Source organism: Theobroma cacao, chromosome 9 (assembly GCF_053813885.1).
Source record: "Theobroma cacao isolate CCN51 chromosome 9, ASM5381388v1, whole genome shotgun sequence".
Lineage (NCBI taxonomy): Eukaryota > Viridiplantae > Streptophyta > Magnoliopsida > Malvales > Malvaceae > Theobroma > Theobroma cacao.
Window position 1 is genome coordinate 17,309,119 of NC_142647.1, and position 72,089 is coordinate 17,381,207.

At 31.6% G+C, this 72,089-nt stretch overlaps 1 protein-coding gene across 2 annotated transcripts; it reads right to left on the minus strand.

Annotated features, from left to right (window-relative positions):
• Positions 1 to 25,895: 25,895 nt before the first annotated feature.
• Positions 25,896 to 48,822, minus strand: LOC18589420 (CLEC16A-like protein). 2 transcript variants are annotated; one of them, XM_018127975.2, is made up of 21 exons: positions 48,462 to 48,822; positions 47,565 to 47,616; positions 47,383 to 47,459; positions 47,169 to 47,302; positions 46,959 to 47,055; positions 46,754 to 46,811; positions 46,483 to 46,591; positions 46,240 to 46,363; positions 45,969 to 46,155; positions 45,508 to 45,833; positions 41,270 to 41,358; positions 41,124 to 41,194; positions 40,601 to 40,711; positions 34,445 to 34,516; positions 32,199 to 32,336; positions 28,777 to 28,882; positions 28,630 to 28,701; positions 28,457 to 28,512; positions 27,975 to 28,134; positions 27,648 to 27,814; positions 25,896 to 26,570 (listed from the first exon to the last, which is right to left on the minus strand). In XM_018127975.2, exons 1-21 carry the CDS (start codon positions 48,512 to 48,514, stop codon positions 26,316 to 26,318), a joined length of 2,514 nt encoding a protein of 837 aa, XP_017983464.2. In that variant the 5' UTR covers positions 48,515 to 48,822; the 3' UTR covers positions 25,896 to 26,315. The 2 variants fall into 2 exon arrangements, with proteins under 2 accessions (XP_017983464.2, XP_017983465.2); XM_018127976.2 differs by having other exon boundaries at positions 47,565 to 47,623; positions 48,462 to 48,821.
• Positions 48,823 to 72,089: the final 23,267 nt, after the last annotated feature.

Genomic DNA, 72,089 nt, shown 5'->3' on the forward strand with positions numbered 1-72,089 from the left:
CATTTTATCATTAAAATTAAGAAAATTCTAATAAGTTAATTAATAGTCATTTCATTTTAATAATTTTATTATATAAATTATGTAGTTTATGAATAATTACTTTCAATGTATTACATTTTCTAAATTTTAATTTTTTTGTGTTTTTAGAATCATCATAATTAACAAAATATGATTATATTAATATTACCATATACTAAGATATAAAAAAATTAAATCATTTTAAAAATTAAAAATTATTTAAATAAAAATTTTTGTTTTAACAGCAAGGCATGGAAAAAAATTACAAAAATATTAGTATTTTAAAATAATTATCTTTAATTTATTATTGTTACTATTTTTTATAGTATTTTTAAATTTAAAATTACTCCTTTTTACTATTATTACTTTTATTTATAATATTATGAAATTTAAAATTCTTTATCATAAATATTTGAAAAGAATGACACTCAGGCGAAGCTTGGGCTCCACTCTAGTGACATGTAACTTCAAAATTGATTGTCTTAGTTTCTTTTTTAAATCCATTACACAATTAAGCACACTTTTTTTACTATGGTCGCAAGAAACGTTGACCACTAGATTTGGTTGAAAGGAGTGATAGATTGGTGCTCCATTGTGTCGACCGTATCTCTAGTGGCCGAGCAACAGAAAAAGAATGAAAAGAAGAAAAAGAAAAACAAAGAAAAGAGTAAAAATTAGAGAAAAATTAAATTAAAATTATATTTTAAATAAGTTATAAATTATCAATATAGTTATTATAAAAAATTTTAAAAAAAATTATTAAAAAAATAGCAAGTTCCATAAAGAACCCTTGTGGTACGACATTTTATCACATAACACCCTGAGTTTTTTTTTTTTCAAATGAAACCTTACATTGTACTATTATTCTTAAAATAATATATTTGGTTCTCGGAATGGAACAAAGAGGAAATAGAATGACTATCATGGGATAATGGAATAAGATAGGAATAACTATTGTTGAGCTTGGTTTATGAAATGGAATAAGGTAGGAATGGCTACATGACTTACTCCAATATTTGGTTGGTAAAAGTAACTTTGAAATAATAAAAGAATATGTGATAAAAAGAAAAAAATGTCTTTTGTTATAATATGTGATTTTTAATTTAAAATATTTATTTTTAATAATTTATTTGAAATATTATTTAAATTTTTTAATATAATTATTTATTTTTATTTTATTTTATTTTTATAATGTTAATAATTTATATTTCATTTAAAATATTAATAATTTATAATTAAATATTAGTACCATTATTTTATTTTATTCTTTAGTTTTAAAATCTTAAAAATTTATAATTAAAATTTAATTTAATTTTTAAATTAAAATATTAATTATTATACTTTATATTAAAATTTTAATTTGATTTTTAAATTTAAAATATTAATTTTCATAATTTATATTAAAATTTTAGTGTAATGACCCGTTCTTACCACCGTTATCGCGCGCAAGTTGTATAGGCATATCTACGCAATCCAACTAGCCTTTTAAATATTTTTGTTTTATCAATATATTATTTTCCGTATATCCTCCTACTACTCCAATTGATTTTATTAAATATCAATATATCATATATTTATGCACCAGTATCACGCATCAAATAATGTTAACAAAATTCTCCACCACACATCAAATTCCAAAATAAATTTTACCAAGTACTTATACCTCCTTTCTTTTTTAAATAATACAACTCCAAAGTTAGTGTCATAACATCAAGGGGCTTCGGCTCGAAATGGTTTAGATACATTACTTCAAATGAATTAAAAAAAGTGACTCGATCACTCGACAGTGAAGTGAAACAAGGGAAAACTAGGAGATGCAAATTAACCTACACAGCTGCGAAAAATATATATATATATATCGTCGTCAACGATGTTCCCAACTATTTATTTATCTGCACAATAATATAAGTGGGTAAATCTCACAAACTCAATGATCATTGGTTTAGTGAGCAAGTGATGAGGGAAAACAAACATAAAGACGAAATCTTTATAAATCTAGGAGTAAGCGATTGATGACTCTATGGAATAAGTTATTTGGACTTAATTTTGATAGTAATTTAGTTTCATTTTTGTAGTAATGTATAGAAATTAGTAAGTTTTATTTAAATTATTTTAAGTTAATTAATTTAGGTGAGTCAATCTAATCTTAGTTAATACTATATTTAATTTGGTGTTAATGTAATTAAGATAAGTTGTTATTGATTTAATTGTGCTTTTGTAGGTGTTTAATGAAGTAAGACTTTTAATGGAAGAAGGAAAGCAATTTTGAGGTGTAGGTTTTTAATGCACCTGTTTTGATATTTCGACCATAACTTTCTCTACATAGCTTCAAATGAGATGATTCTTAACCCATTGGAAAGATAAGAGAAAAATATACTACTTTCATGTTTACCATCTCACCCAATTCGGTTGGGAAGATGGTTAAAAATCTTGTTAAATTTGAAGCACTATAACAGTCCTAAAGCAATTACGATTTTTGGTAATTAATTGGTCAAGGCATCAGCTTTGGTGGAGGTAGGCTACGACTCACGTAGTTTGATGAGGAAATCCTAGTTGGAATTGATTTCTTTCCTTAACCAACTTGACCTAACTTCAAAGCCCTATAAAAGCAACCTTTTGGAGGACATTTAAAGAGAAAAACGCAACACCAGATCGAAAGCTGAGAATCAAGCCACAAAGTCATTAAAGCTGAGAGGAATTCGAGGGATTCAAGAAGATTTGGAAGATTAAGATTACAATTATTAGGTTCTATTATCTTTTTGTTATTCTTTTATTTCCTTAGTTTGATTATAATGTTTAAACTTAATTTGATGATATTGTGTGACTTAATAGGGAACTAAATTAATTATCTAAGATTATAATTGAACTCAATACATAGTCTGATTTATTTATCTCTCTTTTTCTTATGTTTGATGATTTTAAAGTTGTTTATTTTTATTCTATTCTTAATGCTTCTAATTACATAATCACTAATTAGATTGAATTTGAAACCTAAGTTGAATCTCGACGAAAGAGATTTAGGTAAACCTTAAATAGAATAACGTATGATCGAATGCACTTAGTTGATTAAGTGGTTTGATTTGTAATAGGATAGACATACACCTATAATCCATATATAGCCAAGATTAAAGCACGAACTTAATGAACCTTTCTTTAAATTAATTTGCATAAACATAGAGTAAATTAATTGTGAGAGATATTTTTATAAGAAACTCGACAGAGACTTGTAAATAAATTAGGACTTTATGTTAGCAACTTAATTCATTAAATAAAGTTAAGAGAGAGATACAATAATCAGATAAAGTATTGAGGGACATCATAATCTTAGGTCTAAAGTCAATCAAATTTAAAAAAGTAGTTTTGCTAAGTAAATTTAGATTAGTTTTAGTTTTTAAGTTTGATTTAATTTGGCTTGTTAATTCAATTTATAATGTTTGGATAAAATTAAGGTGTGTAATTTTAGTAATTAATAGTAACAATTAATTCAATTCCCTATGGGATCGACTCTTTACTCATCATTATATTATTTCTGTGATACATATGCTTGCGTGGTAGAAAATTGAACAAGAAGTTTTTAGTGCCATTTCTGAAGAGTTAATTTTTTGTTCTTTCTTATTAATATTAATACCAAGCATTCTTAATTTTAATCCAGACTTTTCTTTTCTTTAATTTTTCAACTATTTTCTGTCATTGTATGCAAAGAGCCCAAAATTTGAAAATTGTTCCTTTTGATCTAGAAATCAAAAAGACTTTTCGAAGACTTCAGAGGAAAAATCAAAATGTCTTTACTCCAAGTAAAACAATGGTTGATCAACAAAGGAAATAGACCAAGTCTTTGAAGGATTATGCTGTCACACTAGTACAAGGTCTCCACTCTAGTATCCGAAGACCTCTTACTCAAGCCAACAACTTTGAAATTAAGCTAGCAATCATTCAGATGATTCAAACTTCTGTTCAGTTTGGGCGTTTGCCTAATGATGATCTGAATGCTCATATTGTGAATTTCCTATAAATTTGTGATAGATTCAAGGCTAATGGTGTTACTAATGATGCCATAAAATTGAGGCTTTTCGCTCTTTCACTGAGAGATAAAGCAAAAAGTTGGTTAAATATGCTTTCTACTGGTACTATTAATACTTAGGATGATTTGGCTCAGAAATTCTTAGTAAAATTCTTTCCATCTACCAAGACAACAAAGATGCGAAATGATATCATTTATTTCATGCAATTTGATTTTAAATCACTATATGAGGCTTGGGAAAGGTATAAGGATTTGTTAAGAAGGTGTCCTTACCATGGATTACCTAAGTGGCTACAAGTTCAGACTTTTTATAATGGTTTGCTAGGACCTATTAGAACTACCATTGATGCTGCAACTAAAAGTGCACTTATGAGTAAATCCATCGGTGAGGCTTATTATTTGCTTGAAGAGATGGTTTCCAATAACTATCAATGGCCATCTAAAAGATTGGGTACAACAAAAATTGCTAGATTTCATGAATTAGATGTAATGAATTCTTTATCTACACAATTGGCTTCTCTCATGAAGAAAATAGATAAATTGAGTGTTAATGTTATTCAGAACCCCTTTTGTGACATGTGAATTTTGTGGAAAAGGACATTCCAATGAAAATTGTCCAATCTATTCTCAATCTTGTCAATTTGTTGGAAATAGGAAACAGAACAATCTCTATTCCAACACTTATAATCCTGATTGGAGGAATCATCCTAATTTCTCATGGAACAACAACTAAGGGTCTTCATTAGCATCTAAGTCAAACTTTCCTCTTGGATTTCAATTTAGAGCCCTCATGCTAGAGAAAAAGCTTTCAATGGAAGAGATGTTCATGCAATTCATGACAAAAATTGATGCAATCATTCAAAGTCAAACAACATCAATAAAAAATCTTGAGACACAAGTAGGCCAACTTGCCAGTGCTCTAAATAACAGACCTCATGACACCTTCTCAAGTGATACTGAGCTCAACTTGAGAAAAGAAGGTAAGGAACATTGTACGGCAATAAATCTTCGCAATGAAAAAGAGGTAAGTAAAAAGGTAAGTAATAAAGCTTTAAATTCTAAAACTTCAATTCAATTTGATGAGAAAAAATTTGAAAAAATATATTGAAAAAGAAATTATGGTTGAACAATCTACTGAAAATTCAAAAGAAGAAAAATCCTAATTAAAATCTACTCCTACACTACCACCTTTTCCTCAAAGATTTCAGAAGGAAAAACTTAATAAACAATTCCAAAGATTTATTAATGTGTTTAAAAAGTTACATATTAATATTCCTTTTGCTGAAGCATTAGAACAAATGCCAAGATATGTTAAATTTTTAAAAAGCATCCTATCTAAAAAGAGAAAATTGGGTGAGTCTGAAACTGTTGCACTTATTGAAGAGTATACTATCATTGTTTAGAATAAGCTTCCACCAAAGCTTAATGATCCAGGTAGTTTTACTATTCCTTGCACTATTGGTGCTCTTTGTTTTGCTAAAGCTTTATGTGAATTAGGTGCAAGTGTAAATTTGATACTATTGTCCATTTATAAAAAATTATGTTTTGAAGAGATTAAGCCAACTTCTGTAACTTTACAACTTGCTGATCGATCCATCATCTATCCTTATGGTATTATAAAAGATGTTTTGGTAAAAACTGGTAAGTTTATTTTTCTAGTAGATTTTATTATTCTTGATATGGAAAAAGATCATGAAATACCAATCATTCTTAGGAAACCACTCTTGAGAATTGCTCAAGCTCTAATTGATACGGAAAAAGTGAGCTTACTTTAAAGGTTGAAGATCAATAGGTAACATTTAATATTTTTAGAGCTTTAAAATTTTTCAATGAACATGGTGAATGTTTCTCAATCAATGTGGTGGTAGACATTACTAATAATGTGTTTATTGAGAATCAATATGATGATCCACTAGAAACATCTTTGATTTCTTCATGTGATATTATTGATGAAAAAGTTCTTGAATATGCTAATCATCTTAATGCCTCATCACGTCTCCCAAAATCCCAATTTAAGTTCGGAATTATCAATTACAACTTTGCCAATCAAGCCTTCCATTAAAGAACCTCTTTCACTTGAACTCAAATCACTACCTAATCATTTAAGGTATCATTTTTTGGGAAATTCTTCTACATTTCCAGTAATTATTTCTTCTTCTCTTTTTGATGAATAGGAAAATAACCTTCTTTGAGTTTTAAGAGACTATGAAAAAGCAATCAGGTGAACCATTGTAGACATCAAAGGAATTAATCCGTCAATTTACATGCACAAATTTCTTTTGGAAAAAAATCACAAGGCAACCATTGAGTATCAAAGAAAGCTGAATTCGATCATGAAAGAGGTGGTCAAGAAAGAAATTATCCAGTGGCTAAATGTAGTTGGCACAGTTTTGGGCCAACAAAAAATGAAGATTTTGCATCCAATTTATTATTCTAGCAAAACATTAAATGAGGCTCAAGTAAATTACACCACAAGTGAAAAGGAGTTACTTACTATTATATTTGCTTTCAACAAATTTCGCTCCTATCTTGTTGGTACTAAAATAATTGTTTACACTAGCCATGTAGTTATTAAATATTTGATTGAAAATAAGGATGCAAAACCACGCTTGATGAGATCGATATTTTTGCTTCAAGAATTCGACTTGGAAATTCTGGATAGAAAAGATACAGAAAGTCAAGTAATAGATCATTTATCTAGATTGAAGAATGGAGAACAAGTTGGGAATTCAACAATGATCAATGAGACCTTTCCTGATGAGCAATTGTTTCATGTAGAAAAGCAGAAAAATTTGCCACGGTATGCTAATTTTGTTAACTATATTGTGAGTAAACTTTTCCCTCTTAGATTTAATTCTCAACAAAAGAAAAAATTCTTGAGTGAAGTTAAATATTACATGTGGGATGAGACTTTTCTTTACAAGCATTGTGGAGATCAAATAATTAAGAAAGTGTGTTCTTGAAGAAGAATTTGAGAATATTCTTCACCATTGCCATTCATCTGATTGTGGAGGACATTATGGAGGAAGATGAACTGCTGCAAAGGTTCTACAATCAGGTTTTTATTGGCCTTCTCTTTTCAAAGATGCTTATAATTTTGTTGAAAAATGTGATAAATGTCAACAAATGAGCAATATATCTAGAAGACATGAGATCCCTCTCAACAACATCTTGGAAGTTGAAATTTTTGATGTGTAAGGAATTGATTTTATGGGTCCATTTATTCCTTCCTTTAATAACGAATACATCTTGGTTGCTATTGATTATGTCTCTAAATGGGTTGAAGTTGTTGCATTACCAAGGAACGACTCTAAGGTAGTGATAAACTTCTTGCAAAAGAATATCTTTATATGTTTTGGAACACCTAGAGCCATAACTAGTGATAAAGGGTCTCAATTCTGTAACAAAACATATTGAGGCAATTTTGTCCAAATATGGAGTCAAACACAAAATAGCAACTGTTTATCATCCTCAAACAAATGGCCAAGTTGAAGTTTTAAATAGAGAAATTAAAAGAATTTTGGAAAAGATTGATTGAAAAAGTTAGATGATGTTTTGTGGGTGTATAGGACTGCATATAAAACTCCAATTGGGATGTTTCCTTATAAATTGGTGTTTGGAAAAGCTTGTCATTTTCTAGTTGAGCTTGAACACAAGACATATTGGGCAATTAAAAAGCTTAATTTTGGTCTTCAACCAATCAGAGAAAAGCGTCTTTTGCAACTCAATTAGATGGATGAATTTCGTTAAGAAGCATATGAAAGTGCAAGAATCTCAATGGAAAAGACGAAACGATGGCATGATTAGAAAATCATAAGGAAAAGTTTTGAGCCTAGCCAACATGTTCTCCTCTATAATTCTCGTTTGATATTATTTCCTCAAAAGTTGAAATCTCGTTGGTCTGGACCTTTCATTATGACAAAAGTATATCTTCATGGAGCAGTAGAGGTAGCTGATGATAAATCAACTTTCAAAGGTGAATCGGCAACGATTAAAGCACTATTGGGGTGACAATTTCAATTGTCAAAGGTCCTCAATCACGCTTATTGACGCAAGTTGAATCAGAGAAAGTCACACCGAAGATTCTAAATGAAGCGCTTCTTGAGATGCAACCTAAGCATTCTAAATTTCTTTAGTTGCTTTTAGTAATTTTTATATATTTAACTATTTATTTACTTATACTTCTTTATTTATTTTGCAGGTATATTTATAAACTTCAAAAAAAATTCAAAAAAATTAAAAAAATAGATAAGGGGTAGGTCGTGGCTCCCACTAAGGGAGGCTGCAGCCTCTTAATCATATCATAACGTGGGCCACAGCCCACTAAGCTCTAGGCCACGACCCCGCACTCAAATTAAAAAAAGAAAAAGAAAAAGAGGAGGAATCATCGAGGTTGTGGCTCCCTTAAGGCCGTGGCCTAGTGATATTTAGCACCATGGGTCACGATCTCACAACAAACCTTAACGTGGGCCACTGCACTACCCAAATATGCCCCTCTTTTCCATATGTAAAACCCCCTTCATCCAGCACCCCTCCCACTCTTTTCTACGGTAAAACTTCTACACTTGTCACTTTTCAAACATACCCATCATTCTCGGTTTCTCATTTCTTTCTCTTCAACCCACTATTCTCCTTTCTTCAATATCTTCCATACCCACTACCCACCTCAATATCCTTCCCTCCACACTTATTTTCAACATCTTTGCTCAAGATTTCAACTAAGTTTCCATATTTTTTTTCTCTTTCTTTTTTTATTCTTTTCATTGTTTAAGCAATATTGTCGACTTACTTTACATTATTTATTTTGTTGAAAATTTATGATGGATATTGATGATTTTTGAGACAATGTGCTTAGTTATTTTATGGGTATGGTAAATTCTTTAGATTTGTGCTCTAAATTTCTAGAGTAAGTTGAAATTGGGAATACAGCTAAGTTTATTGATTTCAAATTTTTATGCCTAATAGTCTAGAAAAATTTTATTGCTGGATTGTCACTTGTTACTATGGGCATTATCTGCAAGAAATTTGAGAATTGCACCAAAACGAGAAAAACAAAATTCTAATGGTTCGTTTGATCATACTAGATTTATGTCAGCACACGCTGTGGCTAGACACGTCAATTCTTTTACTAACAAAATTGCAATTCTCGAACGAGGATTGGATCAAGGATTGATTACACACCTTGCCCTTCAGCCAATGATTGAGGGACACCATTGGCAAATATTTTGTGCCTCGCCAATAATTGCAAGTATCCTTCTGGTAAGAGAATTTTACGCTAACACTGTTGAAGCTACTAATGATTTGATTTTTGTGCAAGGTAAATTAGTTCCATTCTTAAACCATGCCATCAATGAATTTTATGAAACTCCTGATATTGAAAATGATGGCTATGGTTAATATTTGGCGGAGCATGAGGATTCGTATACTCTATGAGAGGGGTGCTTAATGGCAATTCTTCAATAATGCACCAGTTTCATTCCAGAGGAATGTGATGAAACCAACTTTTAAGATATGGTTATATTTTTTTTGGCTTTCAAATTACTTCCTACAACCCATCTTAGTGATGTCACAAAAGATTAAGCCATCTTTATTCATTCCATCATGACTGGATGCACAATTAATATTAGTTGCGTAATTTACAAAGCCATGACTCACACTGCATAATCAAAGCAAGAAGGCTTATGGTTCTTTTCTCTAATTACAGCTATGTGCAAGCAAGTTGGTGTAAATTGAGATGCTAGTCAATAGTTATTGCACCCTAAACTTCCAATTGATCTTAATCTCATCCTTCAAAAACCTCAAAATTCTGCTAGGGGTAGTTCTTCTTCTACACACCATCCTCCACCCCCTCAACCAATACAACAACTGCGACTTAGAGAATTGAGAACCTTAAGCACCTAGTTGAGCAACTTGGGAACCAATTTGAGCAACACATGACTTATCAAACCTAATGTAATCAACATATGGACCACATGTTTAGAGCTTATGGTGCTTTTATGGGAATGGACATGTTTACTCTTCCGCTAGCATCTAATCTTCCTAGGGGCACCAATGAGGCAGAGGACAATGGGGATAAAGATGTGGACTAGAGTTTCACCAGATTCATCCAGCCATCATGCGAGTATTCCTTACCTTTTCTTAAAGTTTTTCTAACATCGAGGACAATGTTTAGTTTAAGTTTGGGGGGTGAATTTATTTTTCTGGTGGTGAATATTCTGTGAAAGTTTTAGATTTAATTTTATTTGAATGCTTATCTAGATTTATAAATAATTTAGGATTAGTTGGTAATTTAATTTAGTACTTGCTTCAATTTTAGAAATCTAGAGTAAAGTTGTGCCAATTTTTACAATAAGTTCCCTATACAATGATGATAACTAGTTGTCTTGAACTTTTAGATTTTAGTTAATAAGGTTTTTGTTTGGATTCATGCTAAATTCTTTTGATAAGTATCATTGTTAGGATGTGATCTCCACAATTTTGTGCACTATATCTTTTTCTTTAAATTATTGTGATTATTTAGAGAAGGTTTATATTGATGTGAATTTTAGATTATGTCATGAATTCTAAAATTTGCTTAATTCTCTTTCAATGATAAATCTTAGGCAATACTAAGTTAGGGTGATGATTTAGGCCATCTTTAAACCGTTTGAGCCTAAAAAAGCCAACCTCGATATATTGATATCCATAGTATACACCGTTGAGTCTAATTTCTCTTTTCTTTGTTTAACTACAAAATAATTAAGCCTAGCCTTTAAATAAAATGTTTGATTTTGCAACCCTCACTCCTAAGTATGTATATTGTTTTAGAAAATATCGAATGAGCTAAATGTTGAACAAGGTGGAAAGATGATGTTGATGTGGAAAAAAAAAGTTAAAAATATACTAAAAATCTCCCCATTACCTAGAATACAAAGAAATAAGTTTGGGGATGTGAAATTGTGAAATTTTGAAGGAAAGAAAATGTGTCAAACAATAGAAAAGTTCAAATGTGGAAGAACAAGTGTACTCGGGGAAGGAAAATATAGCTCTATATATAGGTCTTAGAATAATTATGTGCTTGAGGTGATTTGAGTCACATTATTATCCTTTATCCTACCTGGACCCTAGCCATACATTATAAGCTTTATAAAGTCCTTAAATCTCTAGCTTGGTGTTAATCTACATAAGCAAAGAGAGAGATGAAAAGTAGACCTATGGAGTTCTAATACTAATTTGAAATTTGTTTTAGCATAAATTCATCCGGATATCATGATTTCTGGTAAAAGATTTCACACACACATGGAAATCCATTCGAGAATGTGTTTGCATTAGAATTGAAATATGAATTTGAATTATGTCTATATTTTCCTAAAGTTAAAGATTGATAGATGCACTTTTGAGTTGGTGCACTTTATCTCTAGTAGTAACTGCATATATTTTGTTTTCACCATTTAAAATTGATTTTTGTAAGTTAGTTTCTTTTCTATGTTTTGCTCGAGGACTAGCAAAATATTAAGTTTGGAGTGTGATAACTCTATGATATAGAGTTATTTGGGTTTAATTTTGGTAGTAATTTAACTTAGTTTTTGTAGTAATGCATAAATATTAGTAAGTTTTATTTAAATTATTTTAAGTTAATTAATTTAGGTGAGTCAATCTAATTTTAGTTAATTTGCTGTTAATGTAATTAAGATAGGTTGTTATTAATTTATTTATGCTTTTATAAGTGTTTAATAAAGGAAGACTTTTAATGGAAGAAGGAAAGCAATTTTGAGGTGTAGGCTTTCACCGTACATATTTTTGTATTTCGACCATAACTCTTTTTACAGAGCTCCAAATGAGATGATTCTTATACAGTTGAAAAGATAAAAGGAAAGGGTATAACTTTCATTTACCATTTCACCCAATTCAGTCAAGAATGTGGTTAAAAATCTTATTGAAGTTGAAGCACTGTAGTAGTCCTAAAGCAATTATGATTTCTTCTAATTAATTGGTCGAGGCCGCAGCTTTGGAGTTAGGTTGTGGCTCATGTAGTATGATGAGGAAATCCTAGTTGGAATTGATTTCTTTCTTCATCCAACTTAACCTAACTTCAAAGCCCTATAAAAACAACCTATCGGAGGACTTTTAAAGAAAAACGCAACACCAAATTGAAAGCTGCGAATCAAGCCACAAATTCATTGAAGTTGAGAAGAATTTGAGGGACTCAAGAAGATTTGGAAGATCAAGATTAGTGTTCTTAGGGTCCTATTATTTTTTTGTTATTCTTTTATTGCCTTAGTTTGATTTTAGTGTTTAAACTTAATTTGATGATGATTTGTGACTTGATGGGGAACTAAATTAATCATCTAAGATTATGATTCAATTCAATACATAGTTTGATTTATTTATCTCTCTTTTACTTATGTTTGATGGTTTTAAAGTTGTTTATTTTTATTTTGTTCTTAATGCTTCTAATTGCTTGATCACCAATCAAATTGAATTGAAAACTTAAATTAAACCTTGACGAAGGAGATTTAGGTAGACCTTGAATAGAATAGCATATGATTAAATGCACTTAGTTGATTAGGAGGTTTGATTTGCATATAGGGCAGACATACACCTATAAGCCATATGTAGCCAAGATTAGAACATGAATTTAATGAATCTTTCTTTAAATTAATTTGCATAGACATATAGTAAATTAATTGGTTGAGATAATTTTATAAAAAATTTGACAAAGAGTTGTAAATAAATTAAGATTCTAGGTTAGCAACTTAATCCATTAAACTAAGTTAAGAGAGTGAGACAATAATTAAAAAAAGTATTGAGGGACATCATAATCTTAAGTCTAAAGTCAATCAAATCTAAAAAAGTAATTTTGCTAATGTAAATTTATATTTGTTATAATTTTTAAGTTTGATTTAATTTTGCTTTTTAATTCAATTTTTAGTGTTTGGATAAAATTAGGGTGTGTAATTTTAGTAATTAATAGTAAGAATTAATTCAATTCCTTGTAGGATCGACACTCTACTCATCATTATTATCTCTACGATACGTATACTTGCGTGGGTAAAAACTTGAACAATAGCAACAAAAACGTAATCTATTAAACTAAGAGGTTTTATGCCTTGCAAGTCTTAAAAACCCTAAATCATAAGTGAACACATATGGAAATGGTTATAATTAACATACTAGAAAATCTTTCCACTTCAGTATCTTTTCAACAATAAATCCAATGGCAAGTATAAAATGAGTAACCTCAAACATAAAAATGCAGAGTAACCAATCACCGATAAATATGTAAATTTCACTTGCCATGCTAAAAAATGAAAATTTTAAGTATTAATGCCATGTCACATTAAATAAAAATCAATAAGTGGGTATCAACTTCAGGTAGGTCTAGTATAGCCCTTTGGCTTACTCTCTCATGTCAATAACTTCATCACCTACTTATGGTGTCAAGCCCAACTTTATAAATACTTGTCATGACATACATGTGATGGATAGTATGTTTGCATGCTAGGAGAGTCCCAAAAAATTTACAAAAGTCGGTATTGTACCTAAAGGTACAACAAAGTTGATTTAAGCCTCGAACTAAATCAAATAGGAATTTTAAGGTGAAATTAAGAGCTTCACAGTCCAGGGATGACTCAAAATGGTAATTCGGAGTTTGAGGATCAATTTGGAGTCAAACCGAAATTTTCACTATCTAGGGACAAAATGATCATTTGCCACTTGGGGACAAAATGAAAATTTTTAGAAAAGATTTTTTGGCCCCATTTGACTTATTGGAGTATGATTTGAGTATTGGAGTATGATTTGAGGTTGAGAAGTGAAAAAAAAAATTGTAATCCCGGTATTTTTTTGAGCATAGGGGTAAAATGGTAATTTTATCACACTAGGGGCAAAACAGTAATTTTCCACCACCAGGACATTTGTCCAGCACATGGTCTTCCCTTAACCTCATTTTGACATTTGACTAATCATGTGGTGGAGATAAAAAGTTTAAAATTTTTTAAGTTTTAAAAATGGACCAATGGCAACATGCCATGTGTCAAGCTTAGGATATTTTATTATTTAACTTAAAAATCAGCATAAATCAGCCCATTATCTCTCCAAATATTCGGCCAAGCAAGGAAGAGAGGGAAAGAAAGGAAGAACAAACCCTAGGTGAAGAATTTCAAGAGAAAAAGTGTGGAAAATCAAGGAAAATAAGTGAAAAAGGTAGGATTTTTCAACTTAAGCTTGAAATCTATTTTCCTTAAGCATTTCTCCTTATTTTCCATGCTTAAATTACATGTTTTCATGATGAATTCATGGCTGGTCAAAATGGGTATGGAGAGAGAAAGATGTTGAATTGATTTGATTTTAAATTATGTTAGTGTTTTTAGTTAGTTTAGCATATATAGAAGCAAAACAACAAGAAAATAATTCATTTTTCTCATGAATCTTCATTGGCCGAATCTTCCTTGATATGTGTGGGAGATGGATTGTTATTATTTCAAGAGAAATGGCTCATAAAATGATGAATAATGGTGAGAAAATTAAGTAGGAAAAATCACGGTGTTAGTGCACTGTAATGGCCGAATTTTTCCATGAGGAAATGGGAGGGTTTTGATGCTGAAATTGATATATTTGAATAATGTTTGGTGAATTGAGGTATTAGAGAAGAAATGGAGTAATTTGGGATTAAATTGGACATGTTAGTAATTTAATCGGGTGATAAGACAAATTTGGCCGGTACCAAAATTTAGATGGTTACTCGCGCATTTTGCATTCCATATCATGCATTAGTAGTCTAAATTAGTTTAATTTCGATTTAGTACCAATGTAATGAGTTTCTCGATTTTGTATTGTGTCAAGGTGGTAAGTCCTCCGATAAAGGCAAGGGAATTGTATCCGAGGACCAGTAGTCAGAGTACTTTGAAAATCCGCACTCTAGACATTGTGAGTAAACTTACTGTCATTTTAATTATCTAGGGTGGTTTTTAGATGATTTCATGAATTCTACGGAAAAAGGGATTTAAAAAGGTAAATTTTCATGTTTTATGAATAAATGTGTTTCAATGAAATTAATTTATAAATTGTTTTGAAATTAATAATGATTTTGAAAAATAGAGTACACGGAGACTGTTAATTGTTGCAATTCGATTGTTTAAATTGATTGGCTTATGATAAATCAGGCGTGATTGGCTAGTTGGCAATTGTATTGAAATACGAATTGTGTGGTTGCCTTGAAAGACTCCGAATTACAAAAATTGTCATATCATGTTATTGAGTTTTATTGTAAGGTGGATTATATATTAATTAATCACTACAGTAGGGGGTTTCTGTGGACCAACCTTTTAGAGGGGCACGGTAAACCCCATTATATTCTTACCTCGATCGGAGAAGCGCGTAGGGTATCTCCTGGGGTAAAGTTTAGGGTTCACTTCACACTAAACCACCACGTGAGGGTGAACTCAGCCAACGCCAAGGAACGGTTGTGATGTCCAACGAAAAATGTGTTTTATGTGAAATGTGAATTTTTAACGGCCTTGGCGGTCTCGGTAGGATACCTCGGCCAAGGTGTCCCCAAGAATGGATTTATGGCACAGGCCTAGTTTTTATGAGATTTATAAGCCTTTTTACGTATTTTGAATAAAATGTGTTCTAATGTTGTGACTCAGTTTACGATGATTTATTTTATTGTCTCCATGTACTCAACTCTAGATATTTATGATGATGTCTGTTTACTCATTGTGATTTTATAATCTCACCACCCTTCTTTCCACCTATTTCAGGCTTAGAATAGACTGTAGATAACTGATCTCATCGAAGACTACCGTTGGGTTTACATCCTTCAAATTGTAGGTTTATAGTCCTCTTTACTTTTGTTTATTCGGGGGGGCTCACTTGTTATTGTAAATTAAATTTCGTACTCAAGATATCTATACTACTGTATGTAGGAATTTATTTTGCTTTGACGCTATAAAAATTATTTACACAGTGTTTTAAAAATATTGTTTTATAAGAAAATCGAATATTTTACTTAATATTTCTTTTATTTTCTTATTATGTCCAATTAATCATAATTTCGTTTTAAATGAAGATTTTAGACTTTTAAACTCATTTTGATTATGAATTATGTGTTTTGTACTTGTATATTACATTTTAACCGGTTTCGAATTTTTTAGAAAAAATGACCAAAATACCCCTGTGAGACGAAAATTATTTTTTTTTTGTTTTAAGTTGGAAACAGTTTAAAATCTTTTAGAATGTGGTATTTGGCAACAGTTACTCACAGGGGAAATGAGAAGCTGATATTAAAGCCTTGCGGGGTTCCGATTGACATTCGGGGTAATGAGTGTCGATTGGGACGTCGCGACGGTTGTCACAGGCTTGAGGGGAGTACCGGGTCGTGACATATGGGAACTCCTCACACCACTAAATATAAATCGAGACTTCAAGTCCCCTTTTACCTACTCGTGAGAACTCTCCACGTCACCAAATATAAGTCGAGGCTTCAGGTCCCCCTTTATAAACAAATATCAATAATCAATAATCATTACTTTGTGCACAACGACCACATGTAATCTAGTGTGGCAACAGATCCTACCCTCAAGTATCTCAATTATATTAAGAGAAAAATCAATGTAATTTAAATATATTCACAAAGTATGATAAAAGAGTAAGCAATGTATTCATAAACCATAAGTTTATGCACAAACATATTTATTTTGAGGCATGGCATGATAAGCAAATATCATGCATTTATGAAAAACAATAGCTTAAACATCATTTTCCATGAGTAAAATAGTGGCCATTGGCCTAAGCACCACACAAAGCTTGCAAGGCAGATTATGAAGAAAAAACTTATCAAAGGTTTGTTTCTTTATCATTAAAAAATTATAATAATTATATATACATAATATAAAGAAAACGAATTTAAAATCCTTTTCACCATCACAAACATCCTGGGGCTTTCTACTAGCTCATGTTTTCTACAATTTTGTTCAACTATCGAGTGTAACATATAAAATATATTTCCAAGAATATATATAGTTTTGAAATTTAATGCCCATTCACCTTCATTGGTGGGGTTTCTCACCAATATTACAAATCAATCTTTCTTAACTTAAGCTTGAATTCGACTAAGGACGTTTGCACTTTCAAAAAACTAGCACCCAAACCTATTAGGTTCCATTAACCTCAGCCAATGCTAATTATCACACTTCTAACAACCTTGTTTAGCAATCAAAACATCTTTTCAACAGCCCCTAGAAATGTTCATGTTACACATTAATTTAATACATTTCTAATGCTATTTAACTTGTACATTTGGTCCAATAGTAAACTATTATTCAAACTTAAATTTTTTTTAAGCTTAAATAAAGAAGCTTTTATCCAATTGTACTTGTAAAATTTCAAGTTTTTACTTTAATATATTTACTTAACCTTGCAATGGTTTATTTGTACAAAGGCCCTCCCACTTCAACTAATCACAATTTCATCTCTAAACTTGTCATTTCTTTTCAATTAGATTTTTCAACTACTCTTTTGACTTAAATTTCCTTCTAATATTCTTTTTTTACACGTTGGCCCCATCAATACTCCGTTCCTTAGAATTCTTCTTAATCTCCCTGTCACGACCCGAAACTCCCATCGGGCCCGTGACAACCGTCACGACGTCCCGATAGGCACTCATTACCCCAAATGCCGATCGGAACCCCGCAAGGCTTAGCATCAGCTTTCGCATATCCCCGGTGAGCGATAGTTATTAAATCTTGCATTTCAAGAAATTATAATTCATTTCCAAATCAAATCAATAAAATATTATTTTTTGGCTCACATGGGCATTTTCGTCATTTTTCTTTGAAAATACCAAAACCCGCCAAAAACATGGTGTAAAAGCTAAATATGTTCATACATATTTTAAATCAAATAACTAAAGTATAAAATTACTTTTACAATGACACGTAGGCCCCCAACTAACCAATAAGATGCGAGTTTGTGAACCTATAATTTTGTCAATGCAAGACTAACTGAAGTCCTTAATGCAATCGGCTATCTACCGGCTATCCCGAACCTGAAATGTGGAGAATTGAGGGTGGTGAGATTATAAAATCCCAGTGAGTAAACAGACACCATCTAAACTATCTAAAGGCGAGTAAATGGAGACAATTAAAAAATAATTAACTTCAGTAAATTTTTCACATCACGAATATTCATCTCAACCAAATAATCAATATGGCTTGTGAATTACTCAAAACTTGGCTCATGCCAAATCCTGTACTCGGTGACACTTGGACCAGGGGTATCCAATCGAGCCCGCCAAGGCTGTTAAAAATTCATATTTCGAATAAATCATATTTTTATTTTGAAACATAGTCGTTCCTTGGCGTTGGCTAAGTCTCACTCTCACGCGGTGGTCCACGTGAAGTGCACTCAAAAAGCCCACCTCAGGAGATACCCTACGCACCTCTACGACCGAGGTGAGAATATAAAGGAGTTTACAGTGCCCCTTTAATAGGCTGGCCCACGGAACCCCCCACCACTGCAGTAGCTAATCTTTTATCTACCACCTGATTTATAAAATCTTTTTCTGTATGACATGGCAATTTATCGCAACCTAGCCTCTCAAGGCTAAATACACAGTACAAATAATTCTAACACCAAAATCAGTTTAGCCATTCATGCTCATTTATTGTCATAAGCCATTCAATTTAAAACCATAAATTTACAACACAAGCAAGCAATCTCCAATTACTCTATTTTCAAAACCAGTATTCGATTTTCTAGAAAATTTATAAAATCATTTTATAAAATTACAATTTCTCTTAAAACATAGCAATTTACCATTTAAACTCATTTTCCATAAAATCACACAATTGTATAAAACTACTCTAGATAATTAAGACGATAATAAGTTTACTCACAGTTTCTGAAAACTAAATTCGGGTACTCTAACTATTACTCCTTGAGTGCGATTTCTTTGCCCTTGCTAGAGGATTCGTCACCTTGACAAATTGCACAATTAAGAGGTTTACTACTTTGGTACTAAACCAAAATAAACTAATTTATACTACTAATGCATGATATGAAGTGCAAAATGTCTAAATTTTGCCTAAACAAGATGTTAGCCTATTTCGGTCTTTTACCCGATAAATCGATATACGCGTCCGTTTAAACTCCAAATTAATTTTTTTCAATTTCTATACCTCAATTACACCCAAATTGATTTAATGTTCCTCAGTGCGGTGCAAATTATCAGTCTCAGTAGTAAATTACAAAAATACCCCTAGTGGGTAAAAATTCATATTTTTGCTCCGAAAATTCTCATTATTTTTCTAGGCTCATAATTCATCATTATTCATCATAATTCCTCAAATAAACATCAAGATCAGCAGCCAATATTCCCCTTAGAAAATTCGGCATGATGGGTTTCAATGGGAGAAAATTATTTCTCTAGCTTATTTTTGCTATATTTCAATATAACCTAACTAAAATCACTTAATTCAATTAAAATCAACCAAAACTCAAGCTCAAAACTCATCCATGGAGGTTTGGCCAGCATGGGTGTCCATACCCACTTTCTAATTTTGCATGAAAATGAGAAAAAAATACATGGGTAGTGAAAAGCACAAGGAAAATCAATGAAATTTACCTTTTTAATGCTTGATTTCTTGATTTCTCTTGATTTTCTCCAAAATTTTCAGCTAGGGTTCTTATTTCTTTTCCCCCTTTTTCTCTCCTGGTTTGGACAGCTGAAGAAAATGAGAATTCTGGAATTTTGACACTTTTAAAGGCTAAAATAATATAATATTATTTTATTCATTTTTTTTAATTCCTTAAATTCTAGCTATCCATTTATTTCCAAATTTTCACCATACACTTTTCTCACATATCCATAGCTTAGATAAAATTCTCAGACTTACCCAAAGTCTTGGTGGAGTAATTTTTTTGAAATTACACTTTTACCCCGTAAAAGTTAAAAATTACATTTTTATCCCAAAAACTGAAAAATTGCCTATAGACATATTTTTCATCCCTTATATTCATACCATTCTCCAATTTGTCAAATTTGATCTAAATTCTCTCAAAATCTCAAATTTTGTCCGTGGGTAAAAAAATTACGATTTTACCCCTACACTCCAGAAATAACCGAAATTAAATTTTTTCACTGCCAAACCCTCAGATTATACTCTAATACTCAAATCATACTCCAATAAAGTTAAATGGGGCCAAAAAAATATTTTCTCAAAATTCTCATTTTGTCTCCAAGTAGCAAATGACAATTTTGCCCTTAGATAGTGAAAATTTCGGTTTGACTCCAAATTGATCCTCGAACTCCGAATTACCATTTTGAGTCATCCCTGAACTGTGAAACTCTTAATTTCACCTCAAAATTCCTATTTGAACTAATTTGAGGATTAATCAACTTAATGGTACCATTAGGGGCAATATCGTCTTTTAACGATTTCTCGAACTTCCTAAACATGCAAACATTCTATTGAGCATGTAAAAGACGTCGTAATTATTTTTATAGAATAGGGTTTGACACTCCCTCTCTTTGACTAAACCTAACTCCTCAAAATCGTCTTCTGACATTATGCCATATTCTGTCATCCACTATAAAAAAATTAATATTAATATTTTTTATTATTTATTATTAAAATATTATTTTACTTTCCACATCACCACCTTCACTTCCACATATCTTCTTACATACCAACACCCATAATTCACCTTAATTAGCAAAATAGTTTCTATTAAATTAACATTCTGGGGGTGGGATGTTACATTTAGTTTAATTTATAGAGAAGGTGAAAGGGAGATGGGTAGAAAGAGAAAGAAAATGTGAAAATGAACAAATTACATCTTATATATATAAAAAGGTAATTTTCAAAATTGATAAAGAGTAATTTTGTATAATAGTAATTTTTATTTATTCCCCAAGTATGGAATAGCCATTATCAAGGTCTCCTTGGTAATAGTTATTTTTGTTTCTCAAGAAATGACCATTCATTAGAATAGCCATTCCCATAAACCAAATGTAAGAATAACTATGTAATAGGAATAAGGAGAGAATGACTATTCCTTTCTCTCAACCAAACATGTTATAAGGGTAACAATGTTAAATTTTCAATATAACCTTTCTTATTAGACACCTAAAAGTAATATAACTCAAAAAAAAAAAAAAACCCATTAGGTAGTAAAAAAAAAATGGGATACTGTATTTCTCATATTTAGCGAAACGATGATGGGTCAACCGCGATTAGAGCTACTGGTGGAACTGCTTCTTCCACTTGGTGAATCGAGTACTCCTTCACACTGTTCTTTGGATAAACAATTGGGTTTTGACATTCTATTCCCATATGCTTTTGGAAGTGGATATGTTAAGTGATGGTGCTGCCTTTGTTGGAAAATAATGTATTTCATAAGGTTCAAACATCCCACATTGTCAAAATAAATAAAAGGTGAATGTCTTATATTGGGAAACCAACTATGGGCTTGTTGCAGGCAAGGAAAACGGAGTGGGCTCGCGCGAACACAAGACTGGGCCAAACAGTTAGAAACTTCAGATTTCCCCCCTTTGAGCGCGAGTATACACGTGGGTTGTGCCCAAGTGACTTTTTGTACCTTGACTTTATTTTTTAAACTTTTTCAGCCTTTGATTAAATCAAAGTCCAACTCTACCATGCTTACCTGATTCTCCTGGTTTTCCTCAACGTTTATCCTGGTTTTGCTCCAACGTCTATCTGACTTGGTATAAATGTTGACAAGGTTTTCCTCAACTCCCTCAACTCCCTGATTTGGTGCAACGTTCACTTCACTCCATGCCTATAAATACAGCATCACACCCTCACTCACTACACACACCAAAGCTTTTCTTCTCTAAAGCTTTCTCCGCTACTTCCCTCTGCCTCTTTTCTTCTCTTAACCTTCTGTGCTGAGTTTTTTTCTTTCTTTTTCTTTCTGCTGTTCCTGTCATCCCTTAATAGTTTGTGCAAACTATAAAGAAGGGTCTGTTGAATCCTGGAGGATAACCACTACAGTCCTTTTGCACTGAGTTTTATACTCCAAAGGGGGAAAATTATCCTTAAAGACAGTGATACCACGCCTCAGACCAATTACTGCTTTTACTAGTTTTATATTCTTTTGTTTCTAATATTTTTTCAATAGCCTCTCCCACTACCATGGGTGGGTTCTAATGTTGCACAAGAGTAGTTGTTCGAACCACCACAGTTATGTCATGATTGGATATCCAATAAGTGACTTGTACACCTTTTTACTTTAACTTTACTAGCTCAGAAGTTGAAGGATCAACGATAGTATCATGAAATAGCAGTAGCTCAAGCGGGTGCTTATGGGGTGTGCCACTATGAAATAACGGAATGAAAGGCCACCCTGCATTAGATGCTCTTTACCCATCCCACAATGAGTACTCTATTGTCTTAGGGAGCGTTGAAGCTTGCATCTTCTCCAAGATTTTCATGGTCATCAATACAACTTTTCATTAATAGAACTGATCTGGTTCTCTAAACAATCGAAATTTCATACTTTTGTCGGCACCTCTTCTCATCTGGCTCAAGTAATTTCACTAAATAAAGATAAAGAAAGGAGTTCTTGCTTTCAAAGATTGTCTTTTATACTTTGTCTTTTCCTCACCCAACTTTTGCAAGCTTGCAAGAGAAAAAACAGTTGCCTTATTGAAGTTTCAAACTCTGAGTTTGGAGGTGACCCATGTATAGGTATTATTAAGACATCGACAATTGAGGCAAGATGTATCTCATCATCAACAATTGAGGTCTCCCATTTTTAATTTGACATGCAACTATTGTAATGAAGATAGTTGTTGACTAGAAACTACCTTTATTGGTAGCCAACTAGCTGTGATGAGCATTTCAGTTACATCATTTGTGACTACAGAAGGTCTACATGCCAAAGATTTTAAGGATGGCATGAAGAAAAAAGTTAGATCCCATACCGAAACATATCTTATATTGCTTGCAAAATGGATAGGGTTATGATCCTAGTTCTTATTGTGTCAATTTCCATGAAAATTTATTTCAAAATGCTTCTTTGTTGTTTCTATGTTTCAAGAAGGGTAAAATGGATATAAAATGATGGTCATGTCATGAAGTTCTCGAAAAGTCAAATGGTGAGGATAATGACATGACTTATGCATTGTATGAAATATATTATTTTAGAACAGAATGTCCATTTTTAATACTAACAAATCTTAGATGAATTATGGTGAAATCTTAAAAGGTTTTGAGGTAATTTACCCTTTAATTTATCATGATCACAATTTAGGTTTTAAATTATCTAATTTAATTTATTTTGTTTATTGTTGCTTTCGCACAAACCTTAATGAAACGATAAGGATTTTAATTGGGTGTTTGTGTGGATAATAAACTCTGGACATCTCCATTTCCTTCTTGTTCGATTGTAAGAATCTCAAATAAGCTAACTATAAATGAGTCTTGGCCTATTATTTATAGTTAAATTTGAGAATCTCAAAATTATTCTAAGTTCTTGAGACATAATAAAATATGTCAACTCATTTATAGTTATGTCTCAAACAAGTTCGAGATATCTCAAATAAGTTGACGCATGTTATTATGGTGGCATTTGGTGTGGTGCAAGTGAGGGACATTTTTTTTTTCAATTTAATTAAGTGTAATGACTTTTGTACATTGTAAAGTAATCCCATTTTAATGTGATTATAATGAGAGAAAGGAATGTCATTCCCTTTCCTCTACAGAAGAAAAGTAACTTTCTCTTTATAAATGAAAAGTTACATGTTTTTTTCTCAAATTGTCCCTCTCACTAACCCCGACCTCTGCTATTTTCTTCGTCCTTTCGCCACTCACTTGCACATTTCGATCAAATCCTCTCTTTTATTTTCTCTTGTTCTTCTTCTTCTTCTTTCCATGTTGGTGTGTTACAAATCTCAGTTTATCTTCAATCGTGTTGGCACACCAAAAAGATACAATTATATAAAGAGAAAGGACAATGGTTGGCTGGTTTCAAAATCTTCAGTCCTTATGCGATTCCTTAAGGCCATTATTTTGTCTTGGACCTTTAAAGAGAGGAAAAATTGTCATACCCCTCAGGCTTTGTGCAATTATTAGACTTGGGTTTCAGACTGGAAGGCTTGGAACCATATACAGTTCCTTCTCAAAATGGTTTTTCACGTAAACCCTACTTCATGGATAATTTTAGGTATTATTATTTTTAATATTTATATACCAGATGTTAAAAATCATTTTTGATGTCACATAAACTGGTTGGATTAACAATATTAATACTCAGATTAGTTTGAATAATATTTTAAAATTTCAAGAGATCCAACGCACATTTTTCTTTAATTTAGATATCAAAATTACATTTGAATATAGTTTAAGTGCCAAATTTATAATTTATTTACTTGCTCTATAATCTTTTAAAAGTATTCATTGTTTATCTAAGTACATATTTTATTTTTACTCTTTTTTTTTTTTAAAAAAAAGGCTAATAGTATTAGAAGTAAGAATCAATGAAACCTAATTAATTATTTTATCACCTAGTCTTCGGAAACTGGGTTTTGTTTAAATGGGAATAAAAAATAAGCTAATGTGATGCATATAAGATTAGAGAGCAAACTCTTATAAGGAGAGAGATGCTGTATGCAAAATTTTAAGGTTTCACATTTCACGAAATGTGACAAATATATCTACAAATTTGCATTTATTTTAGAATTATTAATTATATTAAGACATAAATGTTTTAAAAAATTTTTAAATTATTTAAAAAAATTTAAATAAATTTTTATTCTTCTATTGCCTTCCATTAAATCTTTTGTTAAGTTCTTAAATTTTCATTTTAAATTGAATAACTCTTTCTAATTAACAATTGACCAGTTATTATGTTAAAATGTTACTTATTATTTTTATACTCAAGTAGCACTAACATAACGTTAAAATGAAACAAAAAAAATTACATAATTATGTTATCATCATATCACATTCGTTTTTATTATGATATATCAATATGTCAAACACCATATGATATAAAACGATATGTTGCACTTTCATTAACGAAAGTTAATCGATCATTAATTATAATAACATAAACACTTGATTAAACATAATAAAAAAATATTTTTTTAAAATTTTTTAAAAAAAATTAAAAACTTTTTTAAATATTATGCTTACTTAATTCAGTACATAAATTAATAATTTATAATTTATAAATAAGTGCAAATTTAAACACATAAACCAACTTACCAAGAAACAAACATGGTGTAACGTACAAATCAACCCCTTAGGCAGTTCCCAGATTTTATGTCAAACCCCAACAAGAATCAAGCAGAAACAACATCAAATTCTAAAGAAACATCATCTAATAAATACCAACAAGTCATGGAAACCCAGAACAAAAACAATCACAAACCTCTGAAGAAATTCAGCATCATAATAGAACTTCCAACCACCAGCAATAATTTCACAAATACATCAGAGCTGGGAGAGGAAGTAATGGGGAGAGTTTAAAAGAGAGATACGGGGGCTCAGTCGAGAGAAAGGAAACAAAGAATCGGAGAAATGAGAAGAGAGGAATAAAAGAAAAGAGAAGAGAAAAAGGGAAGGCCGCAGGTGAAGCCAAAGCCAGAGACCACCGCGGACGGCACACGAATCGAACAGACGAGCTAGAGAGCAACATCTTTCATTCATATGTACTTTTCGCAGCTTCTTTTCCTGGAGTTCAATTAGTTCAGTGGCTTCAACGCTCCTTCATGATTCCAGTACTTTTCTTCTTTTTTTATGGCAATATGCAGAATCAAATAACATACTTGATAAAGAGCTGCACTGCAAGCACTGAGCAAACTATTCTTTTCTAAATTTTTCCATATAACATTAACATGCTGAGGTGATTTGAAAAGAAATGCACAATGGCTTTTACTATGAGGTTGCAAATGTACATCGATGTTACACAACTTACAAAATTAGGGGGGGGGGGGGGGGGGGAAGGCCTTGAGCTGGGAAGCCGCTCGATAATGAACGGAACAAAAAAAAAAAAAAGCCCAAATGAGCAGGCAAGGCCAATAGACAAACAAATCAGGCAAGGGATAGCTAATATACAAAGAATGGCACTAAATCTGCGAAGCTAATCTACACTTGAGGGTATATCTGGGGTCGCCTTAGGAGCATATATACAAATGGGTGAAAAGACAACAAACTCTCACTGCAAAAGCATAAAGGTAACCATTTAAACAAGTTGGCAACTAAAATGGAGTCCAAGGTGTTTGTACTTTGAAGTACTTGAGGATATAGAGAAAAATTTGATGAATCTACAGTTCAAGGTCAAGTACTGGCTTTAGTCTTCTCTCAGCTTCACTGCTTTGTAGATTAATCTCCTCAAGAATCATAGATAAAGCAGTTTTGCAAGATTCATTATCCCTGAAAGCTAAGGTCCATCTCCCATCAACTAGAGTTTTTATTCTCATTTTTCCAAGTCCGCCAGATTTGGGAGGATCCGAAAAGGGTAAAGTTGATGGACGAATCCGTAAATGTAGCCATCTTGAATGCTTATCATCAATTCTAGGCTGAAGGTAATAGACCAGAAACAACTAAGTACTTTAGAAGAAATTAGCACAATCACAGGAAATATAAAAACAAAAAAAAAAAAAGTGAGAATGACATGACTATTCAACCTCATGGAATGTGATTACATGCCAATTTGTGCTTTAAAAGAAATTATATCTACACTTGACTAGGGTGGCAACTGGGAGACTTCAAGTTGGATTACTTCACATAGACATTTTTGGATAAATTCAGATAAACTCAAGTTCAGGTCATAACTTTTCAACCTTGCGCCATGTAGTCCTACATGCCACTTTGTGCTTTGGAAGATGTTATACCACAAGACTTTTATCAAAACTTGACAAGGGCAGCAATTACGCAGGTCAATTATGTTATTTTGGTTGGGGCCTAGCTGCCCTCCATTACTTGCTAATACACCTTACCATTCATAGGTATGAGTTCTACAATTTATTAATGGGATCCTACACATGTGAATGGTGATGATGGGTGTATGAGAAAATAATTGACAAAAAAGTAATTGAGGGCCAACCAATTCTTCAAGTTGGGGTCAATTCAGATCATTAAATTTTGGTCTATTCTGAATCAGGTCATTTCAAGTTCGGATTACTTCAGGTTTCAAATTAATCAAGTTCAGATTGTTGACTTTTAGGTTAACTCAAATCAAGTCGAATTGAAGCCATTTTTTTAAGAATAGTATTATATTAATCATTTTTAATTTAACTGAAATTTAAAATGAGAAAATAATATATATTATGCTCAATTTAAGTTTCAATCAAGTTTCAAATTTATTTCGGTAATGTTATATGTCTAGGTTGGTTTTGGGTTTTTTTCAGTTCTGGTTTGGTTTGGTTAGGTTGGGCAGGAATTTTGTGCAAGGAGCTTTTGCCAGCTCTACACTTGACTATAGGATGCCAAGACCAACGTCAAATCCTTCTCACCCTCACTAATTATGATAACAACCAAGGCTGTTATTTAAGGTAGTAATTAAATGAAGAATAAATAGCACATGCAATCAAGTGCATGCTTGTTCTGCAGCATTTAGTAAGAAATACACTGACAGAAAATATAGCTGAACTTACATTTGTACCAGCCAAAGGTGCAGAAACACGGACAACTCCATAATTCTGCTTCAAGGGTAACTCTTCAGAAAGAAGAACCCATCCCGATGTGCCCATAGAAACTGCTAGAAAGCAGAAATGACGTTCTTTGCCCCTCTCAAATGCAATCCTACAAGGCAAAGCATTAACTGCCATGGCAGTGACCAGATGTCAGGGAATCAAGCAGTAATTAATTATGCAACTAGAACATGTAAGAAAATTTCAGTGAAAAATTGGAAGGGACAAAACAGGGAAAAACACACACACGCAATCACTTCTAGAGCCAGTAGTACTAGAGACAAAACTGACCAAGTCTTATTTCAGTGCCTGGCCTTGGACCTGATACATCCAGACCAGCTGCCGTGGCACGGGACATTTCTGGGATATCAATTGGAGGAAGGATAGAGGGCTGCTCGGGCAAAGCCCTCCCGAGGGAGAAAATTTGAAGTTGATGAAGAAGTACAAATACCTAAGATAGAAAGGTTAGAAATATTAGCAACTTATTGAAATTATAAATGCTACAGAGCACCATTGAAGGAATGAAAAGGCATGCACTATTAAATATTGTGCTAAAAATTAAAAAGCAAAGCTCTTGTTTTCTTCCTTTTTCTAATTATTTGCACATATACATCATACGACCAGCTGAGGAAGAAAGCCAAAAGAACCGGTCATTTCAGAGCAGACTGTAACATTAAATATCATGCATGCAGTAGGATTCAGATTGATCCAATGTCTTTTGATTTATTGTACCAAAATAAAAGAAATGGAGCATAAAGAGAATATATACACACCTTCACCAGTTCACTCATCCTTTCACCAGAAGCTAAGGATGATTCAGCTGGAATATCTGTACATGCAAGAGGTAATGCAAGTGAATATTCCACATTCAAGGAAAAAGAAAAGAAATAAAGATCAGAAAAATAGTTTCAAAACCATCCAATTTTTTAACAGTATTCAATCCTACCTTCAGAAGTCAATTTCTGAAATGGCAAAAGTATGCACTTTGGCTCCTTCCGAGGGGATGAAGCCTCAATTGCTACAATTAACTGCTTTAGTCAAAAACTTAACAACCAAAGTCATTATTTACAGCATCAACTTCTTAGAAGAATACCTCTTTTGCATTTTTTCCACTCATCACAAAGCACTGTTATAAGTAGATCAGGCCAGATCCCTTTAGTCTCCTGTAGAAGAAAACTTGTGCAGTTCCTATATGAATCCTGCACCACAATAAGTCCACCATGATTATAAAATGTCCACAAATAGCTCATCCTGAAAAGAAATACATGATTAAGTTAAAGAGTAAAGTGTGTAAACCAATAAAGAAAAAAGTTACATGATATTTTCAAATTCAAACCATAATAGAAAATGAGATAAATTAAATTGGAGACAATTGATGAGTATGCTTAAGAGTTCACATGGCATCTCATGCCATTGAAGCAGAAACTACTTATGCACTATCACTCATTGTAGATACAAATTTTCAGCTCATTTTGGATTTACCAATTTATCCTTGAGCATGCTTTGCACCTCCTGCAGCACCATCGACTACACGTCTTCAAGAACTAATTTTTTAATGGAATTAACTGCAGGACATCTGATCTAATCTCAAACACATTGGATGTTCATAGTTTTAACTTGGTGAAAGCAAATATGGATCTAGTTAAAGGTTTATTGTATTAAAATTTTTTTTTAGTGTCTGCTTCTTAAATCCTTTTTTGAGTGTCAGAATACCTCATATATAACATTCATGATACACAGCATCACACTTACCTCCTGTGACAAATCCAAATGTAACAGCCTGCATCCTATAACATATTTCACCATCTTTGTTACAGTATGAGACGTCATAACCTAAATAGATTCATTAATTACACACATCAACCTTTGTATATGGCTTGGCTAACATTATTTGACAAGAGAATTATGCCTCTTAACACGCAAAACTCTTGCACCCCTAGTTATCTTTCTAGCCTTGCTCAACAAGCATTAATACTTATCGTCTTCATCGAGTTTCCTGCATTTGACTCTCGTACTTCCATCAGTATCTACTACTAGCACGTTCTTGGCAACCATCCAGCTTACACCTTGCTATCTGCCAGTCTTCCTAGTTCCATAATTCCAACTTCTCTTTACTTCACCAGCAACAATACTAAGGTAAATCAAGGATTGTCCAGTCATCAATTTTCAACTTTCCACTTCTTCCCACTAACTGGATTACAACACTACCAGATGCCTCACTAGAAGGATACCTTACACCCATCATAAATAAAAGGCCACCGCTTGCTAGGATATGTATCACAAATATACTCTCCCTTCTACTGTCCATAAGTTGCATGTTGAATGTTGCTTCTAAGAAACTCTTAACGCATTTATATCTGAAAGGAAAACTCCTGCCAAATGCTAGTTTGTCTGCTTTAAAAAATTATCTCATTATATCATGTCAAGACAGATTACAATCAATAGAGTTCAATCTTAGTTCATTTCACAAATACATTTCAACTAAATGTGTTCAATCACATAAATACTACATTCTACTCCACTGATATCTTGTGCTTTCCATTATTCTTCCTTTCCCTCCACTCTTCTGGATTAATTGTCTTTGTCAACCTGTTCAGCGATCATCCCATCCCTTGGTGCATTTATATGAATGAAGCTGGTTATGCACAAGGTAAATTTAATTGTATTCATTGCACAATGCACATCCCAACCCTTCTTATATTAATTATCATCTTTACTTTCGATAACTGTTATCTTTTCTTAGGCTTTGCTTGGTAGGAAATATAGAAAATTGAAGGAATAGAAAGTTCGGAGAGATAGGAAAGTATGTAAAACAGAAAAAAAAAATATTATTCTGCTGAGATTCGTGGTAGGAAAGATAGATAAGTAGATGGAAAGAAAAAATGTCTCTCATTTGCTTGGTAGGATAGAAAATATTATCTTTACGATTACAGCCTTTCGATTTTAATTTGCTTGGAAAAATAAGAGAGAAAAAGGAGACTTCCACCATGAGAAAAATGGAGTGAAATTGCCACTTTGGACTCACATTTGTGTCATTCCTTCTCTCCTAATCTTTCCAATAAATCAATATTGATTTTTGTGGGCCTAAACATAAAACAGTTATCAAGGTCTCCCACACTTCTCTCCTACCAAGCGTGAACATGAAGAATTGTCTACCTTTTTGGACCCACTTCTTTTCGGGTTCCCAACTATCCTTTCTAGTAAGTATAGCCTTTATTCCTCACATTGTAGCTCTTCTATCATAAGATTCTTATCTGCACTGTAATCATTTTTTAACACGATATTTGTTACCTACTAATTATTCTATTATGTTGGGGATCTCAAGGTAGTATCATTGAAATTTGAATTTTCAATTACCAGGTATTCCATGATTGAAAAATGCCTTTCACCACCATATCAATCATCAACCTTACCCTCCCTATGACAGGTAAAGTTTTTATATCATGAGAGTTGGATAAGGGGACAAAAGGATGAAAACAAAGAAAGAAAGAAAGAAAGAAATATATATATATATATATATATATATATATATCTCCAAAAATATGGATTAACCCAAAGGTATTTTTCAGTGAAAAGTAGGACTTTGAACTAGTTGCTAACAACTCAGTCCGACCAATTGATAGAGTTATATATTTTAAGTGAATGATAATAAATATAGATTATCAGTGAATAAAAAAATTTTCCTACACATAAAAGATAATAACTAAAAAGTGATTAAAAGTCAAAGACTAATATATTTCTCCTACCAAATAAACTTTTCCTAAATTAGTCCGGCTTTAAGATTGCTAATGAAACCAAAGGGCTTTTAAGTTCTAACACGAACAGCTGAAAATCAGAGTCATAACTGCTAAATGGAAAAAGTAAATATAACTAGACAAGACAAAACCATGCATCAATAAAGTCTCTGCATCATCAACAATAAAATTTTAAATAAATATTGTATTGTTTGATAAACTAAAAAATTCAATATAAAAATTTTGGTATTAAATTTATATTGCAAAAACGGTTTTATGTAGCTGAGAAGCAAATACTTAAATAATTTTGGTAGAGCCTTTTCTCGAAAAGAGACATGATTTTAAATAGAATTTAAACCTAATAACGTTAAAAAAAATACATATGTTATAGAAAAATTTTTAATTAATACACAGGTAATGTAGTCCAATAATAAAAAATTTAAAACGATCTTGACTAAGCACATTAAGTAGTTTCTAACTACTCAACATTTTCAACAATTTCTGTTCGGGATACGATATAAGTAGTTTTCAAGATAAGTAACCAAACATGTTAAAAAAAACTTTACATTGTTGAAAATTTTAATTTTCAATACTTGATCAGACAACACCAAATCTTCCAACCAATAAAGCTATAATCAGGAGATAAATATTAATTACCATTAATTAATAATGTCACAAAAGTTTAGCATAAATCAAACTATCATAACAAAAATACTTAAAATTTGAGGCTGCAATATAATTCCAAGTATATCATTTATATTTAGAGAGATAACTCACTCACCTTCAACAATTTAAGATGATGACTTTTGAACTCAGCCTCACTATAGGGGAGCAATTGGCGCAAAAGCCAACCACCATCCCACAAAGTTTCTGCAGATATATTTGATCGGCAAAGAAGACTGACCAATGCATCAAGGACCTAGACATATTCCATTTAAAAATATTATGATTTGTGTATAGCACTGAGAGAAATTTGCACTATGTTTTTGTCTCTTTTATTTCCCTATAATGTTTTATAGATGAAACTGGTGACCTTCCCGTGACAAAAATGCAAAACAATAATATTATCACATTAAATATAAGTATATAACTAAAGTAACTACTTGGAGGCATTGTTGTGGTAAGAATGCACCACCATGCTACTGCCTCCCTCTCACATAAGGATGCAGCTCCTCTCCTTTTTGGATCTTAAAAGGATTTATTGCCATGTTAGCCAAGATTATATCAGCGCACTAGATTATGCCACCAAAAGCAATTTAATGGGAAAAGGATAAATAACTTGTTTAAATGCTCTCTTAATAGCAACTTAGCAGCGTACGCCATAGGGAAAGATATCCTACTTAAAATTCTGCCCCAGGTCAAATAACTATTTTTCCCTCCAAAATTTCAATAGCTTCTGCTTTCGTGGATCCAAACAAGAAAGGAAAGAAAAAGTAGGCTTGGCATGACTGCAATTTTCATACAATCATGTCAAGATTCTTTCACAATTCAGAAAGGTATAAAACTAGACCACACGCATATTTTCATAATTATTTTCAACCATAATTTCATTTTACTGCTTTGCTTTAACTCATGAGAAATTTAGGGCAACAAGAGATTGAAAAGAAAGGAGAATACATTCGGAAATTTGGGGCAACACAAAACTGGATTCTTTTCAACTTTTAGAGTTAGTCTGAGTCATGTAGGTATTGGGTTTGGTCTCTTTAAAGAAGCAAAGAATGCCCTAAAAGCATTAATGTGTTTCATAAATTAGCCAATAACATCAGTTTAGGTATTCTTTTTGTTGTTTTTTTTTTAAATAAGAAACAATTACATTAATTAATTGTTATTCTGGCATAATCTGATGCGTTGATATGGTCTTAACTAACAAGCCAATAAATTTAACAATTAACACGCCTCTCCTTTTGAAATGTCGAAAGGAGAGGAGCCTGATCCAATACATAACACTTTTATCACAATAGTGTTCAGCTTCTTTCAGCTACTTTCTTTTTATATTTTTTGGTCTTATATGTTTGCCTTCTGTCTGTTCTATTTCTTTTTTCCAACTTTTGTTTTACATTTTTTTTTGTTTCTTCTATTTCTTTTATTTTTTATTTTTACATTACTTCATTCGCATAATCAACCAATTTATCAATACAATCTTTCCATCCAGTTAAATGAACTAATAATGTTTATCCACTTAATAAGATATTATTAAATAAAAATTATGGATGGTATAGGTGGTGATGAATATATATATATTTAGAAATAATGTTTCTAAATACAATTATATTTTGGTTCCTTTGATTACTTCAAGCATAATATGTTATGTTGTTTCATTTTAAGATTTATCCAATTAAATCATACCATTCATCTTTTTTTATATTATAGTATCTGTGTAAAATTATGCAATTATAATGATGGATTAATGAAATCTTGTTGGACCAACACTTTAAGAATACATTGGTTGCTTAATAGTTTAAAGGGTACAAATCTCAAATTGTGATTGTTTGTATAAATATAAATGCTCAAAACAAATTTTAAAATATTATTATTGCAAATCATTTCAACCTTCACAAAGTTTTTAAGAAAAAATTGATGGTTTTCAAAAGTATATTTCATATATTCAATAGTATATTTTAAACTTTTTTTTTATAAAATTGATAATTCATGTTTAATGCCAAAAAGTTAAAAAATTCATGAAAATAACTTTGCAATATAAAATAAATAAGAGCTTTGGACGTTTAGCAAAGGGAAAAGGATAGTTTTAAAACATCCAAAAAAAGAAAAATGGACAAAAAAAGAATAGACAGCGAGTATTTTTTTCAATCTTAGCATATATCTTTTTTATCGTATGCCACAGCAAAGTGTTGAGCTATAAGCTTGTTTTCCTCTAATGAAAGCTTGATGTATTTCTCCTCTACAACATTTTATTTTTTAACAAAATTTATTACCCATCCAAAAGGAAGTGCAACTTCCTTCTTTTCTCACTTAGAGAGCTGATTCCTGCTATTTTATTTCCACAAGCACAATCATGTATAAAAATACCTGGTGTCTATATATACGAGGGCTTGCTCTTGTTCCTGCTCCTGCAAAAGAACAAGACACTCCATATTCTTCCTGTTTAACATTGAAGGAAAAGGAAATTATGCAAAAATCATAGCATTGGTTAAAAACATAAATACAGATGTCAATTAGTTACAGATATTAAGGACTTCCGAATACAACAAAGCTATCAGCAGAAAGAGGATGAAAGGAAATAACATTGGAGAAAACTTAGCAAATAACAGATAAATAGAAGGTAACTTTTGGATAACGAAGTAAACATTTGAAATCCTATTTTGATTAAGTAAAAATCTTATGTGATGGAATTGATCAAAACCAAACTATAACTTACAGATTCGGGCTAGATACTCAAGAATCATGTACATGAAGGAACAAAATTTTAATAAAATACAACATTAGATGCTCCATGAGAGAACCAGTTTTCAAAATGTATATACTGTTCTGTTTATTTTCCTTTCCTTTTTTTCTCATTTTATTTAATTTTTAGGGGCATGAGTGTTCAGCAAGCACTGAATCTATCACACAGATGATGCACGGAAAGGTTAGATCTCAATCAATACTACAGTCTAGGCCCAGGTTTAACTGGTAAGTATTGTCAAAAGCACAAGATGCAGTCTAGACCCTAGGACCCTCCTGTAACCAAGGCACAATATGCAAAAAAGCACTTTGAGTGAAGGCACTAATTTCTAAAAAATAATTAACATATACATATAACAGAAAATTCCTCTGCCGCTTGGACTTGGCATTTTTAATCGACTACCCATATCAACACACTCAATACTGACATGGGTATAGAATCTACGTTGTATTCTCCAAACTCAACTGGGGAGATAATACCCAAGTAGGGCTAAATTGCTGCCCTAACCAAAATTTTCTTCTTCACTTCCCTCACCATTCATTTTTGAATTATTGTAAAATCTTCATCCCATGCAAGAATCAGACATAATTTATGATTGATTAGAGAAAATTAGTAGAAGCAGCGCGAAGAACAAAGAGAGAAACAGGATGTTGAGAAACTGAGATAGAGAAGAAAGAGGTCAAATCTGGAGAGAATGAAGCATCTCAAAAAAGGAAGAGTAAGGAATAGAAAAACATCCACAAACAAGGCAAACAGAGAGAGAAAAATTGAAAGTTTTTTGCTGCTATATTTTACAGATGGGAATTACATTTAAAAGTTAAAAGTCTAAATTCAATCACATGACTCTACATTTCACCTTGTTATTTACACCAACTTCATTGTCTTTTTCTTTTCTCCCACTTTAGTTCATTTTGCCTGGGTTTGCGCCCAATTAAGACAATTGGGCTTCAATTTATCTACTCCTATGGGCCGACAAGGAGGTCAATTGCTGGTGTAATTTTGCTTTCTTTTAAAAACTAAAAACCAAAACACCAATCACACATCTTCTCTTCAAAAAAAAAAAAAAAGAAAGAAAGAAAGAAAGATAGTTAAACTACTAGAAGAGTAATGTTAACCATCATAACATAATAATTTAGACAATGAATCCCCACACCTGTATCCTCTTTTCTTACCCTTTATAGCCATATCCCCATGTCTTCAATTCCATGTAGTTGGAATGTCAGTTACTTAAATACATAATATTAAAGATTGATATATATTATTATGGCTTATGTAGGTTTAGGGCTATTGTAGGTTTAAAGCTGTTTTAGTCTTTTTCATATTCTCTATTCTATTAAAAAAAAAATAGCCACATAGCAGAAATTGACTTTTATCTACTATATGAAAAGAGAATTTTACATGATATCAAAGCCTACCTAAAAAAAAAAAAAGAAAATAAAAGGACAAAGAAGAAAAGAAAAAGACGGTACTCATCAGACCATTGTAACTATGTGGATTGGGTTCTACTGAGATTCATTGACGCCGTTAGTTGAATATGAGGTTGGCTAGTTTTAATATGTTAGTCGATTTATTTTTGTTAGGTTGTTAGTATCATCTTTAATCCGTTGCTATTAAGTATTGCATTGTGTTAGTTGATTGTTTTTAATAGTGAGGGTCAGTGAGATGGCATCAAAAGGTAGTAAGAGTGAGGAGGTTGTGTCCTCATAGTAGATGTTATGCTAGCTGGTGATGGTTCTAATTTTGTAGAATGGAAGTTTCTAGTGAAGGTATTATGTAAGAGGACTTGGGAAGGAAGCACATCTTACCAAACCCTGTCCAAATAAAGAAGATACTGCCAAGGTATGGATGACAAATGATGGAAGATTATTTTCTCCAATTGTTAATTGTATTGATAGAAAGATGTTCTTTCAATGCAACATAGTACGATAGTTAAAGAGTTATGGGAGTTATTGCATGAGTATTTTTCAGGTACAAAGACTATGAAGAGACTACAACTTATCACCGGAGGTTAGTTGTCCAAGTCAAAATGGACAGACAATTATGGATTATTACTATGATTATAAGCGTTCTACTGAAGATTTCTACACTGCCAAGCCACTTTCATCTGATGTGGCTAAGATGAAAGAATGGCGTGGGAGACTGTTTGTCTATGGTTGGCTATCTAGTTTATATTCAGAGTATGACACAATTAGTTCTCAGGTCGGAACTGTGTGTTTGTGGCAGGAAATTTGGCATCATGGAAGAGTAAGAAGCAGAATGTGGTAGCTAGGTATAGCACAGAGTCTAGCGCTATGGCACAAACTACTTCTGAGCTTATGTGGATTCGTCTTTGTTGGAGGAATTGGTTTTGCAGATTCATCTCCTATGAGGTTTCGGTGTAATAATCAGGTAGCTATGCATATTTCTTCTAATCCAGTATTTAAAGAAAGGACAAAACATATTGAGGTTGATTGTCATTTGGCACAGGAGAAGATTCAACAGAGATTGATTTCTACTTCCATGTGAGCACGGGAGAGCAATTAGCAAATTTGTTTACTAAGAATCTTTCTCGGGTTAGGGTTGATTATATTTGTAACAAGTAGGGCTGCTTGATCAACATCTATACTCCAGCTTGAGGAGGTTGTTAAAGATTGATATATATCATTATGGAATATGTAGGTTTAGGGCTGTTTTAGTCTTTTTCATATTCTTCATTCTATTATAAATAGAATAGCCACATTGTGGATATTGACTTTTATCTAATATATGAAAAGAAAAAGTTTACATACCAAACCCTATCCCCATACCTGAGTTCAAGCAACATAGGAAAAATCTATATAATATATTATGCGCTTAAACTATATGATTCTGTTAATAAATATTAAAGAGTTTGCTTCATTAAATTGCCTAGTGTGATCCAAATATCAAGCATTATCATAATTATCTAAGTCTTAATCACATACTAGGTCAAAGTTTCCTTCACTTTCCAGTTCTACCAAAATATTCACCATCAACTACAACTACACGTTTCTACGAATTAAATCAAGTTTCATGCAAGCCACTCAAGACATCATAATCACCACATATCAACAGAGTATACCATGTCATAAGTGACAATAGCATTATGTAAACAATTACGTCATCAAGGTGTTATCTTTTACATCATTAGGGTGATTTCATCAATTTGTTATCATGCTATTTCCTCACACCTCATCATCAAATGTGTATGACAGACGAAATTAGCACCGCATCAACTCAGTGGCATATTAGCATTATAAAAAACCCCTATCCCCCTTAATTTTGATATGCTGCATATGAATCTGAAGTGCATTCAATAAACTTTGACCTCTACATGTAGAAATTTTATCCTCTTTCTCCAGTTCTATTCATTAGGAAGATGACAGTCAGTAAGATTATTCCAATTAAAGGAGGATGATGCAATAGCTGCTATTTCCAATTCTGCAGAGAATGATGATTATTCCTATTGTTCATATGACAATAATTTGTAGTACAATTTTCACGATTTAGGAGTATGGATGATTTTACTATTGCTTTCAAGAACTATGCACACAACACTCTAAAAGAAAAAGTAGATCCTTTTTCTCAAATGAATCAAGAAAATTTTGAGCCAAAATTTGAAGCATCAGATGTTTGAGAAGCCAGAGGTAGAAACTAAAGGACCATTGGAACATGATCAATCACTTGAAGAATTAAAAACGCAGTAACCACGTTTTGCAGCTGAAAGGCTGAAATTGTGCATGTTAGGCTTAAAGAACAAAAGGCCAAGTTCTTGGCAGTCAAGCAAACAAGGAGTCTAGTGATGTGCTGCTTGTTGAAAAATTCCAATCACTTTATTCTTCACAATATGTCCAAAATGAGACAAAAAAAAACCCATTGACTGTGTTGATGCCACAGACCAAAAATATGTAGTTGATAATGTTGTTCAAGGGTTTCGCTTGAAATTTATTTCACTGCAGAACTTAAAATTTCATGGTTGAGTTTTTTCCAAGAATGGAAGCTGATGCAGGGGAGGATGACACAAATAGAATTAAAAAATTTAGATATTTATTTTAGTCATTTTAAAAAATAAATAGAGATTTATTATAGTCATTTTTTATATTTTTTTCTCTCTCTTTTGTTGTTCACTATTTCTCTTCTCTGTATTCTCTTCCATAATTCTATGTATGTATGTTCTCCCTCTTTTCTCTCCTCTTCCTCTCTCCCTACTCTAGTTTTCCATCCCATGCTACATAAAAAACTCAACTTGGGTAAAGTAAGACATACAAAGTCCTTAATAATTAACTAGACCCAATAGACCACCATCAAGCTCATTTCAACAATACAAAAGAAAAAAAAACTACTGTAACACCACCAACATAAAGACTAAACTGATTGAGCAAAAAAAACACACACCAAGACTAAACTAAATTAATCAAGTAATACACAAATGACTAACTAGATGTTGTAGCACTCACTATGAGTGAGAAAAAAATTGAAGCAATAAGTGAGTTTCGGTTTTAATTAAATGAAAAATAGTAGTTTTGAAAAATTAAAAAAAAATGGGTAGTTTTTCTTTTTTGGAAAACAATGAGTAGGTAAAGTAAGACAAATGAAGTCCTTAATAATTAACTAAACCCAATAGACCACCATCAAGCTCATTTCAACAATACAAAAAAAAAAAAAAATACCCTGATACCAGCAACATTGAGACTAAACTGATTGAGCAAAAAAAAGGAAAAAGCACAACAAGACTAAACTAAGTGCTTGTTTGGCCTGACTTTTTGTTAGCTTATCTACCTCTTAAAAGCAAAAGTCAGGCCAAACATAAATTTTGAGAAACTCTTAAAAAAAAATAGCTTTTTTTTTAAATAATAAAATTTTTAACAAAAGAGCTTCAGGAAAAGCTCCTGTGAGGAGCTTTTTCTTTTCTTCTTTTACAAATACAAGAAAATTTTTATTTTTGTTCCAAAACTATCCTCATCTATTAAAAATAATTACAATATTACCCTCTAAAAAAAAATACCTTCAATGATAATTTTAACCAAAATTATAACTTATAAAAAAGAACTTATAAAAAGAAATTTACCAAACAACTTTAGCTTGATTTTAAAAGCTATTATTTTTCATAAGAGCTTCATAATAGCTTTTAAGCTAGAAAAAAGCTAGGCCAAATAGGCTCTAAATTAATAAAGTAATACACAAAAGACTAACTAGATTTTGTAGCACTCACTATGTGTGAGAAAAAAAAATTGACACAATAAGTATCATTTTTTAATTAAATGAAAAATAGTAGTTTTGAAAAATTAAAAAAAAATGGGTAGGTTTTTTTCGGTAAAAAATGAGTAGTTAACAAATTGATACAAGTGGTATTGTACCAACTTTCATTTGAAAAATATAAATCTACATATCTATTCTTAATTTGATATAATTTTTCATAACTATACTTGATTAGTAATTTTATCAACTGAGTTGGTGTCAAGTTAACATGTGACATCAAATCAGTCATTGGCTTTATAACTATAAAGAACACTTTCTCTTTGATCAAACAAAGCCAACGACAACCCTAGCCTTGGCTACCAAAGTGGATAGCTCTTACTTATCCATGCTCTTGATGAGGTATCAAAGAAACTAGCATAAAAACAGTTCTTTGCATGAACCAATATTAATGACTAAACAAACATCTGGGAAGTAGAAATGTTCCCTTCATCTTTTTTTTTTTTTTTTTTGCATTCTGTCTTTTCACCATTTTAAGGGAATATGGAGAGAGAGAGCATGCTTAAAGATAAGCAAAAGACCAATACCTTCAACTTTTGTAGATATCCATCAATCTCACTAGCAACACCATCTCTTATGGAGCCACTTTCAAAAGAAAAAAGTTGCTCTTCACCCAAGCCCTCACCTACCAAAGCTTGCTGCCCAAATTCAACACAAAAGGTTCTACAGTTCAATCAATTAGACAAAGGTGGAAGAATTTCTAAAATAGCAATCAGGTACAAAATGACAAACAAGAATACCCCCAAGTTTTTTATTTTAATCTTAGGTATCCATTGATAGGTATCTAATTCATCTTCATGAAATTTTTTTTTCCAAAATACTTGCACCTGATTGTGCTGTCAATACATATGAGACATCACTAGAATCCACTTCGGAGCAAGAAGTAAAGCTTTTGGTTATGGACCATCTAACCAGACTTAAGAACTATTGAACTATACATTCACCGATAAGTTTTCAAGACAAGAAAATCCAAGTAAAATAGGCAATCTGTTATCAGATGCAAACAAACCACTATTCCAACTGAAGAAAATGACTAACATTAAAACTTACCAGCAAGAGTTTTTTGTGTTGTTTGCGTTGAGGAAGAATGCCAAGAACATCTAGCATTGATTCATCCAATTCTACAAATGTAAATATTCAGTAAGAAATAGCAATTAAAACAGATCTAGTGATATGAAAACCTTTACTACTATTACCCTTTGTTTGCAACAATGTAGCCAAGACACTCAAAGAGCCCAAGGCTCGTACATCATCTCCATCAGTGATATATGAAAGCAAAGTCTCCCTACAATACATGTATTGCCAAGATCACAATTAGACTATATACAACACAAACATAGTTATTAAAAATAATCTACAGAATACCAACAAAGGAAGCAGTCCTGCAACAACCTACTAATGTAGTAATCTACATTTAGACTAATTGTTGTCATTCGACTGAAGAATGAACAGTATCTATCTGAAAACACAACTTAATTGCACAGAAGATTTTGCTAGACTAGAGTTTTATAATTGCAACTATGTATCTTTGCATCTCAGAAGTCTTAAAATACAGAGCACAACACCAAAAGGGAAATCATTAATTGCTTTAGAAAAAGAAAAACCATAATAAATTGTAGAAGTTGTTTCCTTGATTTTATGTTATTCTGGGTCCTATGATAGTAAGGTACTGGGTTAGGGATTTTCTAATGTGTTAAAAGTTAAGAAATTATATAACGCTTCACCTTCAAGCTTTAATTCCAAAAATGTATTCTAAATAAGTGAAATTCTCAATAGATCATTTTTTTTTGTTAAGATTTATGATTAAAGTCTAATACCTAAACAGTATTTGAGCTACCTGGGCCAAAATACGCAAAGAACCAATCACCAACTTACTTAAACCTTGATCCAATTGCTTCCCGGGTCTATCATCTTCTGTGGTGAAAGTTTTAACCCAACACTATTAAATTTTAGTGTCAAAGGGTTTTGTTCCATGTTGAAATGAGTAGCTAGAGTCAAGAATGTTGTAACTGAAATAGAACTTGATAAGAAGGCCCATATACATGAAAGGACATAACCCTAAGGTAGCGTTTGGTGCTTTACCACTTCAACATTCCAATGGAATGTGAGCTAGGAAGAAAACATTGCAATGTTTGGTATATATGGAAAAGTACTGATTAAAATCTTGTGAAGATAACATTACATCGTTTGGTTTACAAGCACCTTACTGGGAATGTTATGTGAATTTCCAAAATTAGCCTTATGTATCATAAAGCAAGTTTAATACACTTGCATGCTTTTTATAATTAAATTTGTTAAATTTTAGAGAGTTAAATTAATTAATTAATTTATTAGTTAATATAATCAACTAATTAGTTAGTTAAATAGTTAATTAACGTAGTTTAAAGTAATTAATGAAATTAGTTAATTAGTTTATATAATGAGATTTGTATTTTTCTATAACTTTTCTCAACACAAAAATTTGTCAATATTTTTAATGTCAAATAAGAGCAGCATTTCAACATCAACATAAAATATATCATCAACAAAAATCAATTAGCATTTTAAAAAGGAAAGACCAAATAATGATACCCATTTCTTCATCCACAAATGACAAACCCATATAAAAGTCGTAAATATTTTTTATTATACTAAAATCTAGCAAGACTAGTACAAATTCATCTTACCCATTTTAGATATCGAAATCCAAACAAAATTCTCAAAATAAAAATTATCTAGTAGTAGCCAAATTTGATAAAAAAGAAATAGAAGAGAAATTATGTTGTTGTCTTGACTGGGTAGGGACATGACTGTTTTAGGTGGTGGTTTATTTTTTTGGCCAATGTCTCAAGTGTCGATTTGGTGAACTTGGTTGAACTCATTTGCAGGGGTGGCTTTTGAGGTGGCTAACAGGTCTGTGGTGGCGAAGGAGGTTGGAGATTGAAGGAAAACAGAGAGATTCATGAGACATTTTGGTCATTTCCTACTCTTCTCTTCTTTTCTTTCACCTTATCCCCTACCGTCACCACCGACAGGCTCTGTTTTTTCTACCCCTCTCTCCTTTCCTCCCTTTCTCTTCCTTTCTTCTCACTTTTTTGAGAAGTGAACCAATAAAAAGAAAGAGAGAAGGGAGAGGAAAAAGAAATTGGTTTCCGCAAAGACAATTTTTGCCAACTGACAACTAGATCTAAGTTTTTTCCAAAAGAAAGAAGAGAAAGAAGAGGAACAAGATAAATTTTTAGGGAAAAATAAATTGATTAAAGGATAAAGAAGAGTGAGACGAGCAGAAAGAGTGACTTTTTCTGCACCACTAGCGGCGGTGGCCGATGGTTGAGGATGATTGGCCACCAAAATTTGGGTTTTAGAAAGAGAGGGGTTAACTAGCAGTTGGTTAGTGAGGGAAAGAGATGAGAGAAAACGAAGGAAAGAGCCGTGAGAAAGAGAAATGCTGGGCATTTTAGTCCAAAAATTATAGTAACTTTCCTAAGTAGTGAGAAAGTAACATTACATGGGTTTTCAATGGGAATATGATTCCCTCTTCTGACTGTAATGTGATGCCAATATAACGTACATTACACAGATATTTTTTTGTCACCAAACACTATAGTGTAATTTTACCATTCACATTACAGTGAATGTTACTTACATCCCTCATACCAAACAGCCCCTAAGCTTTCAACATCAAGAATTAGAAAAAATGCAAATGAGAGTTTCAAAAGATCAACCATGTGCCAATCACTCCCCTGAAATATAATGACATTGATTATCCAAAAAATAAATGGCCAAGTTAATCAAATCACCATCATAAATCAAGTGGCTGAAACAATGTATAATACCAATAATTGGGATACTTACGGTACAAGATGACAACAGTGCCAAACAGAAAATAAAATACTAGCAGATAATAGAGCACAGATTGTCATGTTCAAAGTTCATCCCAAGTAGAGCTATGCATTAACTTCATACTCCAAACAAGATTGTTGTTAAGACTGCAATTAAGGATCCCTTTAGCTTTGATATTTTCTACCAACAAAATGGTGAATTTCCTGAAGTCCAAAAGGTTGCTCTATGCTCCATGTAAGCAAGTTTGGAGTTCGCAACCATGCTCCCTCATAAGGATGGGTTTACTTCAACTAGTGGAGAATTAACTAAGACAAGATTTAGGGAACTAACTTTTCTTTTTTTAACATTATGAAGATGGTTGTTTTGAAGATGAAAATGAAATGGTTTTTTGCATTAGGCTTTGGTGAAAATAAAGGAAGCCTAGTTTCAGGAAAAAGTAACAGTGCAGTACAGCAGCAGCGTGTTTGTTCATTCAGTCAGGCCGGGGAAAACAGGAAGCTTGGGGAAAAAATATACAAGGTTTGTAATCTAGGTTTCAGTCAATAAGTCTGAATTTTGTTGAAAATGAAATGTTAATGAAAGGAATGGGGCACAATATCCCCTCAGAGTAGCTCCCCATCTTTTGCAAAAAAAAAGATTTAGGGAACCATCTTTTTTTTTTTTACATTATATTCAGAAAATCTGTGCAAGTGCCTTTTTATACTTTAGGTGTTTTTAGAAGCTACCTTATAGACCCATATCATTCTACGTCCTACTATGACTAAGTACTACGTGGGGAGTCTTTATCACTGAGAAATCAGTCTATATGAGGCTTCGTATTTAGCACTATAGTTCGGGGTTCTTAATGAACAAGAATTCTGGTTTGCTTTATCCCTTGTTTTGCCTTCTTTTCCTTAATGCTTACAAATTAGCCCCATTGCTCATGACATTTTTTACTAAGACTGCAGAAAACCAAATCTGCCACCTACTTTGACCTTTATCTAAATTTTCTTTAGAGGTCCATCAACTATTGAAGAAGTCTACCAACCTAAGCTACATGACCATTTCAATTTAAAGTTTTTATCCTTACTTTGAAGTTTGCTCTACTTTCTTTTATTTTAACAAAAAGTCCACCAATAAAGGGAAAATAGAGTTAAAGGCAGAAAGGAGAATGTAATGGAACAAAAACCAAACAATACATGACATAATTACAAATTAAACTGAAGTATAACAGAAAACAATTTAGGCTAAAAAAACTTCAAGAAGAAAAAAGGAGATATAGTTCTAACCCTAAAAAAACAAGAATCCAACTTAAGAAATTCAAAGTCGTAATGCTAGTACAGTAACCAAAATCATAATTACCTGACCATTATATCAGAAGGCAAAACTAAAGAGTAAGTTAAGAAAGTAAACATATTGTATACTTTTAACCAAAAATATAAGCAGAAACAAAAAAATTTCCATTAAAAATACAACAAGAAAGAAGAAAAAAAAATTAACTTTTGGAAGGTAATTATATAACTGTTTAACATACTGTTACTTAACAAATGTTTAAGCGTGGTAGAAAACAAGGAAGGAATAAAACAAACTTTATTCATGAGCAATTTGCTGGCATTGATGGAAACATATTTACCTCAAAGGCAAATGTGAACTGCAAAAATTCTTTTCTGTGATAATGTCTTCAGGATGAACCTGTGAAGAACAATCCTTGTTTGGTATATCAAGACATAATTGTCCAGCATTCACCGGCGTAACACTATCAGTGCCTGACTCTTCATTTTCATGTGTAAAATCATTGCCAGAAACATAGCCATTGAGTTTAGCTTCAGAATCTGGAACAAAGGCTTCTAGTGGACAAAAAAGAGCTGCAGCAATGGTGTTTGCCAGATCCTTGATTTTCACAATGCGCAGGATGCAACAAAGTAGATACAAAGAAGTGACTGCACCAATCTTCATGTTCTATGTTTAGAAGGTAACAAAAATTAAAGAAGAACAGGCAGCTTGTATACAAATCAAAGGTTAACTTTTCAAACCACAGAAATACCCCAACATCCAGAATTAAGAAAAAGAAACTACAAAGGAAGAGTTTCATACACTGTCATTGTCCATCTGGAGAGCTGGAAACAGCAAAGGAAGTATCAATAGCTGCATAATGTTGTCTGTTATTAACCTCCCAACAACAGGAATCCCAGCAGAGATGACATCACTAAAGTAGTAGAGATTATCCTCAATTTCATCTACGGTAGCCAGTATTGCAGAGACTGACTCTGAGCATGGATTTCTGTCTCAGTCACAAAACCGCATAAGTTAGCAAAAAAAGGAATTCTGCTTGCTTTCATAATAAGAACCTTACTGTGACACTTACTTTGGACAGTCAGATACCAATTTGCTTAAATTGATGCACTGCTCCCGGAAAAATGAGACCAAGTTCGAAAAATAATCAGAATGAGAAGCACTAGTAACGAATTTATTGACAAATTCATCTCCAACTGAAAACCAAAATAAATGCATCAGAATATAATATTCTTTGAAGTAACAAATAAATGCATTTAAAAAGTTAGAAATAGAAAATGAAAAGCCAAGGAACTAATGGAAAATAGAAACCCACCATGATAAACATTAAGTGTTAGTGCACGCACTGCAGTGCGAACCATGCTTTCTTCATGAAAAGAAAACCGTATTGCCTCAACATACAATGGGAAAGAAACTACTTCTTCCTAGACAACAGAACAAAAGTAGATGTCGTCACACCAAAAGAGAGAGGCAAAAAGAAATAGAGAGAGACAGCATTTTTTAATGGGGTCTAAAATATATATAAAAAAATAAAGCACATTTTTACAGGGCAACCTATTTCATATATAATAGAGAGAAAAACTTACATCCCGAGTCTTTACAAGCAGAGAAATTGTATTCCTGTCCAACTTTCCACTTATTGCTCTTCACAAACACAACATGCAATTAAAATATCACTGTTAATAAATATTTTTCAAAGACTGAGAGGTTAGAAAATACAAAAAAAAAAATATATGAGCATACGAAAATCACTTATAGAGATGAGGACCACTAAAGGAAGAGAAAACAAACCTTAAGAATGATATATAGTAAGAAAGTAGCTCCTCATTGTGGAAGTCAAATGAATAAGTTATTAGGTAGTTAACATGTTCATTACTGAACATATAGTCTGCAAAAAATTTTCACAGGGAAGATCAATAAAATCATCATACAGTGCTAGAACCAACTACAAGAACCAAGGACCTGTAAATTTGGTTCTTTCTTCAACAACAACGAACTTACATATGGCATGTTCACTTTTAAGGTTTTGAATCATAATGCTTATTGTTTGAAGTAACTGAAGAGAAACAGTCACAGTTTTGCTAATCTTCAGTATACGTATGAACTCTCCCATGACTTGCTTCTCCATGAAAAACCTGCAATGAGAATGGATGGTATAGAAGTACTGAAACCAGAAATTTGAATCAAATAGGTATTAAGCATCAAGAAGCCTCACTCGAAAAAAGATGAGTCATGCTGGTCACCATATGTCAACAACTCTGCAATAGATCTCAGTGCCTCAATGACAAAATCCTTCATAATAAATCAAAATATGAGGGCACACGGTACATGGTAAAACAAGAAGTGCAATTATAACAATTGGCAAAAGTACAAGGGAGGTAACAAAATATTTGTTACCTTGTTAACTTCATTAACAATTTGAACTTTCTGCAGCTGGTCTGTTAAATATCTGCACGCTAGGAAACGCAATGATTAATCTAAAAACATATTTTCAAAGATACAAAACTCCAGCCCATATTTCAACAGCAATCAAGTTGCTTTCTAACTTTGCCTTACAAACAAGCATAATTTATTCGTTAGAAAGTTCTAATAACTATTCATTGAAGGGATTCAAGAGCAGAAGATTCAACCAGAAATGTTAAATGCTTGTTCAAGGAATTCCAGGGCAACATTTCAGTATCAAAGAAGCTATCCGAGTCTTAACAATAGAAAAGAAATAAAAAGAACATTAGACTTGATTTCCATACAGCCAATCATTGTGCATAGGATTGATGAAACATGCCAAATTTAATTCTCCGTTTTGTTGTCAACTTCACCACATGCTTTTTGTTTCCTTAAAATTGCTATTAAAGGCAAAAGCAAAATTTTAAGGAAAAAAAATCATATTTAACAAAAAAAAAAAAAAGAGCAAATAGCTAAAACTGTAACATGTTAAACATAATGATTATGCATATTGTAATTTACATGACTTCAATTTTTAATCCGTATAACAGAAACGCACTAATTGCTCTTTACTTCCGAAATTTTATAAGGAAAAAAAAAAGTAGCAAAGTAGTATAAACCAAAGGATGCCTATAATACCGAGGAAGATAGAAGCATTAGTATCAATTTATTCAAACGAGTTTCGCCACAGAATTCAAGAGAAATTGCCTTAACTAAGTTGAAATTTGTCTACTATATGAAGTTAAACTGTTGGTAGCGATTAAATAATTAAATCCCAAAATTACAAAAGAATGAGTAAAATCATTCGATTCAAAAATTAAAAAAAAAAAAAAAGAAACGAAAAGAGAAAACCTGAGTTCGTCTAAGGAGAACCGATCCCTGGATCTCCAGAAGGAAAACCACATGATTGGCACGTCAAACGTCAGAATTTGGCTCACCACTATTCATTCTGGCACCGCCTTACAATTCATTTTCACTAATTCCATAGCCCAAATTAAAGAAAAATAAAACAATGAAATTTGCTTCAATTTTTTTCTCTCTGGAACTTTTGATCAAAATAACTTCGGGGGATCCGATCGAGGGCAAAATTGTGTTAGAAAATCCAGGAAAAAACACTTTTATTTCTGTAATTCGTTGCCGAAAAGGGGAAAAAAATTAAAATATGCAGGTGTTTTGAGATCAATTTATTATTAGATTTTTTTTCCTTTTTTTTTTTTTTGGCTCTAAAAGCCGCATACAGCCTTTGATGGAAATCGCGCTGGCAATGGCATCGGGTTTAGGTTATGGTTCAGGTCAGGTCCGTATTGGGTGGCCCAAAGCCCAACACTATTTGGAGTCTTTGTGCACCGGATGTTTCAATTGAAGCCCACAAAAAATAGTAGTATAGGCTAACTCCAACTCCGTATGAGTTACTTAATAATGGTTTAGAGATTAAATATAACCAAACTTAAAAAATTTACCTCAAAAAAATCAAATTTATACTATATATTAAAAGTGAGTCCGAAAAATCAAATCTATACTATATATTAAAAGTGAGTCCGAATGATAGTTCCGATTGGAGTCTCATTCAATTGGGCCCGGTGTGATTTTTTTTTTAATTTTCATCAAGTGGCTTATTTGGTAATAATGGGATTTTTTTGCGTTCTTTTGTCTTTTCACAGTCAACCTTTCCTCTTCCTTAAAGGTGATTTTGAATTTTTAATATGTTTACATGTTAATTTGATCTTTTTCATTGTTATACTTATAGATTTTTCCCTTTTCCCTCTTGATTTCTTCGCTTTCTCATCTTCTACTTTTTCCATTCTTTACGTTTTTTTCCTCCTATTTTTGCACTACTCGTATCTTTTTTTATTTTGTTTGTTTTCTTTATTTCTTTTGGTGTTTCTTGTTCACTCTCTTTACTTTTTGATTTGTTGTGATGCTTTTCGATTTGGTTTCTTCACCTTTTCTGTATTTTAATATGTAATTTAATTTTTTTCTTTTTTCTTGCAGTTTGGTTGTTGTTCTTAATATTTGTGATATTGATCTTGGTTTTTGCTTTGCAAGTTGGTTTGATTTGTTATTTGTTTTGGTTTGGTGGTTTACTCGGAATTCCAATTTGGGTTTGGTTTGTTCTCTTGCTTTATTTCTTTTTTTTTTTTTTTGTATGTTTGCTTTCTATTGTTGTTTTTATTGTTTTTCTTTATGAGTTTTGCTTAGTTTAGGGTGTGTGAGAATTGAATAGTCATTCCCCCTATTCCAATTACCAACCAAAAATTACGTTTGGTTAGATGGAATAGTCATTTTAAGGAATGGTTATTCCAAAAGAGTCCAGAATAACCAATACCGAGAGTCCCTCGGTATTGGTTATTTTAGAAAGGTGAGAACAAATACTTGTTTGACCTAACCTACTTTTAGTTTATCTACTATTTAAAAGTAAAAGTTAGGTAAAACAATATTTTGTGAAAAGCTCATAAAAAAATAATTTTTTTAAAAAACAAAATTAAAAAAAAAACTTAAAAAAGCTCCAAATAGGAGCTTTCTTTTCTTTTCTTTTTTTTGAAAAAAACATTCTAGCTTATTATGAGAGTTTTTTTTTTTTTCAAAAAGACTCTTTCTAAAAAATACCCATGAGACCCAGACAATGAACAAAACCAAGAGTTCAAAAAGCCAAATCCTAAGATATTCGGGCTTGTACAATTTGGCAATTTAAAAGCAAATTTTTCACTCTATTATACCTAGCATGGTCCAAAGTGATGAAAATTTAGGAGTAAATTTTGGAATTTCTTTTCCAATTAATTTTTTTTGGTCAATAAAATACTTTTGATTATTATCAATGAGGCATTTTCTTGATAACAAGAAAGAAGTCCTAAAATTTTGACATCTCATTTTTAAATCTCACCATATATAAGTTTGTTTGATTTAACTTTATGTTAAATTGTTCAAGTACACACACACACACACACACACACATATACACACATATATATATGTCCATGTAGTTGAATTTAAGATGTAATCATTTATTATAATAGTAATTTATTCTTATAAATATATATAATCTCGTCATAAGAAATTGGTGAATTATTATTTAGGAGTTTATTTAGGTGCCTTCTTGTTTAAGTGATGAAACAAGATTTATTAATTTCTATGTTGTGTTGCAGTGTATGGCTAGCTAAGAAATACCTCCACCTAATTTTGAAACTTCAAATAAATCAAAGCATAATGTAAAGTGGGATTTGGTTACTACTAAAATCTTACTTCAAGTTTTTATGGATGAGATTCGAAAGTATGGAAAACTAGGAATTTCATTTAAAACTAAAAGATGGGAAGTTGTAGTACAAGAATTTAATACTTGTTCTAATGAAAACTATACCCAAAAGCAATTGAAAAATGGAGTGAATAGTCTAAGGATTGAATGGACTTTATGGAAACAATTAAAGGGCAAAGAAATAGGTTTGGTTTGGAACCATTGGACGAAAACCATCAAAACTGATGCCACATGGTGGGAAGCCAAAATAAAAGTAAGTATTTTAAATTTTATATGTTTCATCTACTATAAGTTATTTTACATATGCACGTCGTTTTAAAGTTTCTTTCTCTTTGATGTTTATGCAAGCTAATTCAAAATATGTTAGATTTTGGTATCAAGGGTTGGAACATGTTGATGAATTGAAATTTATATTTGGAGATACAGTAGCCACCAGTCAAAATGCATGGATATCAATGATGGGTGTACCAATTGAAGATACTATTAGATCTGCAAATCTAACTTCATTGCAAGTTAGTGTTGAATTTGATGCTAAAGAAATCAATTGTGATGAAGATGACGGCCTTATGGTAAACACCGAGATCAAAAGGAAAGAATGGTGCAAGAAGAAATGGGAAAAAATGTCACGACCCGGAACCTCCCTCAAAGGCCCATGACAATCGCCGCGACGTCCCGATTGACACTCATTATCCGGAATGCCAACCGGAACCCCGCAAGGCTTACATATCAGTTTCTTTCCTTTCCTGTGAGCAATCATTGTTAAATATCGAGTTTTTAGAGAATATATACTATTTTAGATCAAAAACAATCAAAATAAAATTTTCGTCACACAGGGGTATTTTGGTCATTTTTTCTCAAAAATTTCAAAACTGGCTAAAACGTAATATACAAGTACAAAATACATAATTCATATTCAAAATGAGTTTAAAAGTCTAAAATCTTCATTTAAAACGAAATTACGGTTATTTGAATATAATAAGAAAATAAAAGAAATATTAAGAGAAATATTCTATTTTCTTATAAAACAATATTTATAGAGTTATACGTGAATAATTTTTATAGCGTAAAAGCTAAATAAATTTATACATACTGAAATACAGTAAGCCAAAATATTTAATTTAATTTACAATAACAAGAGGGCCCCCGAATAAACAAAAGTAAAGAAGACTGTGAACCTACGGTTTGGAAAATGCAGATCCAATGGTAGTCCTCGATGAGATCAGCTATCTACAGTCTATACTAAACCTGAAATGGGTGGAAAGGAGTTGGGTGAGATTTTGCAATCCCAATGAGTAAACAGACATTATCATAAATATCTAAAGGCGAGTAAAATGGAGGCAAGTTTAAACAACAAATTTCAACCAATTTTATAATGTTTTCAATTTATTTCTTAAACCATAAAATATTTGTAATTTACCAAAATAGTTGTTAAGGCTTATGTCTTTTATTAAAACAAGGCTCAAGCCAAAATTAATCCTCGGGGATACCTTGGCCGAGGCATCTAACCGAGTCCGCCAAGGGTGTTAAAATATTCACACGTGAAACACATTTTTATTTTTAAAACAAGCCGTCCCTTGGCGTTGGCCGAGTTACACATTCACGTAGGGGTTCAACGTGAAGTGAGCTCTAATACTACCCCGGGAGTTACCCTCCTCGCCTCTACAATCGGAGTAACTATATAACTGGGTTTACCGTGCCCCTCTAATAGGTAGTCCACGAAAATCCGTCACTGCAGTGACTAACCCACCAATTTTAATAAAATTTCGACAGTATAACGTGGCTTTTATTTATTTATCCAGCCTGCATAGTAAAACAACTTACATAAATTTTCCAAATGCACTCACAAAATATAGCCACATATACTCATTTCTCATAAGCCATTCCTAAGAAAATATATATTTTTCAAGTCAATTTACAGCCTCCAATTACTCAATTTCATAATCAATACAATATATTTCTATTTGTCACATTTATTCCTAAAACATCAAAAATCCCGTTTTAATCTCATTCTCATTTCATAAAATACATAAAAGGGCATTTAAAAATAAACTCTAGATAATTTACAATAATAATAAGTTTACTCACCGTTTGTACAAACTAAAAGCTTTCTAAGAGCCCCGATCACTACTCGTCGGGTACGATTTCTTTGCCTTTTCCAGAAGGCTCTCCTTCTAGACACATTACAAAAATTTACACAATTCATCACATTGATGCTAAATCACTATATAATTAACTTAAATCCTATACTAATGCATGGTATGAAATGCAATAGCCTAAAACGGCTTAAACGCGGTATTAACCTATTTTTGGCACTTTGCCCGATAAATTGCTAACGCGCTCCATTTTAGCTCTAAATCATCCCATTCTCTCTCCAACATTTCTAACCATTAAATATCAGCCAATAACCTTCTAAAAACAACAAAATCAGCTCATTCCCTTCCTTGAAAAATTCGGCCAAAAATGGGACATTAACTCGGTTAATTTTCTACTTTGTTTTTCTATCACGTTTAATCGTTTTTCATCATTTTCTCTTCATTTCCCTTAGAATAAAATCAATTCATCATCATTGTACAGCATTCAGCATTCAGCCAAGAGTGGGTATTGTGAAAATTTAATGATTTCTTGCCCAATTTAATTTCTAAACACATTTAACTAACTAAAACTATCAATTTAACTAAAAATCAAAACCTAAAAATTTCAATTACTCTCCCCTAAAATTTCGTCCAGGCCTTGATATCACTTTTTGATCTCTCTCCTCAAGCATGCTAAATGGAAATAAAGGCGTAGGAAAGGTAGAAATCAAGCTAAAATCGAAAAATCTTACCGTTAGACACGTAAACAATCGAAAATCGCGAATTTCTCTTTGAATTTTCTTGTTTCTCTTTGAATTTTCTTGTTTCTCTTTGGTTTTTCTTTTTTTCTTCCTTTCCTCTCTATTTCCTCTCTTTTTCTTCCTTATGGCCGGCCAGCACTCAAAATTTGGGTTTAAATGGCTGACTTTTCATTAAAATAATATTATTTCATTAAAAAAATGCCACGTGTCACTTTCCCATTGGCCCATTTTTAACATTTCATCCATTTGTTTCCAAATTTTCACCATACACTTGTCTCATATATTCATAGCTTAGATAAAATTCTCAGACTCATCCAAAGTCTCGGTGGAGTAATTTTTGAAATTTACACTTTTGCCCCCGTAAAAGTGGAAAATTACATTTTTACCCAAAAAACTGAAAAATTGCCCATAGACATATTTTTCATCCCTTATACTCATACCATTCTCCAATTTGTCAAATTTGATCTAAATTCTCTCAAAATCTCAAATTTTGTTCGTGGGTGGCAACATTACGATTTTGCCCCTACATTCCAAAAATCACCAGAATTAAACTTTTTCACTTCTTATCATTAAATTATACTCCAAATAGTTAATCTTGGTCAAAAATTTCACTCCATGATCAAATTATTATCTTAGGTGGCAAAATGACGATTTTGCCCTTGAATATCAAAATTTCTAATTTTACCCCAAATGAACCCTCGAACTCCGAACAATCATTTTTTAGTCATTCCTGGACTATAAAATATTAAATTTCAACCTACAATTCCTATTTGAACTAGTTCGAGGTTAAATCAATTTAAGTGTACCGTTAGGTACAATATCGAGTTTTGTCTATTCTTAGGTGCTTTTCTAGCGTAATAACATGCTACTCAATGCATGTATGTCATGACATGTATTTATAGGGTCGGGTTTTACAAAAAAAGTGGCAAAGGATAAGATAAAAACTGGGACTGCCGCAAGCTTGTAAAGAACATTGAAACAATTATGTGAGGTAGCAGAAAGTCATAACGTAATTAAAAGTGCTAAAATTTCAGTGTCATCACAAAGCCACAAGATAATATAGTATTCCAAAATGTGTTCGAGCAATGAAATCTTTATAAAATGAGGGGAAATTGAGTGCAGATGAATTTAATTTTACACTACAATTGATTAAAAAGGAAGAAAATAAACTCATTTTTGTTTCTTTGCCAAATTTAAGTGATAAGCTAAACTGGATTCAATATGAGCATAATTTATCAAAAACTGCGGTGGGAGTAGTTGAATAGTTTAGGATTTGATTTGTTTATTTTAGATTGATATTGAACTTTAAACTACTCTATCTTTATATTTGTGTTACTTGTTTTGTGTAATTGAATTAGTTTTTGAAAGAATTTCCCATTATCCATGTTATATTTACTTGAATTATTTTTGTACTATTTGATTTATTTCAAATAATATTTGTTTTTAAATTGATATATTTGGATTTCTACTTATGTATTTTGATATTGTCAAACAGATGTCTTCTAATGAAATCAAAGCATTAGTACATGTTGTAAAAAGAAGAAAATGTGCAAGGTTTTATCAAAACATGTATGGAGGAGCTACTATTTGCAATTGTATATCACATGAAATGCTTAACGAAACAGGGAAACAGATTCAATTATTCTGATGGATGGAATTAGGTACGTGAAACTTTACAAACTCCAAATTAAAGTTATAGAATGTTTAGGATGGAATCACATGCTTACAGATACATTGATAAAAAAGGGGATGGTTACATTCACTTAAAGACATAACAGCATTGGAGCTAGTCGCTATGTTTCTTTGGACTTGTGCACACAGCGAAACAAATCATAATGTCCAAAATAATTTTGAAAAATCAGGAGAGACTGTAAGTAGAAAGTTCGGTGAAGTGTAAGATAGTTTATGCTTACAGGCCAATGAAATCATCAAGGTTCCAGATTTTCAATTTGTAGAAATTCCATCTAAAATTAAAAATGATCATAGTTATTGGCCTTATTCTTAAGGGTGCATTGCTACTATAGATAGATCACATGTTCTTGCTATTTGTCCTGCAAATGATCAAATTCGTTTTATTGGTCAAAAAGGATATTCAACACATAATGTGTCACGACCCGAAACTCCCCATCGAGCTCGTGACAACTGCCGCGAAGCCTCGACAAACATTCTTCACCCCGAATGTCGATCGAAATCTTGCAAGGCTCTCGTATCAGCTTTCGTACTTCCCCGATGAGCAATAGTTATCAAATAATCAAAATACGAAGGATTACAAATTATTTCCAAATCATAACATAACATTTTTTTTTGCTCATAGGGGCATTTTCGTCATTTTTGTCGAACACCTCGAAACTTGCTAAAAATGTAGTAGGTAAGCCGAAAATATATATTTAATGATTTAAAAAAAAGATTAAGTATCTAAAACGTTTATTTGAAGTGAAAATTTGACCATTTGAATATAATAAAAATATTTAATAAAATAAACTACTTTCTTGTAAAATAATTTTCATAAAACTATCGGTACATAATTCTTATAGCGTAAAAGATAATTATATTCATATATACCATAAAGCAAATAACCAAAGCATAAAATTTCTTTTACAGTGACACGTGGGCCCACCTCTAACCAAAATGCATCGGAAGCTGAAAACCTACAGCTTTTACCGATTCGAGTCCAAATGAAAGTCCTTGTCAAAGTCAGCTAACTATGAAATTTCCCGAGCCTGAAATGTGAGGAAATGAGGGTGGTGAGATTATAAAATCCCAGTGAGTAAACAGATACCATATAAAGTATCTAAAGCCGAGTAAATGGAGACAATTAAAATAAGTCATCATACTGTAATTTCATTACCTTTCAGTTCATTTCAACCAAATAAAATCAATCCATAAAAATCGAGTAATCAACTTGGCTTATGAATTTCTTAAAACTTTGGCTCGTGTCAAAACTCATACTCGGTGATACCTTGCGCAGGGCACCCAACCGAGTCCGCCAAGGCTGTTAAAATTTTGTATACACTTAAAATATATTTTTAGTTTGAGAAAAATACAGCCGTTCCTTGGCGTTGGCTGAGTTCCCCTTCACGTGGTGGTTTGGAGTGAAGTGAACCCTAAGCTTTACCCCAGGAGATACCCTATGCGCCTCTCCGTTCGAGGTAATAATATAATGGAGTTTACCATGCCCCTCTAATAGGCTGGTCCACGGAACCCCCTCTGCAGTAAATAATTAATATATAATCCACCAATCAATAAAATTCATTCTAGCATGACATGGCAATTTATCGCAACCTAGCCTCTCAAGGCTGAATATACAGTATAAATAATTCTAACACCAAAATCAGTTTAGCCATTCATGCTCATTTATTGTCATAAGCCATTCAATTCAAAACCATAAATTTGCAACACAAGCAGACAGTCTCCAATTACTCTATTTTCAAAACCAATATTCGATTTTCCAGAAAATTTATAAAATCACAATTTCTCTTAAAACATAGCAATGTACCATTTAAACCCATTTTTCATAAAATCACACAATTGTATAAAACTACTCTAGATAATTAAGACGATAATAAGTTCACTCACCGTTTTAGGAGTCGATGTACTCCTAATCCCAGTCTCCAAGCACAATTTTTGTACTTTGCTCACCACCTATCCACAATGTACAATACATAATTCACCACATCAATACTTGACCATTATAAAATCAATTCAGGCTCGGTATATATGCATGATAGGATATACAACTTATCCGACTACCGCTTAAATGCGGTGTTGACCTAATTCGGCCTATTATCTTCAATTTAACTCCAAATCAATTCTTCTCACTTTTTACCCTCCAATTATACCTAAATTACCTTAATGGTTGTGAATGAGATTCAATTTATCAATCTCAATAGCAAATTACGAAAATACCCCTAGTGGGTAAAAATTCGTATTTTTGCTTCGAAAATTTCCATTATTTTTCTAGGCTCATAATTCATCATTTCTTAACCAATTCTCCTAGAATGAAAATCAAATTTATCCTCACTCAACACATGGTAAATTCGGCCATTAATGGTTGTGGGAGAAAATAAATTCTTTTCTTGTTGTTTTGTTTCTAAATATGCTAAACTAACTTAAAACACTAACATAACTTAAAATCAAATTAATCTAACAACTTTGTCTCTCCTAACCCATTTTTTCAGAATTGAATTCATCATGAAAACATGTAATTTAATCATGGAAAATAAAGAGAAATGCTTGGGAATAAGAAAACTCAAGCTTAATAGAAAAAATCTCACCTTTTTCACTTAATTTCCTTGAAAATTCACACTTTTTCTTTGATTTTCTCTCTCTAGGGTTTTGTTTTTGTTTTCTCTCTCTTCTTGCTGGTTTGGTCGGCCATGGGGTGGAAGATGAGCTGATTTTTGTGCCTTTTAAAAAGGAAAATAATAAAATTAATAAAGGCATGACACGTGGCATCATGTCATTGGCCCGTTTTTAAAACTTTAAAAATTTTAATCCTTTTTATCTCCACCACACAATTAGTCAATGGTCAAAATGAGGATAAAGGAAGACCATGTGTTGGAAAAATGTCCTGATGGTGGAAAATTACAATTTTACCCCTGGGATGACAAAATTATCATTTTACCCTTTTACTCCAAATTATACCGAAATTAAAATTTTTCACTTCTAAACCTCAAATCTTACTCCAATAAGTCAAATTATACTCCAATAAGTCAAATGGGGCCAAAAAAAAAAATCTTTTCTAAAATTCTCATTTTGTCCCCAAGTGTCAAATGATCATTTTGCCCCTAGATAGTGAAAATTTCGGTTTGACTCCAAATTGATCCTCAAACTCCGAATCACCATATTAAACCATTCTGGGACTTTAAAATTCTTAATTTCATCGTAAATTCTCTATTTGATCTAGTTCGAGGCTTAAATCAATTTTATTGTACCTCTAGGTACAATACCGACTTTTGTAAATTTTTCGGGACTCTCCTAGCATGCAAACATGCTATCCATCACGTGTATGTCATGATAAATATTTTTATAGAGTCGGGCTTGTCATCTTCTCCCCCACTTGAATCAACCATATGATCTTTCTTCTTGATTGACTTCGACATCCGGCTAAATATTAATATTTTAATATTATTTTATTAATAAAATATTATTTTATTCTAAAAATTTTATCTTGTCTCCTTGGTACCCAAAATACCTTATTATGCCTCACTTGACTTCGAAATCGCCTTTTATCTCACAAATTCTCCTCCGATAAAATTATTATTATTTTTTTATTATTTTCTCACTTGCGAAATATTTTATCCTAAACTACTCCTTTCTAGCATGTTTGGTTGGGGGAATGGCTAAGCCATTCCCCCTTTATTCCCAAGGAATTTTTATTCCTTTGTTTGGTTGGAAAATGATCCAAGGAATAGCCATTCCTATGGAATGGCTATTCCTCAAAATCCTTTAAAACCAAGGAATAGCTAATACCACCCTCCCCCATGGTATTAGCTATTCCATGGTTGAGGAATAAATTTAAAAATGAATAAAGACAAAAATACCCCTTACAAGTTTGAAAATTTACAACTTTATTAGTATAAAATATTATTTCTCTCTCTCTCCTCTTTCTCTCACTTGATTCCAATTTTTAATAAAATATTAATATTAAATTATAAATAAAATATTAATATTTAAATTATCAATTATTAATATTTTAAATTATAAATTATTCCTATTTAAAAACAAAATAAATTAAAAATAAATAAACATAATATCATTTAAATTAGATAAACAATATTAATAATTAAATCATCAATTATTAATATTTAAATAAATTACCAATTATTAATATTTAAAAAATAAAATAAAAAATTAATCATAATAAAATTTAAATTAAATAAAATATTAATATTTAAATTATCTATTATTAATATTTTAAATAAATAATCAATTATTAATTTTCAAAAATAAAATAAAATATAACAATTGATCATCATAATATTTAAATTAAATAAAATATTAATATTTTAAAAAATAAATAAATATTAATATTAAAATTATCAATTATTAATATTTTAAATAAATTATCAATTATTAATATTTTAAAAATAAAATAAAATAAAAATTAATCATAATAATATTTAAATTAAATAAATGTTAATATTTAAATGATTTATTATTAATATTTTAATTAAATTCTAGATTATTAATATTTAAAAAATCTAATAAAAATAAAATGTCAAATAAATAATAAAGGGTGTTTTTATCTTTTTATTTTCTATTCCTTTCTTATTTCAAAATTATTGTTACCAACCAAACACTACAATAAGTCATAATAATTATTCCTGGTCTATTCCCTTTGTCATACCAAACTAAGTAATAACTATTCTATTCTATTCCCACCTCATTCTATTCCCACATAATAACTATTCTATTCCATTCCTGTCTATTCCGCCAACCAAACGTACCATTCGTCTTTTATCACTTCTAAACATTTTAATTGACCTCAATTTGCATTCGATTAACTTTATTTATCACCATATCAAAGTATGGGGTATTTCATAATGTCATGTTAGTGTGTAATTTTGACATGCTATTCACTTTTGTAATTGTTGGTTGACTTAGCACTACACATAACACTTGTATATTTTCAATTGTGCTTGAAGAAATAAAAGTGTGTACCTTCACCCTTCGAAAGGTACAACTTATAAATTTTATGATATAAAGTTTGCCATTTTACATATTTATCTTTTAAATTTTTATAGTGAACTAATGCTGAAACCTTTAACTTTTTTCTTAGGTAAATATTATGTAGTGGATGCTGGTTATCCTAATATGAAAGGGTATTCAGTACCTTATAAAGGTGAAAGATATCACATTCTTGATTTTAGAGGTTGCAATCAGCCAAAAGGTGTAGAAGAAACATTCAGTCGTGCACATTCTTCGTAAAGAAATGTCATTGAACGAACAATTAGTGTTTGGAAGAATAGGTGGCATAATTTATGTGATATGAAGCCATTTCCGTTGATAAAATAGGAAAAGATTATTGTTGCAATAACGACACTTCATAACTACATTAGACAATGTGGTGTTATAAATGAGGAGTTTGACAGATGTGATCGTAATCTCAATTATATTCCTAAAAGTCAAGAAGAAAGAAGTAATGATGAAAAGATGGGTTCATATACTTATAGAAGAGCATTGGACGGTAATCATATGGGTAGAATTCTAACCAAATAGCTACTGCATTAATGGAAAATAAAAATTGTTAATTATAAGTTATTTATGAATTATGTGTTATTTATAAATTATTTGTGAAATTTTTTTATGATTTATTATTAATTATAAACTTTATATTATACAAAAATGCCTTTTATATTTTCAAAAATGTATTTTAAATAAATAAAAAAATAAAATTAACTTTTTCTACTTTGAACAAAGAAACTCATGATTAATAGAAAGTTATTTATTAAACACCCTATATAATAATTTTAACCAAAATTAGAGTTTATATAAGTTGTTTTGCCAATAGGTTATCTATAAAAAAGAGTTTATAAAAAGTAAATTTACCAAATAGCTTTAACTTAATTTTAAAAGCTATTATTTTTTATGTCACGACCCGGAACTCCCCTTGGGCTCGTGACAACCGCCGCGACATCCTGATGGCACTCATTACCCCGAATGCCGATCGGAACCCCGCAAGGCTTAGCATCAGCTTCCGCATCTCCTCGGTGAGCGACAGTTATTAAATCTCGCATTTCAAGAAATCATAAGTCATTTCCAAATCAAATCAATAAAATATTATTTTCTGGCTCATAGGGGTATTTTCGTCATTTTTTTTTGAAAATACCAAAACCCGCCAAAAACATGGTGTAAAAGCTAAATATGCTCATACATATTTTAAATCAAATAACTAAAGTATAAAATTACTTTTACAATGACACGTGGCCCCCCCAACTAACCAATAAGATGCGAGTCTGTGAACATATAATTTTGTCAATGTAAGGCTAACTGAAGTCCTTGATGCAATCAGCTATCTACCGGCTATCCTGAACCTAAAATGTGGGGAATTGAGGGTGGTGATATTATAAAATCCTAGTGAATAAACAGACACCATCTAAACTATCTAAAGGCGAGTAAATAGAGACAATTAAAAATAATTAACTTCAGCAAATTTTTTACATCATAAATATTCATCTCAACCAAATAATCAATATGGCTTGTGAATTACTCAAAACTTGGCTCATGTCAAATCTTGTACTCGGGGACACCTGGACTAGGGGTATCCAACCGAGTCCGCCAAGGCTGTGAAAAATTTTATATAATCATAAAACTTGTTTTTATTTTGACAACATAGCCATTCCTTGGCGTTGGCTGAGTCTCACTCTCACGTAGTGGTCCACGTGAAGTGCACTCAAAAAGCCCACCTAAGGAGATACCCTACGCGCCTCTACGACCGAGGTGAGAATATAAAAGAGTTTATCGTGCCCCTCTAATAGGCTGGCCCACGGAACCCCCCACCACTGCAGTAGCTAATCTTTTATCTACCACCTAATTTATAAAATCTTTTTCTGCATGACATGGCAATTTATAGCAACCTAGCCTCTCAAGGCTAAATACACAATACAAATAATTCTAACACCAAAATCAGTTTAGCCATTTATGCTCATTTATTGTCATAAGCCATTCAATTTAAAGCCATAAATTTACAACACAAGCAGGCAGTCTCCAATTACTCTATTTTCAAAACCAGTATTCGATTTTTCAGAAAATTTATAAAATCATTTTATAAAATCATAATTTCTCTTAAAACATAGCAATTTACCATTTAAACTCATTTTTCATAAAATCACACAATTGTATAAAACTACTCTAGATAATTAAGATGATAATAAGTTTACTCACAGTTTTCGAAAACTAAATTCGGGTACTCCAACTGTTACTCCTCGGGTGCGATTTCTTTGCCCTTGTTAGAGGATTCGCCACCTTGACAAATTGCACAATTAAGAGGTTTACTACTTTGGTACTAAACCAAAATAAACTAATTTATACTACTAATGCATGATATGAAGTGCAAAATGTCAAGACCCGACCTTATAAAATACTTTCCATGTCATTCATATGATTGACAATATGCTTGCATACTTGGAAAGGCCCGAAAGAAAAATCGTTAAAAGACGACAATGTACCAAATGGTACAATTAAGTTAATTTAAGCCTCGAACTAGATCAAATAGAGAATTTAAAATGAAATTAAGAATATTAAAGTCCTAGAATGGTTTAATATGGTGATTTGGAGTTCGAGGATCAATTTGGAGTCAAACTGAAATTTTTACTGTTTAGGGGCAAAATGGTCATTTGCCACCTAAGGACATAATGAGAATTTTTAGAAAAGAATTTTTTTGGCCCCATTTGACTTATTGGAGTATAATTTGAGGGTTTGGCAGTGAAAAAGTTTAATTTCGATGATTTCTAGAGTGTAGGGGCAAAATCGTAATTTTACCACCCGTGGATAAAATTTGAGATTTTGAGAGAATTTAGATCAAATTTGACAAATTGGAGAATGGTATGAGTAAAAGGGATGAAAAATATGTCTATGGGCAATTTTTCAGTTTTTGGGGCAAAAATGTAAATTTTGACTTTTACGGGGGTAAAAGTGTAAATTTTAAAAATTACTCCACCAAGACTTTGGATAAGTCTGAAAATTTTATCTAAGCTATGGATATGTGGGACAAGTGTATGGTGAAAATTTGGAAACAAATTGATGGCTAGAATTTAAGGAATTAATAAAACATTAAAAAAATAAATAAAATAATATTATATTATTTTAGCCTTTAAAAAGGTAAAAATTCTAGAATTCTCATCTTCTTCAGCCGTCCAAACCAGGGGAGAAAAGGGGGAAAAAAACAAATAAGAACCCTACTTGAAAATTTGGGAAAAATCAAGAGAAATCAAGAAATCAAGCATTGAAAAGGTAAATTTCATTGATTTTCCTTGTGATTTTCACTACCCATGTATTTTTTTCTCATTTCCATGCAAAATTAGAAAGTGGGTATGGACACCCATGCTGGCCAAACCTCCATGGATGAGTTTTGAGCTTGATTTTTGGTTGATTTTAATTGAATTAAGTGATTTTAGTTAAGTTATATTGAAATATAGCAAAAATAAGCTAGAGATATAATTTTCTCCCATTGAAACCCATTATGCCGAATTTTCTAGGGGAGTATTGGCTATTGATCTTGATGTTTATTTGAGGAATTATGATGAATAATGATGAATTATGAGCCTAGAAAAATAATGGGAATTTTCGGAGTAAAAATATAAATTTTTACCCACTAGGGGTATTTTCGTAATTTGCTATCGGGACTTATAATTTGCACCACACTGAGGGACATTAAGTCAATTTGGGTGCAATTGAGGTATAGAAACTGAAAAAAATTAATTTGGAGTTTAAACAGACGTGTATATCGATTTATCTGGTAAAAGATCGAAATAGGCTAACACCGCATTTAGGCAAAAATTTAGACATTTTTGCATTCCATATCAAGCATTAGTAGTCTAAATTAGTTTAATTTCAATTTAGTACCAATGTCGTGAATTTCTCGATTTTGTACTGTGTCAAGGTGGTGAGTCCTCCGATAAAGGCAAGGGAATTGCACTCGAGGACCAGTAGTCTGAGTATTTCGAAAATCCCCACTCTAGACACGGTGAGTAACCTTACCATCATTTTAATTATCTAAAGTATGTTTTTATTCGGTTTTGGTGAATTTTATGAAAATGAGTTCAAATGGTAAATTTTTATGTTTTGTAAACAAAATGAGTTTAAATGAAAATATTTTATAAATTGTCTTGAAACGAAATAACGATTTTGAAAATAGAGTAATTGGAGACCACTGATATGTTGTAAATTTAAAATTGAATTAATGGCTTATGTTATTGTATTGGCATGACTGGCTGGGCTGTGTTTTTTATGAATTGTATGAATTACTTTATTTTACCCTTGCAGGTTGGGTAGTAATATATTAGCCCTGTCATGCTATCAAAATTTTATTGTATGGTGGGTTTGACCTGTTGCAGTGGGCTGGGTTCTGTGGACTAGCCTATTAGAGGGGCACGAAATCCTGTTATATTTTTACCTCGGTTGGAGAGGCGAGTAGGGTAACTCCCGAGGTATAACTTTAAAGTTCACTTCACACCAAACCACCACATGAAGGGGAACTCGGCCAACGCTAAGGAACGACTATGTTTTCAAAATAAAAACACGACTTTCTAATAGCCTTGGCGGACTCAATTGGGATAGCCCTCGGCCAAGGTATCCCAAATAACTGAGTATGATAATAATTTTTGGCATGAGCCAAGCTTTTTAAGAAATTCATGAGCCATACTGATTACTTGCTTTAAATAAATTGATTTCATTTGGTTGAAATAAGTTGAAAGATGATAAATTACAGTTTGATGAAATGTTTTAATAGTCTCCTTTTACTCGACTTTAGATATTTTGAGTGATGTTTGTTTACTCACTAGGATTTTATAATCTCACCACCTTCATTTCCACCCATTTCAGGCTCAGAATAGATTGTAGATAACTAATATCGGTGAGGATTACAGTTGAACTTGCCACATCCAAAGACTGTAGGTTCATTTCTTTTGATACTTTTAGTCATTCGTGGGCCCACGTGTTACTGTAAATTAAATTCTATACTTTGGTTATCTGTATGACGGTATGTAAGAATTTATTTTGCTTTTATGCTATAAAAATTATTTATGCAATGTTCTTAAAATATCGTTTTATGTGAAAATTGAATATTTTATTTAATATTTTTATTTTATTATAACAGTCATAATTTCATTTTAAACGAATGTTTTAGACATCCAAAATTATTTTTAATTATGAAATATGTGTTTTCCACTTACATACTATATTTTTAGATGATTTTGAGATTTTCGAGATAAATGACCAAAATACCCCTGTGAGACAGAAATTATTATTTTATTTGTTTAAGTTGGAAACAGTTTAAAATCTTTTAGAATGTGGTATTTGGAAACAGTTACCCACAGGGGAAATGAGAAGCTGATATTAAAGTCTTGCGGGGTTCCAGTTGACATTATGGGTAATGAATGTCAATCGAGACGTCGCGGCGGTTGTCACGGGCTCGATGGGAGTTCCGAGTCGTGACACAAAATGTCTAAATTTGGCCTAAATGCGGTGTTAGCCTATTTCGATCTTTTACCTGATAAATCGATATACGCGTCCGTTTAAACTCCAAATTAATTTTTTTCAGTTTCTATACCTCAATTGCACCCAAATTGACTTAATGTTCCTCAGTGTGGTGCAAATTATCAGTCCCAGTAGCAAATTACGAAAATACCTTTAGTGGGTAAAAATTCGTATTTTTGCTCCAAAAATTCCCATTATTTTTCTAGGCTCATAATTCATCATTATTCATCATAATTTCTCAAATAAACATCAAGATCAGCAGCCAACATTTTCCTAAAAAATTCAGCCAATAATGGTAATGGAGGAAAATGAATTCTTTTCTTGTTGTTTTGTTTCTAAATTTGCTAAACTAACTAAAAACACTAGCATAACTTAAAATCAAATTAATCTAACTTCATTCTCTCTCCATACCCATTTGGGCAACCATGAATTCACTATGAAAACATGAAATCTAACCATGGAAAATAAGGAGAAAAGCATGGGAAAGGTAGATCACAAGTCAAAATCAAGAAATTTTACCTTTGATTGCTTGATTCCTTAAAATCCACCATTTTTCCTTTAATTTTCCCACTAGGTTTCTTGTTTTTTCCTTTCCTCCTTTTGTTCTTCCTTTTTCTTTGTTTGGCCGGCCATATGAAAGAGAATTGGCTGATTTTATGTTTATTTTAAAGTTAAATAATTAATGAATATAAACTTGACACATGTCACCTTATTATTGGTCCATGTGTCATTTCTTAACTATTAAGCTTTCTCTCTCCACCACACATTATTCAAGGGTCAAAAATGATGATGGGTGAAGACCTTGTGCTGAAAAAATGCTCTGAGGGTGCAAAATTATCGTTTTGCCCCCGAGGTGGCAAAATTACATTTTTGCCCTAAAAACTGAAAAATTGCCCATAGACATATTTTTCATCCCTTATACTCATACCATTCTCCAATTTGTCAAATGTGATCTAAATTCTCTCAAAATCTCAAATTTTGTCCGCGAGTGGAAAAATTACAATTTTGCCCCTACACTCCAAAAATCATCGAAATTAAACTTTTTCACTACCAAACCCTCAAATTATACTCCAATACTCAAATCATACTCCAATAAGTTAAATGGGGTCAAAAAAAATCTTTTCTCAAAATTTTCATTTTGTCCTTAAGTGGCAAATGACCATTTTGCCCCTAGATAGTGAAAATTTTGGTTTGACTCCAAATTGATCCTCGAATCCCAAATTACCATTTTGAGTCATCCCTGAACTGTGAAACTCTTAATTTCACCTCAAAATTCTTATTTGAACTAGTTCGAGGCTTAATCGACTTAATGGTACCATTATGGGCAATATCATCTTTTAACGATTCCTCGAACTTCCTAAACATGCAAACATTCTATTGAGCATGTAAATGACGTCGTAATTATTTTATAGAACAAGGTTTGACATTTTATAAGAGATTTATAATAGCTTTTAAGTTAAAAAAAACCTAAGCCAAACATGCTCTAGGATTATAAATCGATTGGATTTATCTCTCCCATATAATACTCAATTAACCCAAGGTATTTAAACTATTTTTGTTTCCTCTCTTCAAGATACCTTATCTCTCTAAACAAACCATCCATTGCCATTCCTCTCCACTACTGTCCACTTTTTCACCTTTGGTTTCTCGATATCCTGTGAGTAATGTTTGTCTTTCTTTCTTTTGGCTTGGGTATTATTTGTGTGCAGGGTTTTGGTAGAGATGATTCGTTGGGCTCTCTTTTATACCTTAAAAATTTTAGTGCTTTATATTTTATATCAAAATATTAGTTAGAAAAAGTAATACACCTCTCCCTCAAACATTACTGTTTAACATTTATGTGATCATAATTTGGAAGGCATTAATGCCTAGATTTTTTTTTTGTTGCTAAAAATCCTACTTATCATCAATCATAAGCATTGCAAAGTGGTCAATTAATGTATGCATTTTATATTCCTATGTTTTATTTGAAAAATATTTCCTCATTTTCTCATCTAAGAAATCATGCATGTTCATAAGCACATATAGTTTGGCATTAAAATCCTAATACAACTTTGCTTAGCTTGCCAACGATGTTAACTATTTGTTGATTTAAATTATATTTCTAAATGTGTCTTTGTTTTTCTTGTTTGTATATGGGCTTCATTTTTGGACATGATTGTACACTAAAAATAACAACCATCAGTATTAAAACATATTAAGTGGTTGACTTTATTCACCATTAGCTGTATAGTTATGTTTAAGAAATTCTTGTTAAAGTGGCATTTTTGATATACTATCTAAACAATATAGTGATATTTGTCAATAATATCTTGAATGTAGTTTTAAAGAATGCATCCAAATTTGTTATATATTCATATATATAGTACTATGAAATTAAGAAGACCATAATAGAATTTGAGGATATTTTGTAACACCATTTAAAAGTTGAGATTTTTGCAATCACAAGCATGGTACTCATCAGTAGTTTGTTCTTTCTAAAAGTTACTTAAAATAAGAAAGGTGGCCAAACACAATGAGCTGCAGGAGGTAACCAGTATTTTCTTTTGTCAATCTTTTTATTCTGAACTTGCAAGGAATCTCTTTGCTATCTATGTTCGATATTGAATTTTCAATGTGTTAGAAAAAAGCAAATTGCTAATTTCATCTCCCTAGCAAAAAATAATCAATACAGGATATTGGTTAATAGCATATCCATGTTGAATTTGTTAAGTGGATTTTACTTTTATAAGAGTTATCTATGCTAATTAAACCCTTGATGACTAACATGGTAGTATCTCACTATACTTAGCTTTACATACTCTACAATGCAAAGAGTGTAAATATTTTAGTTAGTTCATTATCCATTCTAGAATTGAATTAATAGCTTTATAAATCTACGTGAAGAGTGGTCCCCATTGATCATATAAATGGTGACTTAATCTAAAATATTCAAATAATAATGATGGTTTTAATAATATCAGATAATAATGATGCTTTTCACGTGCAACTTTAGCTTCCCATGACTATTAGTTTGTTTAACATCACAATTTTACCAATATTTGCATTTCACTACCTCATTTGTCTTTTTCTGCTTTATCTTTCATACTTTATTATTATATAATTGAGATATTAAGCATGAATCGTGCTGTTTTATTAAATTCAATATGTGATTATTTTTCTTTTGCTTATCATATGTTATTATTTATTGTATGTTTGTTTTTATTGTTCTTTTTATAACAACACAAATCATGGATATGAAAATCTAATTTTCGTAGCCATGCTTATTTAGGTTTGCGTAGAAATTTAAATAAGAGCAAAAAGATTGTAACTATATTGATAGTGTTTTTAGATATGTGTGTTGTTGCCATTTGGTTTTGGCTTATGTTGGCATTTATTTTTGTTTTACAAAATTGTAGACAAAGAATGAGATCTTGTAACTTAGATTTTTATGCAAATCGAGAGCATATAATGTAACTTATGCATGATAATAATTTTTTGTGTATTTCACAAGTTAGAATAAATAAGGTTGCCTTTTTTAAACTATGTGAGATGTTAGAAAATATTGAAGGGTTGAAACAACAAGAAACATGCTTGTAGATGAGTCGATAACGATGTTCTTATATATTATTGCTCATCTTCTTAGAAGTCGAGTTATTAAACAAAATTTTAGAAGATCGAGTGAGACAATTAATTGGCACTTTCATAAAGTATTAAATGCAATGATAAAGTTGCAATCATTTGCTTAGGAAACCTAAACCCATTATGACAAACTCTACAGACAATCGATGAAAGTGGTTTTAGGTAGATTAATTATCTTATTAATTTTATAACTATACATACAAGATAACAATATGTTTTTCTAATAAAAGTTAATTATATTTTAATTGTAGAATTGTTTAGGTACTTTAGATGAGATATATATAAAAGTTAAGGTACCAAGTGTGGATAAACCTAAATATTGAACTAGTAAAGGTGACATTGTAGCAAATATATTAGATGTATGTGCACCTGACATGCAATTTACCTATGTTCTTCCTAGCTGAGAAAAATCAGTAGTTGATGGTAGAGTTCTTCAAGATGCAATTACTATGAGACATAGACTTAAAATGCCTTATGGTAAGTTTTCCTAAGATAATAGGAAGGATAGGATTTTTCACTATAAAATTATGTCAAGCAAATAAATAACTTAATAATTAATTATATATATATTGGTTGTTATTGACTAGTTGATGTGGGATATACAAATTGTGAGGGCTTTTTTTCACTTTATAAAGGTCAGAGGTATCATTTGAATAGATGGCGTTATGGTCATCAACCAATGACTCTTGAAAATTTTTTTAATGTGAAACATGTAGATGCTCGCAATGTAATTGAGAGATGTTTTGGGTTGTTAAAAATTAGATGGGATATCTTTAGAAGTCCATCATTTTATCTGATTAAAATATATAATTAGATTATTATAACTTGCTGTTTACTTCACAATTTTATCAGGAAAGAGATGACCTTTGACCCTATTGAAGATGAAATGGGTGAATATCTTCATGATAACATAATGCTTAAGAAGGAAGACGCAATAAGTGCTATTAACCCCATTGATGCTAGGGTAACTGAAGAATGTAATTAGCAAATGAAATGTTTACTGAATGGCAAATATCTAGGTAGAATCAAAATTGAATGTAGTTTGTTTTTGTGTAGGTTTTTGTTGGACAAGTTACTTTTTGATATAGTTGGAAGGTTTTTTAACCTCTTGTTTGTTATGTGAAAGTTGCATACTTTATTTTTTAGTTTATGTAACTTTTGGATCTTTATATAGATCAGAATAAGTTTTTAGCTTAGGTAGACTTAGTAGGGTAGCCTAATTTCTTTTATAGATCAGAATAGGTTTCTATCTCAGTTGTTTTGTGATGATGCTTTGTTTCCTTGATCTTATACCAACCGAGACTTTATTTTTTTTGTAACAACTACTACGAATTGTTCATTGTAAGTAGTGTGTTGTTTTCAAGAATTATTGTACTTAATATATTTTCCAATGAATCAAAATTCTACACATTTTGTTGCAATTGAGATAATGTAGTTTCAATCTTTGTTATTGTTAGTTGTTATTTATAGTATACTTTTTATTCTATGGATACACTTTGATAATTTTTGATTGTATGAATATATTTATGTTATTTATCACTATGATTATTTATTTGATGAATTAATTTTTACTTTTTGATTATTAAAAATGTCTTTATCTTCAACCATTCCTTCTCAATGTTAAAAAAAAAAAGAAAACAAAAAGAAAGTGGACTCACAATGAAAATGTTGTACTAATATCATGTTTGGTTGATCTGCATAATAAAGGAACATAAAATGTAAACACTAGTTTTCGATGTAAAGCCCAACCTTATAAAATACTATTCATGACATACATGTGATGATAGCATGATTGCATGCTAGGAGAGTTCCGAAAAATTTACAAAAGTCGGTATTGTACCTAGAGGTACAACAAAGTTTATTTAATCATCGAACTAGATCAAATAGGAATTTTAAGGTGAGATTAAGAGTTTCATAGTTCATGGATGACTTAAAATGGTAATTTGGAGTTTGATGATCAATTTGGAGTCAAATCGAAATTTTCACTATCTAGGGGCAAAATGGTCATTTGCCACCTAAGGACAAAATGGGAATTTTAGAAAAGATTTTTTTACCCCATTTGACTTATTGGAGTATAATTTGACTTATTGGAGTATGATTTGAGGTTTAGAAGTGAAAAATTTTAATTTTGGTATAATTTGGAGTAAAAGGGTAAAATGGTAATTTTGCCACCCCAGGGGCAAAATTGTAATTTTCCACCATCAGGATATTTTTCCAGCACATGGTCTTCCTTTATCTTCATCTTTGACCCTTGACTAATCATGTGGTGGAGATAAAATGTTTAAATTTTTAAAATTTTAAAAATGGACCAATAAGAAAATGCCATGTGTCAAGCTTAGGATATTTTATTATTTAACTAAAAAAATAGCATAAATCAGCCATTTACTCTCCAAATATTCGGCCAAGCAAGGAAGAGAGAGAAAGAGAGGAAGAACAAACCCTAGGTGAGGAATTTCAAGAGAAAAAGTGTGAAAAATCAAGGAAAACAAGTGAAAAAGGTAGGATTTTTCAACTTAAGCTTGAAATCTATTTTCCTTAAGCATTTCTCTTCATTTTCCATGCTTAAATTGCATGTTTT

Bases quoted from the DNA above. Each gene is read 5' to 3' on its own strand.
- LOC18589420 (XM_018127975.2), bottom strand. From the start codon at position 48,514: ATGTGGTTTTCCTTCTGGAGATCCAGGGATCGGTTCTCCTTAGACGAA. The intron at 47,056-47,168 runs GTAAGTTCGTTG...AATTTTTTGCAG, and splicing joins TAAAAGTGAACATGCCATAT to ACTATATGTTCAGTAATGAA. The intron at 28,513-28,629 runs GTAGGATTGAAT...TTGCATGTACAG, and splicing joins TCAGAAATTGACTTCTGAAG to ATATTCCAGCTGAATCATCC.